At 41.7% G+C, this 71,486-nt stretch overlaps 4 protein-coding genes and 1 long non-coding RNA gene across 11 annotated transcripts in view; 3 read left to right on the forward strand and 2 right to left on the reverse strand.

Moving 5' to 3' along the window:
* Window positions 1–2,789: 2,789 nt before the first annotated feature.
* LOC131134660 (uncharacterized) lies at window positions 2,790–5,951 on the reverse strand. 6 transcript variants are annotated; one of them, XR_013627901.1, is made up of 3 exons: window positions 5,910–5,951; window positions 3,250–3,412; window positions 2,790–3,017 (listed from the first exon to the last, which is right to left on the reverse strand). It is a non-coding gene; the product is annotated as an uncharacterized LOC131134660 (long non-coding RNA). The 6 variants fall into 6 exon arrangements; XR_013627902.1 differs by lacking the exon at window positions 5,910–5,951 and adding an exon at window positions 5,765–5,851; XR_013627903.1 differs by lacking the exon at window positions 5,910–5,951 and adding an exon at window positions 5,453–5,519.
* Window positions 5,952–8,050: 2,099 nt separating this feature from the next.
* On the reverse strand, window positions 8,051–13,443 carry rrp8 (ribosomal RNA processing 8). Its single transcript, XM_058080537.2, has 8 exons — window positions 13,231–13,443; window positions 13,043–13,148; window positions 12,610–12,856; window positions 11,784–12,546; window positions 11,547–11,676; window positions 11,363–11,469; window positions 11,208–11,304; window positions 8,051–8,363 (listed from the first exon to the last, which is right to left on the reverse strand). The coding sequence occupies exons 2-8, from the start codon at window positions 13,133–13,135 to the stop codon at window positions 8,250–8,252; spliced, it is 1,551 nt and encodes a 516-aa protein (XP_057936520.2). The 5' UTR covers window positions 13,136–13,148; window positions 13,231–13,443; the 3' UTR covers window positions 8,051–8,249.
* Window positions 13,444–13,672: 229 nt separating this feature from the next.
* LOC131134872 (scaffold protein ILK) lies at window positions 13,673–26,974 on the forward strand. Of its 2 annotated transcripts, XR_013627940.1 has the most exons (14): window positions 13,673–13,922; window positions 15,911–16,137; window positions 20,434–20,599; window positions 21,251–21,346; window positions 21,425–21,521; window positions 21,607–21,690; window positions 21,825–21,910; window positions 21,990–22,099; window positions 22,286–22,413; window positions 24,135–24,256; window positions 24,799–24,898; window positions 25,242–25,372; window positions 25,919–26,123; window positions 26,221–26,974. XR_013627940.1 is itself a non-coding variant. In XM_058080539.2 (13 exons), the coding sequence occupies exons 2-13, from the start codon at window positions 16,049–16,051 to the stop codon at window positions 26,066–26,068; spliced, it is 1,359 nt and encodes a 452-aa protein (XP_057936522.1). In that variant the 5' UTR covers window positions 13,678–13,922; window positions 15,911–16,048; the 3' UTR covers window positions 26,069–26,974. The 2 variants fall into 2 exon arrangements, 1 of the variants encoding a protein (XP_057936522.1); XM_058080539.2 differs by having other exon boundaries at window positions 13,678–13,922; window positions 25,919–26,974.
* A 334-nt stretch (window positions 26,975–27,308) lies between these two features.
* apbb1 (amyloid beta (A4) precursor protein-binding, family B, member 1 (Fe65)) lies at window positions 27,309–37,662 on the forward strand. The gene is made up of 14 exons (XM_058080460.2): window positions 27,309–27,470; window positions 28,581–29,189; window positions 29,261–29,466; window positions 30,841–30,900; window positions 32,799–32,878; window positions 32,967–33,033; window positions 33,166–33,312; window positions 33,392–33,519; window positions 34,207–34,321; window positions 34,400–34,481; window positions 34,553–34,633; window positions 34,736–34,851; window positions 34,935–35,111; window positions 35,361–37,662. The coding sequence occupies exons 2-14, from the start codon at window positions 28,598–28,600 to the stop codon at window positions 35,514–35,516; spliced, it is 2,007 nt and encodes a 668-aa protein (XP_057936443.2). The 5' UTR covers window positions 27,309–27,470; window positions 28,581–28,597; the 3' UTR covers window positions 35,517–37,662.
* An 18,933-nt stretch (window positions 37,663–56,595) lies between these two features.
* robo1 (roundabout, axon guidance receptor, homolog 1 (Drosophila)) overlaps window positions 56,596–71,486 on the forward strand; it is a 366,932-nt gene continuing 352,041 nt past the window's right edge. Inside the window, exons 1-2 of the mRNA XM_058080084.2 lie at window positions 56,596–56,844; window positions 56,946–57,023. The gene's annotated coding sequence lies outside the window, so the exon portion shown is untranslated. The remainder of the gene's footprint in view (window positions 56,845–56,945; window positions 57,024–71,486) is intronic.

Genomic DNA, 71,486 nt, shown 5'->3' on the forward strand with positions numbered 1-71,486 from the left:
CGACATATTAACTTTGGAGTTCCTCCCGCATGCTTGGAAAATTCTGGGAACATCCGCAGCGACCGAGCGTCGTACTTTACTGACCCCGCGAGGTTTTCTTCATCCTGCGGGAAGCTGCAAGCAAAAAGTGTGCTTTCTTTGTCAGCGTTCCACTTTGAGACGCTTGACTGCCCTGGGACGCATGTGAGCTAAAAAGCACGTTATCTTATTTTACAGCCCTCTAAAGTCCACATTCACGTCGTTCGATGGCGTGTTATTTTGCATGTCAGGTGTGGTGTGGTTCAAACAGTTCATGGAGAGATGCGTCTGCCCCCCAAGGCTCCCAAAATGCTGCACTCTGTTTTATACGTCAGCTATTACTTAGCGTGTGAGCTTCCTCCACGCTTGGCTCATTTATTTTGGCAATAACCCACAAGGGCAAACAAATGATGATGAGGCCTGCTGGGCACAAAGCAACTGATACAGCATATTTATTATTTATTATTTATTATTTATTATTTATTATTTATTATTTATTATTTATTATTTATTATTTATTATTTATTATTTATTATTTATTATTTATTATTTATTATTTATTATTTATTATTTATTATTTATTATTTATTATTTATTCCGCTGCCTTCAAATAGATTTGGGAGGTCCTCCACCTTGTTGCCACCTGCTACCAAAAAGCATACAGTGAGTGACATGGCTGCAGTTTACATGCCAGACCAGTAGATGGCGATGTCACTTACATAAACACCACTGAGTGCCTGTCCCAAATAATGGGATTTATCCAAAATCCCCTCAAGTCCTTTGACTAAGGTAAGATGGCCCCGCAGAAATCATGACAGGGCCTGCTCCATCCAAGACACATCCATTTGGAGTGGTTACCAAGGAACTAATGATGAAGACACATCAGTTTAGAGTGGTTGCCGAGGAACTAATGCCAAAGACACATCCGTTTAGAGTGGTTACTGAGGAACTAATGACAAAGGCACATCCGTTTAGAGTGGTTACTGAGGAACTAATGACAAAGGCGCATCTGTTTAGAGTGGTTACTGAGGAACTAATGGCAAAGATGCCTCCGTTTAGCTGCGTTACTGAGGAACTAATGACAAAAACGCATCTGTTTAGAGTAGTTACTGAGGAACTAGTGACAAAGATGCATCCATTTAGAGTGGTTACTGATGAACTGATGCCGAAGACGCATCAGTTTAGAGTGGTTACCAAGGAACTAATGACAATGATGCATCCGTTTAGAGGGGTTACTGAGGAACTAATGACAAAGATGCATATGTTTAGAGTGGTTACAGAAGAACTAATGACTAAGACACATCTGTTTAGGGTGCATACTGAGGAACTAATAAAGAACTGAACTGACTGAAAGACTGAAACACATTTGTATTTATAGTCATTTACATTTATATTTAATTTATAGTCATTACTGAGGAACTAATAAGTAGAGTAGTTACTGAGGAACCAATGAAGAAATAATGAGGAACTAATGACTAAGACATCTGAATTTTGAGTAGTTACTGAGGAACAAATGAAGAACTGAGGAGGAACTAATGATGCCATAATGAGGAACCAATGACTAAAATCAAACATTTAATATTCCAAACCCTGGACATATTAAAATGAGCATATGGAATGTGCAGACAGGCTTTCACATAGAACTGGTTGCTTGTAGACAATCTGTCCCTTTTGATAAATGACATGTTTGTCCTTATTTTGCATACATTTCTTATTTTGACCCAATACTCACCCCAATACTGACCAAGAAAAATGTCCCTACTTTTGCATTGTACTTGTAGACCAGCCATATAAATAGGGCTCTTTCCCCCATGGAGCCCTATCTGTGATATCAACCTGTGGGGATTCTTCACACTTTTTATCCTGCATTAGTCCTGCCGTATATGTATATGAAGACTGAATAAGCCTGAGGAATAATGTGGTGCAGGCCCATAAATATTACAGCCAAGGGGTGAACAAAGTCCACATATTTCTTAACAAATGGCTAGAAGGAGATATTCAACAACGCAAACCATAGATGAACAAGAACACTTAAGAATAATACATTGATGAATAAATGACCAACAAACGAAAAAGAGAAGATAGCGTGCCAATGTCAGCAAAACTGAACACCGTACTTCCTGCATAAATAATAACCATGAGACTATTCATTTTTAGTTTAAAAAACACGTACGGCTCTTTAAAGTGCTACATCTAACCAAAGGAGGACATGGGATCCTGTGGGCTTTAAGATCTATCATTTCTGGGTGTCCTCAGCAGATTGTTGCCTAACTTTTGACCTTTCCAAGAGACGTTGTGTGCGAGCCGCATTGTTTCTATGGATGACTGGACGTGGATCCTCCATCAAATAATAAGACAATGAGGATGTGTACTCATGACGTTGAAATAACACAACAGTGGACGTCCATTAGCGTCACACTAACAACAACAACAACATGTGCACACAATTCTGCTTTGTTTGTTCACGCTGTGACCTTATGACCTTATGACTTCTCATTATGGTCCAAAATTGCATTGCTCAGGTGTGTTGAATCTGTTGTCAGTATCAACCACAACTGAACACTTTTTCTATGGAACGCTTGTATTGGATTGTGCAGGTGTACCTAATGTTACGGCCACCTCCAGCATCATGACTCAGCAGAGCTCCGCCGCCAACGCAGGCCACTCCACGCGCACAGTGACAGGTCGTAAATCAGGCCGTGCAAAAGAAAGCATTGATTTAAGGACGCAACATGCGAAGTCAGCAACTAATGAGCAATATTACACTTTATTTAAATGTACTTAATGACCACATTAAGCGTGAAAAGGGTCTTCACACATCATCTTTTATTCTGGGTCATGACTCGAAAAGAAATAGTTGTGACTCATGGAGAAAATGCTTCGTTCGGTTGAGCAGTCGCCATGCTTTTGTTTCCTGTTGCTACGGCGACGCAATAACTGGCCACGATGACGTGCCTTCCATCCTGTCTGCGGTGAGGTTTCTCCACTGTTGGAGCCTCCTGAAACAGAACAAAACAAAAAAGTAAATAAATAAAATGCTTTTTGGCCAACAATAAGGAGAACTCCTCGTGGATGGCCTCCAAGTGCACGTTGCTGCTCCCATGAGGCTTTGCAGGGTGCGCAAGTTTGGGAAAATATGAGTCAGAAAAGTGCTGCAGATGTGTGTGTGTGCGTGTGTGTGTGTGTGTGTGTAGGCTCTGGGAATGGATTGGACAATTAGCTACAGATTACCTTTGAGCCTGACCTCAAGCATCTTGCACTTCTTGCTCCTGAATGGGGGAAGATCAGCTGAAATTTCTGACTTGTTGGGATGTGGATTAGCCTTTGACCTCAGCTTCCTCTGCTGTCTTCTGACAGATATCCTCCAAAATCAACAGGTTTCTCGCTCCGACACCTAGCAATAGCAATACATGAACGTTGGATGGCGATCTGTTGAATATTGTGACCGATAAAACATCAAGGGCCTCGTTTAGGGCCTGCAAATGATGCAGCCGTGAGGTATAACGCACCAGGTCAGCGAGTAATTTGACACCAGCAGCTGATAATAAGATTATAAGGTAATAAGAAATAGTAGAAATTAGGGATGTCCGATATTGACGTTTTTGCCCAAAACTGACATTGTCCAACTCTCAATTTCCCAATATATGATATATATAAATATATATCAATTTACCGATATATGTAAAATGGCATATGGCATGGCCTGTGGTGGAATGAACACATATGGGTTGTATTTTTTTTATCGGTTTTCATGATCGGGAGAAAAAATCACATACCGATATCAGTACCGATAATTATCGGACATTCAGACATTTCAGAAATTACCTACAGAACCTAGAGGTGTAATGCTACAGCTGCTACTTTTTAAGCGAGAGGGTGTGCGTTTGATCTCAACCCCGGACACTTAAAGTAATTTTTTTTTAAATTAAATTCAATAAAATTTCTTTCATTAAAGAAACCACAGTAGCTAGAGTAGAGTACATTATTGAAATCTTTGACCGCTAATTTCTTGAGTATGATATCTTTCAAAATCATACAGGCTGGAATTCTGAAACTAAACAATAATAATTAAAAGTTAGAAGATGATCAGTTGAAATTTGGGATTTTCCTGAGGAGCAGAAACAAAGATGGCACATTCTTGACCGTCCTCAGCCCGCCTGGAGTTTGACACCCTTCAAAACCAAGAGGATTCTTGCTCAGACACCCAAAAAACCCCACTGCCAAAGAATGGTGTAAAACACCCAGCTACCATGCTATAGACCTTTGAGCACAGCGTCTTTGGCCACTCAGTGTCAGATTCCCCTTAGAACCACGCCGATTCTTGCTCTGTGCTTCTGTAATCATTACGAGATAGTAACAATGGTCCCACCGTTAAAAGATGTCATCTTCTTAAATCAACACTTCATTAGCTGTCTTTAATCATTTGTCAGCTATTAGGAAGTGTCACTTCCTTCATTAGGAAGAGCTGTTGATGTGCTCCATAATGGACTGGGGTTCTAATGGTCCTGCCTGGGCTTGTGTGGGCCAGACGTATGCTGTCAGCCTCAGCAGGGCCCCCAGCCAACAGATGGAACAGGTGATAAGCTCCAGAGTCCAAAACCCAAGCACAAGCCCATTAACAGCTGTGTTTTGCTAACATTTGCCTCGTTGTTCTGATCCAAAACAGGCCTGTGCTCTTCTTAATTTGCTGGAAAAGACATTAAGCCTTGAAAAATAATAATATAAAAAAAAAAACTATTAAAGGAGAGGATGTGTAGCGAGCAGGAACGAAGCACTGGGTGGTCTCTGGCGGTCTTGTTTGAGGGATGCAACGTTACCAGCCCAAACAAACACTTTCACCTTCATGGGGCCTTCCTTTATTGACTTTTCTAATGACGGCTCCTATTAAGTATATTTATGTTCCATCATTTTTATCATGATATATTCCTCTTGCCTTGAAACTACTGATGAATCATTACAGTTGCATCAGAAACAACAAACTGTAATCTATAGGAACCAAAATGGCATCCAAATGAAAGAACCAATCACAATCTTTTCAGGAAAGGCAAAGGGGGTGTGGCTACGTTACTGTAACGGGGTACGTTACTGTAATAGACCTTTCCTGTAAGTCAAATTTAACATTTTGGTGCAAATGTGTAGCAGCTAACCGGGAAGTAGGAGTAGCAGCTAACAAGGAAGTAGGATAGTAGCTAACCAGGAAGCAGGAGTAGCGGTTAATCAGGAAGTAGGAGTATCAGCTAACCAGGAAGTAGGAGTAGCAGCTAACCAGGAAGTAGGAGTAGCAGCTAACCAGGGAGTAAGAGTAGCGGCTAACCAGGAAGTAGAAGTAGCGGCTAACCAAGTAGTAGGAGTAGCGGCTAACCAGGAAGTAGGAGTAGTAGCTAACCAAGAAGTAGGAGTAGCAGCTAACCAGGAAGTAGGAGTAGCAGCTAACCAAATAGTAGGTGTAGTTGCTAACCAGGAAGTAGGAGTAGCAGCTAACCAGGAAGTAGGAGTAGCAGCTAACCAGGAAGTAGGAGTAGCGGCTAACCAAGTAGTAGGAGTAGCGGCTAACCAGGAAGTAGGAGTAGCGGCTAACCAAGAAGTAGGAGTAGCAGCTAACCAGGAAGTAGGAGTAGCAGCTAACCAGGAAGTAGGAGTAGAAGTTAACCAAGTAGTAGGAGTATCAGCTAACCAGAAAGTAGGAGTAGCAGCTAACCAGGAAGTAGGAGTAGCTGCAAACCAGGAAGTAGGAGTAGTAGCTAACCAGGAAGTAGGAGTAGTGGCTAACCATGAAGTAGGAGTAGGGGCTAACCAAGTAGTAGGAGTAGCAGCTAACAAGGAAGTAGGAGTAGCAGCTAACCAGGAAGTAGAAGTAGTTAGCTAACCAAGTAGTAGGAGTAGTAGCTAACCAGGAAGTAGGAGTATCAGCTAACCAGGAAGTAGGAGTAACAGCTAACCAGGAAGTATGAGTAGCAGCTAACTAGGAAGTAGGAGTATCAGCTAACCAGGAAGTAGGAGTAGCAGCTAACCAGGAAGTAGGAGTAGCAGGTAACCAGGAAGTAGGAGTAGCAGTTAACCAGGAAGTAGGAGTAGCAGGATACCAGGAAGTAGGAGTAGCAGCTTTATCATATTCATTTGTGTATATAATACACATGCAATTTTATTCTACTATATGGTTCGTCTGTGGCGCAAACACGCAATCAACAACATGGTGACTCATTGTTTGAACTTTTTGTGTCACAATGGAAGTATCCCGCCTGCCCCCAAATCCAAAAGTAGTACAGTCTTATCATTGCCGTAAACCAAGAAGTAGTCCAATAGCTACAAATGACCACTAGCGACAAAATCACACTGGCAATCCTTTCCTGTTCCTGTTTTTTTAAACACTATTTAAAATGAAATTGTTTAGTGTGTAGTCGTAGTGTGTAACTCTTGATTAACAACATGTGGAAGTATCAGTTCACAATCTGTGCCATGCAAAACGAGTCATCACACATAAGGTGACCGACAAGAAGTCAGTTACAAACAGGAAGGAGTGTGGCTAAAGCTCACACGTGTGTCACCACAGCAGTATTCCCCCTAAAACACGCGTCCCTGCTATCAGAAGGGTCATGTTGCAAAAAAAAAAAAAAAAAACACTGGAAGCTACCCCTTGTGGTGAAATTCACGCTGACATTGGACCACGACTATACAAAAAAGGCTCATAACTCTTATCTTTTGTTGGGTTTTGTGCTGGAAACGCAACTGAGTGAGTCACACACGTCGGTTAGTACTGATGTGGGGTTTGTGCATGATGCTTTATGGGTTTTTTCTCCATTGCAAGAACTTTCCATATAACATCTCTGCAGTGTTTATTAGGAGTACATTCAGCGATGATGCCACATGAATTCTGCCTAGCAGCAAGCAACCTGGAGGAGGTATCTGAGCTTTTTATATTACATCACCATTGTTGTCATCTTTACTATTTGTTGTATGTTTTAGATTGTAAAGTGTGGACCTTGCGTGCCGGGACTTATTTGGGAAAGTCAGTCTGAACAGGAAGAATGCTACATGACTCCCTTGAGGTCATTTCAGGTTATTTTGGGGACCCAACGTGAGCTGTGGGACATCAGCAGGCCATTATGATGTCAGAAGGTCATGACGTGCTTTCTCTTGTGACGTCACCGGTTATCCTAAATTAGTTTATACCGCCATCTAGTGTCCGGATTTGTCTTTGCATCATATGTATCGAAAGTTGCCTTTATGAAGATAATTATGTGTTTAATTTGTGGTGTGTTTGTATTTGATTTTGTGTAGTACATCTCAGCTACCTTTTCATATCACGATCCATTTAAATCGAATCCATTTTTTAACTAACTTAAATCTGCGTCTATGTGGCCCTTGCGAGGATGCAGCGGTGTTACTCCGCCCCCTTGTGGTAAAGCATGAGGACTGCTGACATAGTAACAGTGAAAAGCATTCTATTCTGACTATTCAAAGTGTACATATTCTTCTCACAAATTAAGCATTCAATAATAAAAATGGCTAAATCATACATTCAAAGACATATGTAGTATTCTACATTGGTCACTAGGTGTCAGTAATTGATAACACAATAGCCAGCACACAAAGTCCACTGTACACAAAAACAGTGGGCAACGCTAATGCCTCAGTCTGCGTTATAGCTATGTCTATTGTAGTTTTTCTTATGTCTACTGTATTGGGTAATAAGAGTATAAGGGTGACTTTATGGGGTGCTATCTAATACCAAGAGGGCTCTAATAATGTTAAAAACAGTCACCACCAGACTGTAAACCGGTTTTATTTGTTGTAACTAGGAAAATGTTACATTTATAAATATGGAATCCTACTTGTAAAAATCACTTAATACGGTCGGGTGTGGAACCAACATCCCGCTACAAACAAGGAATTACTGTACAGTGCATTGAAAATGGTTTTTTTTTTGTATTTTTTTCAGCAACACACACAGATAATCAGAAGACACAAAACATGAGACAAATTATGACAAATTATTCATTTTACTATAGTTTAATCTATTTTATAGTTCTAATTTATATTTTATAATAATTATTAGAATAAGAAAAAATACAGTAACAGTAAATGGAATTACAAATAATTTTTAAAATTCTTTTTAAAATGTGTATCTTTTAATGATGGTGTACATTTTACAGACTTAAAAAAATAAACATTTAGCAAAAATGCTAAAACATTGACAAAAGCAAACTGTGTGTAAATGGTAAATATCTGCTTCATCTCTTCTTGTACAAGCAGGCCTTCAGCTGCAGTCCGAGTTTCTTGAACTTCTCTGGAGCGTTGCTCGTCTTGGTGAATTCAAACGAGTAGAAATGACTGTTCTCTGTGTCCTAAAAAACAAAAACAAAAAACAACCCCCGCTTGTGTTAAATCAGTGGTGCCCAAACTTTTACAGTCACGTACCCCTTCAGACATTTGACCTGAACCTATGTCCCGCCTACTCCTGCACACTTGAAAAACATCAACTTCATGATGTTAATTCACTGGAAATATTGAACATAATTCATTGGTTCATCCATTACATAGTTGTCTTCTGGTTGTCTGAGCAACAGGCGGTTGCTTTTGGAAATATAACCTTTTTGGGCATGAGTGGCTGTATTTGCTGATCTGACTGGAATCTTTCCATGGTGTCCCAATAAAGAACCACTACTCCCTTCTTAATAGTATCTAAAATACAAAAATACATACTACAACCAAGAATAAAGCCTCAACTGTCCATGACAGCACCAGGTGGTAACCCCTGGGGCCGTGCAGGGATGAATGGGAACACTAATAGAAATGACATCTTCAAGATGAATCCTTCTTAATGCACAAAGTCATCATTCAGAATGACTTATCTGTTGATATGATGCACACAGAGCAAGAGAACTTGCCGCTCTGTCTCCTTCCTGCTGTGCACTGTGAGGCGTTCAAGCACACTCGTCACTTTGAGTGTTGGGCGCCAATTGTTTTTCGTGTTTTATTCATGTAACCCCCTATGACAATTGACGTACCACTGGGGGCACGCGTAGCCCTCTTTGGGAACCACAGTGTTACTTTTTTAAAAGGGTATACCTGTGTATACTAAAGAAAAAGTAAGTACACTCTCAGGAGCCTTTTTAGGGGGTATACTAGGATACCAGCCTTGGAAAAGGGGATTAGTGTGATGATAATACATCATATGACGAAGTAGTACATACACACGTGGACAAAATTGTTGGTGCCCCTCAGTTAAAGAACGAAAATCCCACAATTCTTACTGAAATCACTTGAAATTTACAAAAGTAACAATAAATAAGGATTTATTGAAAATGAAACAATCAAAATCAGCCATCACTTTTGAATGGTTGATTAACATAATTATTAAAAATAAATAAACTAATGAAACAGGCCTGGACAAAAATGATGGTACCGCTTCAAAAAGATTGAAAACAATTTGACCAAAGTCACATGATTATCTCATGTGTGTCCTTTAATTGACATCATAGGGGTCTTCAAACTCATTTAAGTCCGCCAACTTAAACGGTAACAAATAGTCGCTGTTCCGTTTGGTGACAAGATGTGTACCACACTGAACATGGACAACAGAAAGCGAAGGCAAGAATTGTCCCAGCACATTGGAAAGAAAATGATAGACAAACATCTGAAGGGTAAAGGCTATAAGACCATCTCCAAGCAGCTTCAAGTTCCTGTGACAACAGTGGCACATATTATTCAGAAGTCTAAGGTCCACGGGACAGTAGCCAACCTCCCTGGACGTGGTCGCAAGAGGAAAATTGATGAGAAATAGAAAAGACGGATAGTTGGAATTGTATCCAAAGAGCCCAGAACAACCTCCAAAGAAATTAAAGGTGAAGTGAATTAAAGGCCAGGGTACATCAGTGTTTGACCACACCATTGGTCGTTGTTTGAGTTGACTTCATGGGAGCAATCAAGCCTACGAAGAAAAGAACACTGTGCCTACTGTGAAACATGGAGGAGGCTCAGTCATGTTTTGGGGCTGCTTTGCTGCATCTGGCACAGGGGGTCTTGAAGTTGTGAAGGTACAATAAAATCTCAAGACCATCAAGGCATTCTGGAGAGAAATATGCTGCCAAGTGTCAGAAAGCCTGGTCTCAGTCGCAGGTCTTGGGTCTTTCAACAGGACAACGATCCAAAACACAGCCAAAGCACCCAAGAATGGCTAAGAGAAAAGCGTTGGACTATTCCGAAGTGGCCGTCTATGATCCCAGATCTGAATCCCAAACATCTGTGGAAGGAGCTGAAACATGCCATGTGGAGAAGACACCCGTCTAACCTGAAACAACTGGAGCAGTTTGCTCCCCAGGAGCGTCCCAAAATACCTCTTGACAGGTGCAGAAGGCTCATTGACAGTTAAACTAGAGGTCTACACGGCTGTGCTTTTCCTTGGCCGCCCCGCCCCACAGCCATGGCATGACAACCACAACCGTGGTGAGATTTGAGCGGCCAGCCGTCAGCCGGCCGAACAAGCGCAAAAATTAAATTACCTCTTTTCAGCTCAAGATAGTATAAATTGTGTGAAAAAGATGATATAAGGAAGGATTATGGACAATATAGGTGACCTTTCAAGAAACAAATGAGGCTATCAATATATTTTTATATTCGTTTTCCATAGCCGTGGCCACAGCCGTGGCCATGTTCTTGAGATTTCTTCAGCCCGCCCCGCCCGTTAGCCGAGTAGTCCGGCCAGCCGTGGGGCCAGCCGCTCCGTGTAGACCTCTAACTTAAACAAATCGTTTAATTGCAGTGATCTCCTCAAAAGATTGTGCAACAAAATATTAAGTCATGGGTACCATCATTTGTCCAGGCCTGTTTCATTATTTCGTTTTTTTTTAAATAATTATGTTAATCAACGATTGAATTCTCAAAATGTTTTTATTTATTGTTACTTTTGTTTCAAGTAATTTCAGTGAGAATTGTGGGATTTTCGTTCTTTAACTGAGGGGTACCAACAATTTTGTCCATGTGTGTAGTAAGTACAGTGTGTGTATTAAATTACAGTGTCGTTGGACATTATTTGAGTTCTATTATTGGAGTATTATACAGTGGCTAACTGGAATGACAGCGGATGTTCAAATGTGACTGGAACCAATGAATCACATGACATTCATTATTGTGGTCAAACTCTGCTTTTGTCTTCATGTGTGGTGCAAATCTCGTGCTTGTTTCCTTACCTTGGAAACCATCTTGAATCCCAGCTTGGCCAGAGCGTTGATGAAGCTCCTGACGTTGTCGAACCTGCTCGCCACCTCGGCTATGCTCAGCACGCCCCTACGAGAAGCAGTGGTTACTCACCCACGCACACACATGCAGCACCAACGAGCTTTACCCTTGTTTCAAGACACGGTTGGCTTCCACCAGGAAATCCGACAGGTTGGTTCCCATGAGCGACAGGCAGAAGACGACGATATCCACCGAGCTGTCATCCAGCGGGACCTGCAGGAAGGAAATGAGTGGATGTTGGACGCATGCACACATGGCAGCGGACACACATGAGCATCGCACACACTCACGTTGGCCATGTCGCACACGGTGACCAGATCGCAGGTCGCCGCCAAGTCGAAGCTGTGCACTTTGTTCTTGACGCTGCGTCCTATCTTACAGTCGCCGCAGCCAAAGTCTGCCACCACTAGCGAGGAAGGTCTGAAACGAATAAAAGAGCATTGTGGCTTTCCACTTTCTCATGCACTCCAAATCATGATTAAGAAATGAAGGTGTGATACAGCATATAACGAGGAGGTGCAGCTCACTTTTGGCGAATATACGCAATGATGGCGTCCACGGGGTTGGTGGGCCACCTCTGCACCTGCGCCATGTAGCCCCGGTGGTAGACCCAGAAGGCCTCCGGATCCTGCTGGAACATGCGCGTGGCCTCGCCGCTGGTGCTGCTGTACAGGACCTCGTTGACGTAGCGGAAGCGGGCCGACTCCAAGCGCTGCTCCATGCGGGAGCGGAAGGAGGCGGAGCGTTTGTGTTTGGCCTCCTCAGACGCCACCGCCGCCTCTGCTGCTTTTTCTTCTTCCTGCTCTGTTTCACAGTGCTGGAGAAGTTTCCGAAGATGCTCACGTTTCAGCCTCTCTGCTTTGCACATTTCGGGTTTTTGCACAATCTTGGACTTGTCTGCTTCCTTTTTAGATCCGTTGACAGTTTTTTCATTGTTGTTGATGATTGCCTCTTTTTTGGCTGTTTTTCTCTGTAATGTCTCTATGTCCTTGTCAGGGTTTTTCCTCTTCTGGGGCTTTTTGGACTTTTTCTCATCCTGCAGTTCAGGTTGGTTATACTTTTTGTCGTTGCTGATGCATAAGCCTGTCGTTAGCGGCGGTTTATTTGCTGCCTTTACTTCCTCTTCAGGCTTATTGGGTCGGTATTTGTTTTTACAATTCTTCTTGTTCTTCATTTTGTTTTTCCACTGCTGCCTGCTTAGTTTCTGTGCTTCCCCTGCTTGTTTTTCCAATGTGTTTGTCTCTCTGCCCTTCCCCTGGCCTGCAGGTGTGGTTAAACCCTTAGGGACCACTTCGGGAACATAATATGTCAGTAAAAACAAAATAATACATCTGCCTTCAATCAAGTACTCACCAATTTTCTTTTTGATTACAATTTTCTCCTCCTTGACATCCACGTCAGCTTTCTGCTCTCCTTTTGTTGTGGCTTGTTTTGTCCTTTTCCTTCTTTTTTTCTTTGTCTTTGCATGAGGCGTGGTGGCTTCGGTCTCTCTGTCGCTGTCGCTGTCAGGCAGATGGCCACCGTCATCGCCCATCCACTCTGGTACTGATCCCAGCGTCTGCAGTGTCCGCAGGAGACTCTTCTTTCCAACACTTTTGGACTATATAAAAGATGCAAACACACAAAACTGTATTGCTAATCAGTAATAACAAACCTAATGTTTGCAGCGACAGTGTTTCTGGTTTTGATTATTTATGCTATAATGTTACTTACATTATCATTAATTAGTATGTCCATTAATGAACCCGTGGCACTAATAATATGCAAAAGAGTAATGAACGCATACATTTACATTGGCGCTGGTCTTTGGCTTCTTTGGCAGAGACTTTACACACAGGATGTCTGCGGCATCATTCCAGCCCTCATCCTCATTAAACATGCTTTCCAAAACTCTGCAAAAAATCACAACAATAACAGTATACTGTAACACTTATTTTTATGCTAGATAAGCTCAAGTTCAGGGTATTTACTCACCGGTAAAACGAGCCCACACTCGCTCCAAACCGCAGATTTTGTTGCTCTCAAATGTTCTGGCCTGGCTTTGTTTAACAGCGGTTAATACAATTTTATTTTAAAGTTATTTAGGTGACTTCCATTGACCACGTTTAAGTCGCGAAATGTTCATACACATGGAACTGGAAGCAAAACAGCGGCGCATGTTGATGACATCAGCAAGAACCACGGAAGTGATGTTTGCGGCAGTTAAAACTGCAAATATAAAATGAATAAAAATAAAATTTTTGGTGTCATGAAATATTTCGAATATAAATAATGTATAGCTCTATTTTTGTCACAAGAAAAACTTCAATAATAAATAACCTGCGTTTGGCTGTTGACCAATCTCGGGTGTACCCGGCCTCTCCCTTCGAAGTGGGATAGGCCCCAGCATACCCCCGCGACTCTAATGAGGATAATCGGCATAGAAAATGGATGGATGTACATGTAAATAACTTCATCCAAAATCCATCCCCTGAGGTATTGTAATATTAGCTGCAGTGCGCCATGGCACCTGTGGGGGGCGTAACGTTTCTTCTCCCCAGTCCGCTGCAGGACCACCACGTCCTTACGGCGGTGAGGGTGTGGACGTAGGCACTGTCCACACTGCTTGAAGACACTGGGACACCGTACTTACCGTCTCTTGCGGCTACTTCATCTTAATATATCTGGTAAGTTTGATTCATTCATGTATTGTGTTCATTAAACCACAAAGCCGTTGTTCGCTCTTTACCCCAATGAGAGACGCTCGCTCAAGAATGTTGGTTAGCTTGCTTGCTAGCTAGCTAAAGCTGCCAAAATGGACATTTGTGTTGCCATTAAGCTGTTTTACTCCAGCCTGGATGTTTACTTTTGTCGTCTAAGGTGGGGGAGGACGTGTAGAGAACCAGCAACGCGATAAAGTTGAATATATATTTGTGTCTCAGCGAGAAGCGTTCATAGCAGCTTTGCTAACCAGCGATACAATGTTAAAAGTATAAACTACTCCCTAGCAAACACATTGCTGTTATTTTCAATAATAATTTGCTTATTTGAACGTTGCCTTCGTTATTCTGCAACTATTTGTAAACTTGGCGATTTTACATGTGACACACAAGTCAATCAACGATTGACTTTTATCACAGAAATCGCCTGTGTTGTGTCTAGTTGTCGCTATACAAAATGCTGCAGTTGCAATGATCAAAACTACAATGGCACTTCCAAGTTTTAGTCACAAGTCCTCCCATTGCAACCGTCAAATATTTTTTTGTCGTTGGAGAAAACCCTGGAAGGGTAAACAAACACAACAGTTAAAAGTTACATAAAATGCCTAAATTTGTGCTGGAATTGTAGGATAGTGTTCTTAAGGTGTAAACTACTTTGTTTTACATCAACAGACAAGACAGGGTAGAGCTATTTTCAATGATAATGTGCTTATTCTACTGTAACCTCAGTTATTCTACACATATTTGTGAGCTTGGCATGTTATGTTAGATATAACATACAAATAAGCTGCAACCTGCAAATATTTGTTTCTTTGGTAGGATGCTAAACGCATCAACAAACAAACTGTAGTCCATAGGGGAGATCCTCAAATTATGGCTGATTTTTTTCGTGTGTGTGTGGTTTGCTGGTATTGTGGGATACAGTACTGTGAAGGCCTTGAACTTAGGAATCAATAATAGGAAACACAATACTCTTTTATATAACCTCCCACTGTGGTAAAATTATAATCCCCTCGCAGCTTAATAAATGCTTGTAAAAACAGCATTGTAGTTACTTGAATCCTTTTTTTATCTCTGATAATTGGTTCCAAACCCGACTGTAATGTAAGTAAATTTCTGCAAAGTAGGATTCCTATTTATAAAGCAAATGTTTTGGAGTTAAAGCATGGGAAACTTGCTCACGACCTTCTAAATCTGTTTATTTAACACTCTTAGAGCCCTCCAGAAATGAAGTAACACCCCTATAATCACCTTTATACTCATATTACCAAATATAGTAACCAAAATAAGAGTAAATTAATAATTTAATTTATTGTGTATGTGTCACTATAAATTACTTCCTTTCAGAGACCTGTCCTGTTTTGGCGATCAAGTCTGGTCCTTATGTGCCTCACCGAACATTACCGCAACATTATTGACAGCACTGGCACCTACTGAATAGTGTAGAATACTACCGTTGATCAGCGCATTTGAATGTGTCTTCTGAATGTCTCTTTGTGTTTTAGCTAATTTAGCCATTTTATCTTTTAATTTTTGTATTTATTTAACTTTTGTTTAAATATGCATATTTTTGAGTAATTATAGGCTGTGTTCAGCCATGAAATAGCATGATTTATTTATTAATGTGAAACCACAAAGTTGTTTTCTATTGGGTCTATTTATAGATACATAAGAGCAGCTGTACGGTTGTACACACCATAATAATGCATTATTGTATTTGTTAGACATTTTAATCTCATTACATTGTGTAGGTATACCGAATGAAGGTTCCACTGGGTGTACAGCATGCGTTGTGAGTCAGCTTTATGAGTGTGCGGGTGTGCACGTCCATCTAAGTGTGACACACTTGTCCTGAATTCCTCAGTGATTTCTTTCTTAGTAGCTTAGATGCTGCCATATTAGCAACACAACACAATTTTGTATTTGTTTCCTTAACACAATTTTTTATGTTTCAGGGTTTTGTGAGTGCCACCCCCAAGGCTTTGCAATCGTGTCCCTCACTATTTTGGGTGAGGGACGGATGCGCGCCACCACCTCCGCTGGCTAAAACCTACCCCCATCACCTGTCTTAAAATCTGAGTACGGCATCCGAGATGGATGACATCTTCACGCAGTGTCGAGAAGGCAACGCGGTGGCCGTGCGCTTGTGGTTGGACAACACAGAAAATGACCTAAACCAAGGGTGAGTTTTACATAGTCTACACCAGGCCCATTCAGCTGGCGACCTGTGGGCCAAATGTGGCCTCGGAATGACTGCAGAACTGCCTGCGAGTTTGCTTGAAAACCTGGGAATGACAATATTTTTGCAGCAGATTTTTTAAAACACCAGAGTGTCATAAAATATCTTTTAGTGTTTCTACAGCAGGTACTTTAAACAGGAAGCACCGCCACCATATTGATGATCTTTCAATAGCTTTTATGCAGGATGTCCATAAAACAGCTCCTGCCATGTATGATCTTTAATAGTAATGTATGTACATTTATTACTATATTAGCCATTTTCTAAGTAAAAGTACAAATGTGAAGCACTGCGAAGACGTTATCTACAAAATAGGTGCAATAGTTAAGCACCAATTTAGTTGAGTAGTGGTTTATACTGTCAGTATGATGGTAGAATTCACCACAGTTGGGTCACAGTCCCTTCCTCACACCATTAGTAAACCTGAACTTGGACTATTTGCTGCAAGAAGCCTGTTTGTTTGTCCCCTGAGGGATGCTGGCCGGGGATTGAACCCATATCCTCGGAAGCGCGTGTTTATACGTCCTGAATGCCAGCATAATGCTTCAAAAGCGTGACGCCTGCACAGGAAGCTCACTACGCTGGTGCTTAGCAGGCCTCCCAATTACATTCAGCGTCTGCACGGGACTGACTGAATAGAGAAATGGAGCCATTTTCTTGTAGTGACTGACACATGAACGCTCATATGAAACATACTTTGAGGATCAGAACGCCCTCATCAAGGTTCATGTATTTTTTGAGCTACGTGCTGGCTGAATTCGAGCAGCAACTAATACCATCAAACTCATGCCGCCAACTCAGCAGATGCAATACTTCTCTTTTTTGTCTTTTCTTTCCTCTGCTAATAATTCCCTTGATAAAGCAAATATGCTCTACAGCAGCAAATGTCTGTGGATATAATAATCATCCCCACGGGTGACTTTTCCATTAGCCAAGTGCATCATGTCAGGCTCCTCCTACCCCCCCTCTCTGGCTGATATATGGTCTCTGGCGACTGGAGCACTTTTCACTTTTCCATCCACGCTGCAGTCGTTTGTGACTTTGAGTATAAGTTTACAATCCAGAGCAACATTTAAAGGCAAACACTCCTGGGAGTGTACAGTTTGTATATTTTGGGAAAAAATATTCTGTCAAATGTCACAGAAGTTGAGTTTTTTTTTCTCGAATCAAAAATATGCTTTTATTCATAATAGGAGTCAAATTGATCAGACCTCGTATATCTTCTGTTCTGTCTACCTGTATAGTAGGAGTGTCGTTTCCGATACAATACTGATATTGCAGCCTTGATTATGGGCCAATATCGATATTACTCTCATCCGATATCAGCACAAAGCATGCAAACAGTCATCCCTTGCTACATCGTGGTTTCAACATCGCTCCTTCACTCTATGGCCGTTTTAAAAAACTTGATTAATTAATCAATGATCACTGCGGTTGAGTATGGCCCAGTATTAGTAAAAAATATTGAAAGACAAGTATGCAGTATTTTGGTCACAAGGTGTAAGTATGAGACAAAAGATGGATGAGACAGGACTTTACATTACATTACCTTCATCTATGGCATGTTCTCCTCTCATTCTGTGTGGAAGTGGTAGGTTTTCGGTGTCATACATTGCCCATCTTCCCCACCTAGTCTGAATTTGTTTAAGTTTAAAATAAAGTAATTGGAGGCTAACTTGTGAGATTGCTATCTTGCATGGCTTAAAGCCATTGCCACTGATCCTGTATCCTGCACATTACAGCAATGTGGTGTAAAGAAAGAACAAAGATGACCATAGGGCTGTTATTTAATGTCCACGTGGCTCAAATAATTGGAATAATGTATTGTATAGTAGAAATTTTAACCAGCCAGAAGCTCCCGCAACAGCTTGGGCTCAACCTCCAAGACTTTATCTTCATCTCTAAGTGAAATACTTCACGGATTGTTTACGCTGATGCAACGCCCCTGTGGAAGCGTAGTAGTGGAATGCTGGATCTCCTTACAAGGAATATCGCACAGCAACCCAGCATCTCAGGAGGATTATTATGGTGGGCCAGACTGTAGGGAGTTAAGTGTGTCGGGACAGACACTCTTAGCATGTATGTGTTTGTGTATCACAGTGACAGGAATGCACAATACATCCCCCCTCCTCCAATTTAGCTTTTTCAACATTCCTGTCTCAGTGCTTTGCACCTCTGTGTTCCCTCCAAGATTGAAAGAGTTAATTATACCTTTCCCCCTCTTGTTGATATGTCTTCAGCTGCTGCACTCAAGGATTGCGGTCTGGCATCGCTAACGAGCCAGGAGGCAGCGGCGGCCACCCCTGACCTTTAAGTACCCCCCACTGGCAGGGTGGCGTGGTGTTTTGCCTCAAAGAGAGCAGCGGGCTAGCTCTAGCTGCTTGTTTTCTTCTGGCTTAACAGCTAAATCACAGACTTAGCTCTTGACTTTATTAGCTAAAAATATCTACTTCCAGTAGCTACGCAGGCAGAGTGGTGTGAAGAGGGAGCCTCCTTGTTTGGGAAGGTGGGAAGTTTACAGGGTGAATAGGGATTTTATATATAACTCCCTTTGTCAGGGCGGCAGTAAGCAGACTTTTAGTAGTGGCCATAACTCCTGTTGACACGTTGTATGAATGAGCTCAAATTAGTGTTTTTTTTCCCCCTTTGGGTCAGCCATTTGAAATGTTTAGCGTAGGGGATTATTATATATAAATAAAAATGAATCATCCCATGTTATGAAGTCATTTTCTTGTTTGAAGAGCTGGCATTGATGTGCAGGGCTCATTTTCTGGCTTTTGCGTCTGCCAGACTGAGGGCTGTTGGCAGGTGAAAGTGCCTGAAATAAATGATCACAGCCAGCAAGGAGGGGGGCTCAGCCAGCACTGCATTTGGGGTGTGCGGATGAAGCCTTGCTTTAAAGAGAAAATCCACTCCATAAAAGTCCTCGCTGAGTAGGAATGCACACAAGAAACCAGAGAGCTTCTCTCTGTCCCCCCCAGCATGCCAAAATTTAAGACTGAACATTCCTAATTTATTTATTGAATAATGAATGTGTATTTTGAGTTTGTTTATGATCAGTAAATCAGCTTTGCTGACATCTGCAGGCCTGGGGTGGAATAATATTGCCTTGTCAGACAGACATGGTTGGGACTACCGTACAGTATATTATGTATTGTCTGAGCTCGCACCAGACTTCCACCCTTAAAGTGATTCTACTGGGATTGTGCCCTCGTAAAGTTGGACTAATTAGTTTTTAGGGTTTGGCCTTTTGCTCAGACAGGAAATGCTCCCCCTCGATGCACTGATAGGCTTGTGTCGTGGGACTGAGAGGGTCTGTGTTTGTGGGATTTGGAGCCATGAAAGACGTGTTAACACAAGCCAGTGAATGGGCGGTGGGGGCGGAGGGTTCAGATTCCTACATAATGCTTCTTCAGTACTCGGGACATCCTTTGTGCTGCATGCGGACTTGTCATTTTGGAGGGGCGTCCAAAAAAAGAGTCAGAGGAGAAGATGAGGTAGTGGATAACAATGGCGGGGAGGAGACCACAGCCAGCAGAGAGATGAATAAATGACACAGAGCAGATGGAGCACAGGCTTGTGCAGTCTTGCTCACTGTCCTTATAAGGACTGCAACCAATGACCTGGCTGATGTTTTATGATCCACCCTGATTGACTCTGCCAGTACACCATCACTCTTTGGCTGACACAAGGCTTGCTGTGCTGCACATGTCGCTGACGGTGCCGCTCAATGAAGAGGATAGGCTCTCTGTCCAGCTATTTGTAATACAATAAATCAAAAGAGATTGTGTTTGTCAGAATAACCACTTGTGACGTTGCTCCTTGTAAAAACTTTCAGATCATCTTGATGCTGCCAAGGGCATTCACACATGTCATTTGATTTTCTGCTGTGGCTCACAGCAAAGTATGATGGATTGGACCGTATTCGTGATGGATTGTGGAAAGAAATTCGGGCTTCCAAAACAAGAATGTACCTTGGTGGTATTTTTCTCACCTGAGATTCCATGGACCTTTTTTTAAATCATTGCATTTAAAAAGCATCAATATTCCTCCACTGAACACTCAAAAAGAGGTATACTGCAAGGAAACAAACGTTCCGACAAGGTAGCACCTGCAATTGTTTTGTCATTTCTATAAGCTTTTCGTTATTTTGATCCATAGCAATTTTTTGACCCAGCTTTGCACACGAGTGAATGGAAGATAGTATTAAAACCAAATGTCAATGTCTTTCCACTGTAGGGATGACCACGGCTTCAGTCCTCTGCACTGGGCCTGCAGGGAGGGCCGCTCCAGTGTGGTGGACATGCTCATCATGAGAGGCGCCCGCATCAACGTCATGAACCGCGGGGACGACACGCCCCTGCACCTGGCTGCCAGCCACGGGCACCGGGATATTGTGGGCAAGGTACAGTTATGTAAACATTGGGTCACACATGGAGTCAGACTTCAACCTTAATGTGATGCAGCCTTGCCTAATTATTGATGTCTTTTTGGGTTGCATCATAGGTATTGTGAAACCTCGAGTGTCATCCATTGTCTTGTCTGTTCTTGCACACATCAACATGAACGAAGCACTTTGTAACTTGTTCATGTAAAGTTGCTTATTGCTCATGCTGAAGTGCTGACGACTTGAAACTACCTTGTGTCAGAAAGATGTCCAACAACAGCTCTACTAAACATTTTGGTTTTTTGTTGTAGTTACGCAGTTAGTTGTGTGCAGAACTCGGCGTGTCTGCAAAATAAAAAAGATTTATTGCTGAACACTGTTCTGCCGTCTGCATCAGAACCCGTCATAATCTGTCAGGTTGGTGGTATTGTTGGCTGGGCTTGTTCGTCTCAGATGTGCCATGGTATGAGATAGAACTGCTGCAGGGTGTCAGAATTAGAAATGCTGCTAGACAGATATGCAGTTTAATATTGGGCATGTCTCACTAGGCTGCGGTCTCAGCAAGCCTCTTGTGTTGCTGTTCTCTTCCGGCTTTGCTGTGTGCGTGTGCAACCCAAACAAACTCTACCTGTCCTCTTCAGCGTTTAATCCTTTGTGTTTGTTTTGTAGCTGATTCAGTGCAAAGCAGACACCAATGCAGCCAACGAACACGGGAACACACCACTGCATTACGCCTGTTTCTGGGGCCAAGACTTAGTGGCCGAGGTTAGTGCGCCCCCCTGTGGCGTCCAGGGGGAAGGCTGTCGGTTAAATGTCCTGAACCACATTTTTTTCTTGACTTAGGATCTGGTGAACAATGGGGGTCAGGTGAGCATCTGTAACAAATATGGGGAAACTCCTCTAGATAAAGCCAAACCTCATCTGCGGGAGCTCCTCAGAGGTATCGACATCAAATCCACCACTTGGTAGTTCAAGTAATTTCTCCTGTTCGCTTCTGGGTGCTCATTTTTCCCCCTTTCACACAGAAAAAGCTGAGAAAATGGGACAAAACTTGACCAAAATTCCCTTTAAGGACACCTTTTGGAAAGGCACCACCAGAACTCGACCCCGTGAGTCCACTGCTTCTTTATATATTTTTTTCCCACCCACTTTGGAATAATGTTTTGTCCATTGCCACATGAATAATTCATTTCTTAAATGACTTTACTTGTCACTTAAGCATGTTTTATTTGCGTGTTTCTAGGCAACGGCACTTTGAACAAACATGCAGGCATTGACTATAAACAGCTCTCTCTCCTTGCTAGAATAAATGAGAACCAGTCTGGAGAGGTACAGTTACACTAATGATTCATTTTTTTTTAAATAAAAATCATCTGAATGGAATATGACTTAATCTGTTGTTATCTAGTTGTGGCAAGGGCGCTGGCAAGGAAACGAGATTGTGGTCAAAGTGCTAAAAGTTCGCGACTGGACCACGAGGAAAAGCAGAGACTTCAACGAGGAGTATCCCAAACTCAGGTTCTCATCTCAAGTCTATTTTCTCATTCTGTGATCTCTTCTCCTGTGATCACCCATTTGTCTGTTGTTCAACCAAACTGAGTTTTGTTTAGTTTCACTGCGGTTGTGTCTCACACTCCTGTTGATGTCAAAACCTGTCTCGGGTCTGTCTTCCTCCTCGTCCTCATCCTTGCTGCCCCACCCCAGGATTTTTTCCCACCCGAATGTCCTACCCATGTTGGGAGCATGTCAGTCTCCTCCCGCCCCTCACCCCATCATCATCACACACTGGATGCCTTATGGCTCCCTCTACAACGTGCTGCATGAGGGCACCAGTGAGTACTTTTCACACATTTATAGTCTCTTGTTGTCCCACACATTATTTGCTCACTGTCTGTACAGTAAATGCTTTCTTTCCGACATCACCTGTGAATAGCAAGTAAACCCAGACAAATGTCTATTTTTGACGCTCCATCTTAATTAAGGCTGGTTCATGCTGCTGCATCGAGACGCCATCCAAATGTTCTCCTCATTTGGATGGATGAACTTTTGCAAAAAATCAATAGAGACTGTAATTATTATATTAGATTTAGCCTGAGAAACCTCCCCATCTCTCTTCAAGTGCCACTGTTCATTCGCGACTCAGAAACTAACAAGCTAAATGCATATCAACACAATGCAGGTTTAAGACCTAGAAAGGCTTCATACGCTTACGAAAACACATTTTACCTGATTAAAATATCTACATACTTGACACAAATGAATGATACTGAAAGATGATTGATAGAACAACTAGATTTGAAGTCCCTATCATTCCTTTAACTTGGTCGTCAGGCCGGTGCTAGAGCAGCACTTCTATTTGCTGTGGAGCCGCCCAAAAACGGCAACTGGCTGGTAGCCTGCTCGCTTGGTCGTCCGGGTTAGCCGTCGGAGAAGGCGTTCCTTCAAGCCGTGTCTGCACAATCCACGCTGCTTGCCTAATTCCAGTAATGATATACGATCATATATTAACTTGTGTTCACCTCACTGCAGGTTTTGAAGCAGAGTTGTAAGAAAGTTGACTGTAGAAGGTAGCGCTTCCCTTGCCACACAGCGCGCCGCCATCTTGCATGCTTCATGCTGTATTATTATGCTGTACATATTATGCTTTACTATCACATATTTATAAATTATTACCAACTTGGGGAGAATGAGATGTGTTTTCAGCTGGGAAAAAGATTACCTATTTTCAGAGGAGAAAAAAATATATTTTTTTTATACCACAGATCTACAACTTTGTGGGGATGCGGCTGTGCACTGAATATGTTTAAGTAAATACAGTAAAGTCTCGTTATATCGATATTCTCGGGAGTCGGAAAAAACACCGATATAACCGGACTATCCATATATCCGATCCTGCGCCGAACTGCATTAAAAGTGGGCGGATCTTTGATATGGCATGTAATTTTCTCCTTGAGTTCATGGATTGCGTATCTAGCATGCTTTTGTACTACAATAAATTTTATACTACAGTAAATAAAAATAAACTTACGCTGTAGTGATTACCGGTTACCGGGACATAATTCACCCCGGAACTATCGATAGGTAAGATGTTGCCACCCGGAGGGGTAGGCGCGAGGGACGGGTGTTTTATAGGTAAGGTGTTGCCACCCGGAGGGGTAGGCGCGAGGGACGGGTGTTTTCCGCTGTGTGTGCTGCACTCTGGTGGTGGAAGTGTGAAAAATAAAGTTGACTGGAAGCAGCCGTTCGCCGTGGTCTTTTTTGGTATTGAAATCCTTAAGCAAAGATTGATTTAAGCTGCTTTTGTATCAATATAAGCAGACCAAATTGGCTGGCGGGAGATGAAAAGGGCATCCTAGTAACCGGATTATCATAATAACCGTGTATCTACTAACGGAGCTAATTATATCATAAAAGACTAGAAATTTGCCGGGAAATGAAAATAGTATCGTAATAAGTAGTAATTCGTTTTAACCGATATCGATATAACGAGACTTTAGTGTATGTCTCAATGCCTCTTTCTTTTTGTGACGTTTGTGCTTCATCCTGGTGTCAGACTTTGTGGTGGACCAGACGCAGGCAGTGAAGTTTGCTCTGGACATCGCCTGCGGGATGGCCTTCTTGCACACGCTTGAACCCATGATCCCTCGCCACTACCTTAACAGCAAGAGCATCATGGTGAGAAGCTCTCTTTTCATGCATCAATGTACACAAATTATGGACAATGATTGCATTTGTTGGAACTGCAATTGATCAACTTTCTAGCTGGATTGAGCAATGTAAAACTATGCTTTAATCCACTTTTGTATTGAAATGCATGAGATTTTTGGTGTTTTGTGTTGGGGCCATGTATTAATAGTTCAGTAGGCCCTGAGCTACTACTTAGCCCTACAAGATAATTTGGACAATTATCCAACATAATGGGAACAGTTTGGGAAGGTTCCCTTCCATTCCCATTCCCATATCTTAAGGCAAGGACCATAAAGGCATGCTTGGATGAAATAGTTGTGGAGGAAGTCCACCATCTTATAGAGAGTCTTCCCCGAAGAGTGGAATATGTTTTAACTGCAACTCAACATTTTCTTCAATTTTCTCTTATTGGAGGTATATTGTCCCAATATTTTTGTCCATATAGTGTATCTAATAAGGATGTCCTGCAGGGATGGAATGTCCCTCTCACTCAGGACAGGAGTGACATCTTTATTGGTGTGTCTCCACAGATAGATGAAGACATGACAGCCAGGATCAGCATGGCGGACGTCAAGTTCAGCTTTCAGTGTCCCGGCAGGATGTACTCGCCTGCTTGGGTCGCCCCTGAGGGTACGTGTCACCATTACCGCGCAGATCAAAAGTGACAGCTGGAGTGAGAATGATGGGATCTGGGGGGGTGAGAAGGGGTGGTCTCTGTAAACAAAATAAAATCTCCATCTCCAGAGAAGCACTGTGTCTTATCTAAACTGATTAGAAAGAAAGCAGAGTGGAATTGAGATGAGAATAATGCTTTGATAAGACACAGATGCGCAAAAATGTCATTGCGGTGTGACATTTTGGGGCTTCTGGAAAGAACTGTTGATAATTCACCAATTTACCCAAAAATTAGGCATGCCCATTTGTGCCACTTGCATGATTCTAATGCTGCACGCTTGCTCTTGTTGGTTGTCAGCCCTGCAGAAAAAGCCAGAAGAGATCAACCGACGGTCAGCAGACATGTGGAGCTTCGCTGTGCTGCTGTGGGAGCTGGTGACCAGGGAGGTGCCTTTTGCAGACCTCTCCAACATGGAGATTGGCATGAAGGTTAGAAAAGACAAGTGGAATCCTGGGTCCAGACACACTGTCTGGGTTTTTTTTCCCCCAAATCATATGTAACAGGTTTAACTTTAATAATGACTTTGAGTGCTTGAGAAAGTGGAAAGAAAACATTCTTTTTGACCACATGGGTATTTTTAACAAGTATTTTGCACAATGCAGGAGCAGCAAAGCGAGTGCCCCTTTATAACAGCAGGGCTCCTGTCAACAAGGGATCTTTAAACTGTGTCTTTTGCATTAGATCCTTATCAGACTCCTATTATAGCAGATCTTTGACTAGAGTTTTTGCAGTAGCACCTTTAAAAAGTTACACAACCCACCTTATAAATCGCATACCGAGATAGATAAAGCTACTGGGGGATCATGGTACTTGAACTACATGGAGTGACATTTTGGACTACATCGAAGTACATAATGAGGTTGCCTACAGCCACAGCTGTTAATGTCAAGTTTTTTTTTTTGACCCAACGCTAGTTTGAGACTATTCTATTACAGTTTGCAACCACACTTATCCTGGTCTATGTTGCCCTTCAGGTGGCCTTGGAAGGCTTGAGGCCCACAATTCCTCCTGGCATTTCCCCCCACATCTGCAAACTGATGAAGATATGCATGAACGAGGACCCGGCCAAGAGACCCAAATTTGACATGATTGTGCCCATTCTGGAAAAAATGCAGGACAAGTAAAAGAAAGCCCCTCCATGTGTCGTGGACATCTTACCGCAGATGTTGGCGCTTGCCGGTATTGCCTTAAACCTTTTTTTTTCTTACCGCAGCATTGAGCAGCAGTGTATTTTCTTTTTCAGTGTGTGTTTTTTTTGTCCTCATTGCTGATGCAGTCTTCTCAGGAGCTCAGCAAGACTCTACATCATGTTGACTGTAATCTTACAGACTGAATATATAACCTGTGGAGGGCAACACCACGCATCACCTCAGTGGGTTTTAGTTGGATCGGAATGGTCCATTTATGCTGGAAACCTGTGCCATGGAACATACTACCCCAAAGCAGGTCTTTTCCAGACCTGTCACCATTTCCAGCAGACTTCTGTGATGTGTAAAGCTGTCCAATCCCAAGTGTTTCTTGTACATCATATAATAATTGTGTTTCTTTTTCAATGAGTTACAGATTTCTTATTTGCTCTTTGTATTTTTAAATTGGAATACACTATTTTTACTTAACACCCCATTTCCAAAAAATGTAGCCTAAATGTGCATATCTTAATTATGTCGTTGACGTCTTTTAGTTGTACAACATCAATTCAAAAGTGCCTAAGAAGAGACGTGTTATTTTAAATGTTGAATTGTGGCAAACATGCAACCCTGTGTCCCAGACTGTAAATCAACACATATATTTGCAGCATCATTATTGTTTCTTGACTTTTTATGATAATATTCTGTCTTTTACAGCTTATTTTCTGACTTTCATTCATTGCCCCACTCATCAATCTCATTCATCCTTCTGCCCGCCACCAGCTTTGCTCGTTTGTGCCCAATCACAGGTTGTTGAAGCCAAAATCTACAGCAATCTTTACAAATGTATGTATTTATATATAAATATATATGAAATTATATTAAAATGAAAAGATGTGTGGATTTTGTTGGTGTGTGTTTTCATTAATTAAAGCTAAAATACTGATTATGGTCATATCTATATAAATTCATAGTATGATGGAGGTCATCATCCCTGCTGAGTAGTCCTGTCTGATAATGAGTTGCTGCTTAGAAACAGCAAAGCACTCTTATATAGGTGATATTTGACTCATGTACTATATAAGTGCTCCTGTCATTTAGAGACTCTTTCACCGATGAACTAGATTTAAAATTGTACACATTGCTGGATAAAGCCAACAAAATAATGACTGCTTTCCGGTGTAGCTGTAGTAAATAATGCACAATATCATGTAAGCACACGGACGGACGGGCAGTGAGCACTGGCCCTGACGTAAGCAGCTGACGCATGCTCACCCTCCTCCATCATCAGCCCCCACCATCTACAGACTGATGGCACCCTAAGCCTTCACGTCAACATGGAAATATGAACTTAGCGCTCATATATTCGACATACTTCGAAGCCAAGGAGGGACCGGCGGTAAGTGCGAATATTTCCTCTTCTCTTTGGATACAAATCATCGGTTTAATTGTCCACTGCGGCGTCGTTAGGTAGCTAGCATTAGCCTAGCCAAGATGGAGGACGGCGGCGATAGTGGCTGGTGCCCGTTATTATTACCATCCAGCTGCGGCTATGGCATCCGAAAAATGTAGCTAACCACCCAGCGAGCTGAGTGGCTTACAGACGCCTTGTTTGTGTTGCATAACGACTCAACAAAGCCATTATAGTGCATCACCATTTTAGCATATATTATTTATCGATGGTATGTTAGCAAATGGCGAGTAAGTGCGTGATTCGAAAGCTTAAATCAAATAATAATGAATCGGCTGTAGTAATGGTTGAACAATAATGAATCTTGTGTATATTGTCATCACTCATGGCAGTGCTCTAGTGAATATTGTTTAATATTGTCCCAATTCTACACCGATTAAAGCTCACAGTGGCGACTTAGGACGAAGATCTGGCTCGCCAGCTAGCATGCTAACATCCCATCTCTCTTATTTAACGCTTTATTTCTTATAGGAAAAGGCTCAGATTTGTATAAATTGAAGCGTTACAATGCACACCATTAGTAATACAATAAATAATAAGCATGTAAACAAGTACTTCAAAACACACAAAGGCAAAAGGTTAAGGAGAAGACACATTCAGCGGATAATGGTGTTTTTTAAATTTAGAATTACTGTAGTCCAGAACACAAGTAAAATAATTGGAATGACACACTTTGAATAAATGTAAATCGTTTCCTTTTGATTAGAACGGTCTCTGAGACCAAACCATACAGATTCATTGTTAACATTTGTTGTTTTGTTAAATTATTAACATTGTATTTTATAAACATATAAAAATAGGTGTGTGTAATCCCAGAATGTGCAAACGGAACTACAAAAGAAGTGAGTTATCGTTTAGTTTGCACAACGAGGAGGTCGGTACTGTTTTAAAAAGCTCCACTGGTCGGCTATCACCTTGTTTTTGCCCTAACCTATATCAAAAATAAATGTAATTCCAAACAAAATAGTAGCCGGTTTCCTGACTGACTGACTGTGTCAATTCCTCACAACATCCAGTCACATTATCTTTCCCTTCTAGCTACGTGGAAAGTGACCATGGGCGGCCACGAGGACGAGGACATGCCCTACGTGGTGGCCAACAAGCAGAAGCACGACGAGGATCTGAAAAACAAACTAAACGACTGGTGCGAGCAGGAGTCGACAGGCAGCAATGCCAAGTGGCTGAAGGAGGGCCAGAATCAGCTGCGCAAAGTCAGCGAAAACCAGCAGGAGCAGGACCACAACTGCAACATCAGCCACAATGGAAACAGGGAGGACTTCCTGGGCCAGGAGGAGGAACTACACGGCAACGAGGAGCAGACCAAGTCTCCGAAAATAGCCACGACCCCCAGCCTGAGTCAGGAGGAGGCCAAGAACATCCTCAATGAGCCGCTTGTCATCCACAGCCTGGACGACAAGGAGAAGGAAAGAGAAGAGGAGGAGAAGGGGGAGAAGTCGGAGGAGGATGAGGAGACGCCTGCTGGAGGAGAGGAAGGAGCTCAAAAGGCCCAGAGAGATGGCATAGTCACTGGGAGGAACCCATGCCTCCTGTTTGCCAACATGAACGGGACGCCCAGCGATGAAGAGTCCAACTGGCCTGCTGTGTCTCAGGATAGCACCGCTGACGTTTCTCCCAACGGCAACAGAGGTAAAGCCACTTTTCTTGCACTGCACTTTTTTATGTTCTACTAAGATTATTAAACTTATGGCCCTTTCAAGAGTCCTTTTGGGACTCCAGCGCGTTTGAGACGGACACGGACCTCCCTGCCGGCTGGATGAGGGTGCGAGATACATCGGGCACCTACTACTGGCACATCCCCACTGGCACCACCCAGTGGGAGCCCCCTTCTCCGCTGGGGCAAGTGGGAGACTCCATGTTGTCCTCCACCATGTCCCTGGAGACCACACCGTGTGAAGAGCCTGAGGTGAGAGCTTTAAGATTCAGATATCAATATTATGACTGTGGAACCGCCTATAAATTGAATTAGACCCTTTTACAGTGCTTAACTTTTTTTTGCACTTGCGTGACAAGCTACAAATTGATGTGTGAGGCACATGCCTGACATAAATCACCATCACACGTTTTGTGTCTTTTTCACACTTTTATGACAATTCAGGTTGTTAAAATGTTTGTCAAAACATTCATTGCCTGTACATTGCCCGTTATATGGTCTCAACAGTTTGACACTGGAACAGACTATTTCTAATTCACTTGTATCCTATAGGCAAAATTCGTGGTGTCACAAGATGATACACGATTGGGTCTTTGAGACGCATTTAAGAAATGAGCAATGAAAAAAATGACAATATATTGCAGTGTACTAATGTACTAATTCAATTTGTACTACATTACTTTGCATTGCGCCTCATGAGGCTGCACTGTTATGTGTACACTAATAGCCCCGCCTCCTCACACCGAGCTATAGACTGTATGACTGACAAAAGGGCTCACTCTGTTCATGTCGTTGTTTTATGGAACGAACGTGCCCAAGTGCTGAAAGCAATGCACAGAGTGAACTCTCTTTGTGCCTGTTTGGCGGCGAGAAGAGAGGAAAACAGACACACGTATTGAGGCCAGCCGAGGGCGCCCCAGTCTTAGTGGCCACTACAAATCTTTGCATGTTTTAATCTTGTGGCCCAAGATCTTGTGACATCCCTATAGAGCAGGGGTGGGCAAACTACGGCCCGGGGGCCACATGCGGCCCACCAAGCGTTTGAATCCGGCCCGCCAGTTGCTTTCTAAGTATTTCAACTTTTAACATAAAAATGGCAACACAACTTGCAAGTCAGATGTCTTATTTAGTAAAAAAACAACAACAACAAAACTGTAAAATTAAATTACATAGTTTGATGTGGTCTGATGTTTAAATGCTCTTGAAAAATGGGACATTAAAACATACAGCTGATAGTATAACACTTTTACAGATAAAATTAGATAAATAATTCAACAAAAATTATAAGCATAAAATAGTGTGTGTTTGTTAAATATTTGTTCTGGCCCCCCGGACAATTTTGTTAACTCAATGCGGCCCACGAGTCAAAATATTAGCCCACCCCTGCTATAGAGTGTTTTTACATGTTACTAGTCATTAACTTTTTTTATGCCTATGCTACAATATTACACAATGCACAAAGCAAAGTTGTTACACGTTTTTTACCCATCTTATTGTTAGTTAAAACTAGATGTACACAATAATTATGACATTATAGCGATAAATCTTGACAACATAAAAAAAAGAGTTCAGATAAGTGATGAAAAAAGTTTTAAATGTTCATGTCCTAATGTAACATTTTTCCAGGAATCCTGGGCTCAGTTCTCCAGTGCGGATGAAGGAGTTGCTGATGGGCAGCTGTGGAAGGTAAACTCCTAAAAGATATTTGGGAATGAAAGCAACAATTATGAGTGTTCCTAACTCTACCAGGGGCCTCATTTCCAAAACACTGCGTATAATCCATCCAAAATTGTGCCTACACCCCAAAATATTGGAATTTATAAAACCGTGCGTACACACACCTGCACGCAATTTTCCCTTTATAAATCACACTCCACCTGGAAGATTGCACTGGTGGATTCGCCTCTCATCCCGCCCTCGACACACCCACACACCTCTTGCATTTAGCTGGGTTCTTCTGAGACCTTGTCTGCATGTAGCAGGGTATTTTAAAACTGCATATTTTCCCTTCTCTGTTAATGGAAAAATGGTGTCCACACAACCCTGTATTTAAAAAATAAAATAAAAATAATGCATTGGCAGTTAACCACATGAATGCGTCGGGAACACAGTCCTAAGCATGCCAAACTTGTAGGCGGCAGTAGTTCCTAAAATTCTATCCAATCATGAATCATCCTTGCGCCAGGCTCGTTCGGACTGACAAGGAGGCAGAATTACTTCTGAACATTGTTCTCGAATACCAAGTCAACAAAAGGCAAGAAAATGTTGATTGGGAATCTTGCCAAAGCAAGTTGGCGTCAGAGCCTGCTACGAGGAGGACGCCTGGGACGTGTCATTGTTATTTCAGTAAAGATGGCTGACCTCAAAGTGCTTCTTTGCCTCTGCTCTTTTAAAGTGAAGCAGTATTTGTTGCAAATACAACCAAGCAAAAAGCGCTTGGAAAAATAGCTGTGAGGGCAGCTTTCTGATGTAAACACAGATCGAGTGTGTGACGTCACAGCATACGTTGTTGCAGGTAGTGACTTTGGGAAACGTAAACGGTGGTTATTGGCGTCCATACCATAACACATAATCGGCCACACCTTGGCTGGTGGTTTTGGAAACCTTCATTTTAGTGTCAAATATCTGCGGGTTGGTGTGGATGACAGGCCAACTCATGGAACAATATCTTTGTTTTATGAGATACACGCCTACGTGTGGACAGGGCCTTTTGAGCTCAGCCAAATCAGTTTCATTTCAAGGTGGACGCAATGACTCAAAACGAGGATGACGACAGTTTCAATATATTTAACTTCATAATTAACAATATCAAAATATGAGCTATATTTTATGAGGAAGTAATGCATGTGATTTCAAAGCACAACAAAAGAAAAGCCAATCATTGAGGAAGTTTACGCACACAGCCCTGACGCTGTCTGTGGTAATAGAAATAAATGTTGCTATTGATGACGTATGTAACAAAAAATACTTAATTTTTTTATTAACTGTCCAAAGAAAAACAAGAACCGGAGCACAAAGTATATTAACTCTGTGTCTTGTAAACTTAATCCCTACAATGATTTAATTGATAACCTGATGTTTGTTATAAATCATATTAATTGAGCACATCATATGACTATAAAATGAAGTATTCAAGCACTCCATTGTGTTTTTAATGGATGTTTTTAGTTGGGATACGTGCGTACTAGACAAGTCAATAATGGTGTGATGTTTTCATGCTATGATGGATAAATCTTTATTGGCTTCCATTGCATTTTTAAAAATTTATTTCTACTATATGATTTCACGTCACCACTTCAAATGTGTGTCACCTTTCTGCCATGTCTCCAAAAGGTGCGTATTCCAATTACAGAGGTGGCGCACTCGAGGACACATTCTCACTCTACGTTTATTTTTAGTAATCATTGCCTTTGCATAGGAAGTTGCGTAAACAACTTTCAAGCACCGTTTAGTGCGTATGCAAGTTTTATAAATGAGGCCCCTGGGCAGTTGATTATTGCCAGCCACACACCTTTTTCCATTAGTCAGGTTCACTGAAGGATGAAAAGTAAATATTTATTTCATGTTTGTCACGTCTCTTTCAGGAGGAAGGAGAGGTTACCTCCGATCAGAGCCTGAGAGAGTTTGAAGGGGCCACGCTACGTTACGCTTCCATCAACCTCAAGTATTTGACGCCAAAGTTCTTTATTTACACTGCCTTGTTGTCGATTGACACGTCAAGTTGACGTCCTTGTCTGTTCTGCACTTTGTAGCTACAATTGCACCCAGTCTGAAGAGGAAGAGAAACTTGTTCCACTCTGCACTGATTTAGAGAGCAAGGTATTCAAGTGTTTCATGTTGCTTATAAATACATTTGGAGGGAAGTAATTATATTTGCACCTTTTTTGGAAGACTTATTTTTGGTGTAATCAAAACAGAGCATTCGTTGACTCCCTACTTGTGCGCTGTTAGTGTTTTGCAGTGCGTTCTCTGGGCTGGGTGGAGATGTCCGAGGAGGACATGGCGCTGGGCAAGAGCAGCGTGGCAGTCAATAACTGCATCAGGCAGCTCTCCTACCACAAACACAACCTGCACGACACTGCCGGAATTTGGGGAGAGGTACGATCATCCATTCATCTCCGGTTTTCGGCTCACTGTTGTGTGCTGCTAGTCTGTGACTGTGTGCGTTGCCCTGCAGGGTAAGGACATGCTGATGGTGCTGGAGAATGACACAATGAACTTGATCGATCCTCTGGGCCAGACGCTGCTGCACACGCAGCCCATTGGCAGCATCCGTGTGTGGGGTGTCGGCAGAGACAACGGCAGGTCTGTTTTCCAACAAAAACAGCGTTAGAACTTTAGAACTGTTTGAACCTTAACCCTTCATTTGATAGCATTTACATTAACAGTTGCATTTGTCCCCAATAATATAACTATAGACTTAATGGCATTTTAACTGTAAAAGGGTCTTTTAGCAACATTTTACTTGTCCTCCTGATTTTTGGTTTGGAATTTTAGCATTGGTGCATGCTGAGTCCCTCTGCTGGACTTTATATGGTACTACACCTATCTGAACTGCTGCTTGTCTCTTCCTCACATTGTTCTAACACTTGTTTTCTTCCATGCTGCTTTTTCCAACGTGAACAGGGAAAGGTATACTCATATTTTCGTGGAGTTTGTCCTGTTCCTGTGTGTGTCTTGTAATCATATATACAGCCATCCCTCGTTTAGCACGGTTAATTGGTTCCAGACAACTGCGATAAGTACATTTCCATGAAGTAGGATTCAATGGCAATGAATTGAATATTTTCATAGTTTGATCATAGAAAGCCTGTTTTTGACCTCCTAAAATGTTTAACACCTCTCATTACCTAAATATAGTAGACATGATGAGAAAAGGCGGTAGGCTGAGGGCGCGATATTCAAACCGTGACATTGTGTGGGATGACTGTGCAGTTAGACTGACTGACTGACTGACTGACATACATGCTAACTGTGCTTTCTCTCCTGCAGGGACTTTGCTTATGTGGCCCGAGACAACCTGACGCAGGTCCTAAAGTGTCACGTGTTCCGCTGTGACTCGCCTGCTAAGAACATTGCCACCACTTTGCACGAGATGTGCTCCAAGGTCTGGCTTGTTGCTGTCGGTGCTTTCTGAACAAACCACATGAAATCAAAACCAAATCCTCTGTTTCCTGAATAATAGATAATGATGGAACGAAAAGCATCCAGGCCGGGCGTTAGTCGACTGAATTCTGACACTGGCAAACCTTTGGGCATCCCTGAAGGTAAATAAAGGTTCTTTTAAGAGTTTATTTATGGTATGAGTGAAACTTAATGCTTCTCTATTTCCCACCAGAGTTTCCAGCTCCAAAAAATGAACTTTTCCAGCGCTTCCATGTTTATTATCTTGGTAGTGAGGCAGTGGCAAAGCCTGTGGGTAAGAAAAGAGCAGAGTTCTGATTGGAATTTTAGATTTCTATTTGTGTCATGATGATGATCAGTTGTTGGCCTTCTGATTATATTCCAAAATGGTTCTCAGGTATGGATGTGATCAATGACGCTCTGGAGGCTGCCATGGAGGGCAAAGATAAAAACGACTGGACACCTGTTTCTGTGAATGTGGCACCCGCCACCCTCACAATACTTGCAAAACAGGTAACGCTCGAGAGGATGCAATACTCTTTATTTATTTGATAAACAACAGCACACATTATTATTATATATTATTTAACACCCAGACGGAAGAGGTGCTGTCAGAGTGCAGGGTGCGTTTCCTGTCCTTCATGGGCGTGGGCAAGGATGTGCGCACATTTGCCTTCATCATGGCCGACGGTCCAAGAGAGTTCACCTGTCACAAGTTCTGGTGCGAGCCCAACGCAGCCAGCCTGAGCGAAGCTGTGCAGGCCGCATGCATGGTGAGACTCTGGCTTTTATTCTGCTATCTCCTGTCTTGTTTTTTTTGGGGGGGGGGGGTAGTTGAAGTATTGTTGTGGAAGTGATGCAAAGATTTAAGCTGCAATGTACCTCATCACCACCAGATGGAGTAACCACATTCTAATGGAGGGTGCTTTCCAGTCATTCATTGTGTGTTGGAATGCATGAGTGACAAGGTGGTACGGTGGCGTACGTGGCACTCACCTTTTTATTTCTCTTGTTTTTCGAAGCTCCGCTACCAGAAATGTCTTGACGCCCGTCCTCCCAGCCTAGCCTCCTGCCTGCCCACCCCTCCCGCCGACTCTGTGGCTCGTCGGGTCAGGAAGGGCGTGCAGAGTCTGCTGGGCAGCTTCAAGAGCTACAGGTCGGGCTCTCAGTCCCCCTGAGGTCACACACCATGAAAGTCCACACAGACATCTCAGAGTCACTCATGCCCTCTCTCTCATCCTCCCGTTACGCCTTACACACTCGTCCCGTCGTGTCGTGTAGTTGCTTGCGGGAAGGGGGTTATGTGCAACCCACTCCCTTATTGTTTTTTACATATTATTCTCTGCATCATTTTTAACTCCCCTCTCTTTGTAGATGGAATTCTGGCGTCCTTCTTTTGTTCTTTGCTAGGATTCTTTTATGTGGCTTGTAACTATTTTTGTGTTTTAACAGAAACAATACGTAGAATGTTGGAATGTAAAATAATTTACATGCTAAAAGATGCTAGAATGATGACACTAATACCCCCCCGTACACTTACCTGGCTATGGTACACTGTGTAGGGTGATAAGACACTGTACCACCTAAATGGAGGACTTTACTTCTTCATCACAAGGAGGAGACAAGCTTTGTTTACACAGATGTTGTTCTCCCAAAGTCGACCAATCTGTGCACTGCAATGCCTTTCGCGCCACCATTTTAGGCTGCGTCATGAAAGCCTGCTGAATAGTGGTGTAGCACAGCTCTGTTATGTGTTAGCCTTCCGAAAACTCAAAGAAAGTAAATCAAATTAGCCACGGAAGCCACTGGAAATGTAGTAATTGATGGAAACATGCGTAACACCTGAAAGCTGCCCATACACTGCATCTCTAAAACAAATAAGGCTGACTTGAAAACGCAGCAGCTGTAGTGAGTTGCACAATTTGACCCAAACGCCTAGCAACATTTCCTGTCGCTGCACCTGCAGCACCTGCTAAAATCACGTCATAATCACTCTTTGTGCTGCTGAACTCTTTGGTTCTTAGCGTAAGCATTGCCAATTGACAGACGGGCGCCTTCTTGATTTGTTGACATTGGGCGACATTTAGAAGCTATTTGTCTCTGAATGTTCTGAACTCCTGTTCTCATGGCATAGTGGATGTAGCTCAACTTCCCATAGGTCAAGTCACTTTTTCTTCTTCACACATTTAACTCAACAGCGCCTCTGCTGGGTTGCTACGTAGTACTGCACTCTTTCAATATAAAATGCAAAACCACCCTTCAGCAGTCTATGTTCAGCTTTGGTGTCTAACATTGCACCGTGGGTGCATGGCTGGTGTGCCCTCTAACTGTATCATACCCTCGATCACCCTCCACCCCACCCCATCTCTCGCTCTCTCAAGACAATGTTTATTAGTCTTCCAAAGAGGCGTCTGTCACATGGTGCGTTGTTTCTTATCGTTCATTCTGCATGAACATTTGCAAGTTCAGTGCTCGTGTGCAATAACCACATGTCATAAATGAGAGAGCGCCAGTCGCCATGTTGAGAATGGTCGTGTAGTGCTAGAGATGTAATCGCTAATAAAAACAAACTCCGGGTTCTAAACACACACGCATAACCTGCTCAGTAGTGCTGTAGGATGCATGTTTAGTGTGAGGCGCCGTCATTGTGTACCTTCCTGTACCTTCTCTCTGTGTGTGCGTGCGCGCGTGTGTGGTCAGAGGGGGCGGGCCTCGCATGTCACTCCTAGTCGTCTTGTGTTTCTCATCCTGAAATAGCAGTAGAATGTTTTAGATAGAACCATGAGAGCAGGTTTTGTTGTACATAAGATCATTCTCTGGTGTTTACTTTCCACACACTAAAATGTACACTTTTTTTTTCACACAGTTTAGTTTTTATAAAGAACAAATGACCTATCCTGATCTTTACATGTACGTCGGTAAGCTATACTGTATGTAGCACACTAGTAGTGGTCGACACTAACGTTAAAAAAAAAGAGGCAGTTTGTATGACTTGTGGTCATGTTTGACATGCATGTTAACAATCAATGCAACACTGATGCAGACGCAATAATGGTTTGTTTGTTTTGCGACTGGCGCATGGAATAGTGCAGTGACCACTTCAACTCCTACCGACTGCTTCTTTTGTGTCTATAAATATATTAGAAACACTAACAAACTATTAGACAACTCATGTCACAACGTCACTTTGTGCCGTTTGTTCACAGTCTTGAACATAGCTAGCCCATTTAATTTATTTCCCGCTCATGTAAATTAGGTGTATAAAATAACTAAAAATGGATGTATATAAAAAGGCACCGCACAATAAATGTGAACATATCATCAGAGCTGTCTTTTTTTGTTGTTGTTGGGGTGTGTCTTTTGTTTGGTTTACACAAAACAAAAATCAAAGTGGAACCTCTGATGATGAATGGAATGGAATTGGAATGTTTCACTGCAGGGACAGCCGCCACTCATAGCATATTGCTAACTAGCTAGCCTTCCATTTACAGTGAAGAAAATAAGTATTTGAACACCCTGCTATTTTGCTATTTCTCCCACTTAGAAATCATGGAGGGGTCTGAAATTTTCATCGTAGGTGCATGTCCACTGTGAGAGAGATAAACTAAAAAGAAAAATCCAGAAATCACAATGCATGATTTTTTAACAATTTATTTGTGTGATACAGCTGCAAATAAGTATTTGAACACCTGTGTATCATCTAGAATTCTGACCCTGAAAGACCTGTTAGTCTGCCCATTAGAAGTCCACCTGCACTCCATGTATCATCCTGAATCAGATGCACCTGTTTGAGGTCGTTAGCTGCATAAAGACACCTGTCCACCCCATACAATCAGTAAGACTTTAACTTGTAACATGGCGAAGACCAAAGAGCTGTCCAAAGACACCAGAGACAAAATTGTACACCTCCACAAGGCTGGAAAGGGCTACGGAGCAATTACCAAGCAGCTTGGTGAAAAAAGGTCCACTGTTGGAGCTATCATTAGAAAATGGAAGAAGCTAAACATGACGGTCAATCTCAATCGGAGTGGAGCCCCATGCAAGATATCACCTCGTGGGGTCTCAATGATTCTAAGAAAGGTGAGGAATCAGCCCAGAACTACACGACAGGACTTGGTCAATGACCTGAAAAGAGCTGGGACCACCGTTTCCAAGGTTACTGTAGGTAATACACTAAGACGTCATGATGTGAAATCATGCATGGCACGAAAGGTTCCCCTGCTTAAACCAGCACATGTCAAGGCCCATCTTAAGTTTGCATATGACCATTTGGATGATACAGAGGAGTCATGGGAGAAAGTTTTATGGTCAGATGAGACCAAAATAGAACTTTTTGGTCATAATTCCAATAAGCGTGTTTGGAGGAAGAAGAATGAAGAGTACAATCCGAAGAACACCATCCCTACTGTGAAGCATGGGGGTGGTAGCATCATGCTTTGGGGGTGTTTTTCTGCACATGGGACAGGACGAGTGCACTGCATTAAAGAGAGGATGACTGGGGCCGTGTATTGTGAGATTTTGGGGAACAACCTCCTTCCCTCTGTCAGAGCATTGAAGATGGGTCGTGGCTGGGTCTTCCAACACGACAACGACCCGAAGCACACAGCCAGGAAAACCAAGGAGTGGCTCCGTAAGAAGCATATCAAGGTTCTAGCATGGCCCAGCCAGTCTCCAGACCTGAACCCAATCGAAAATCTTTGGAGGGAGCTCAAACTCCGTGTTTCTCAGCGACAGCCCAGAAACCTGACTGATCTAGAGAAGATCTGTGTGGAGGAGTGGGCCAAGATCCCTCCTGCAGTGTGTGCAAACCTGCTGAAAAACTACAGGAAACGTTTGACCTCTGTAATAGCAAACAAAGGCTACTGTACCAAATATTAACATTCATTTTCTCAGGTGTTCAAATACTTATTTGCAGCTATATCACATAAATAAATTGTTAAAAAATCATGCATTGTGATTTCTGGATTTTTCTTTTTAGTTTATCTCTCTCACAGTGGACATGCACCTACGATGAAAATTTCAGACCCCTCCATGATTTCTAAGTGGGAGAAATAGCAAAATAGCAGGGTGTTCAAATACTTATTTTCTTCACTGTATTTGTTCTAAACTTTAAGTGTTTCAAAGAAGTACAAAGTCATATACCCCCCCAAAAAATACCACTTCCACACGGAATGTGAAGGATACTTTTTTCACTCATGTCAGACATGGCATCTAATCTAACGGTATGTCTCATCAGTGTATCGTTACTGATGCCTAGTGACCAGAATAATGACTTCAATATTTTTGGACTAGTAATAGGACATATTCAACTACAAAACAGCAATCCTTTAATAATTTTACAAAAACATGGGAACGATGTTCGATTTGTGATGTAGTGAGGGATGACTGTACATAGAAATTATGAATGAACGAGATTTTGAGCTTTTAGCATCACTTTTCCATTTTATTGAAGACTAGCAAACTGGAGGGTTCGAGCTGTAAACTTGCTCAGTTGAGCCATCGTTACACACACTTCCTGTCTCCCTCAAACTGTTCCTTTGCAACCATTGTTAACTGTTGTTAACCTCAAAATTGGCAGTCATTCTAAATTCCAAAAAGGACAGATTCCTGTAACAGTCAGAACAAACTGTATGCTTGACAGGAGGAGGGAAGGAGGAAGTCGATTGGCTGGGCTGTAACCGAGACATTGTTCGAAAACTGAGAATTGGTTTCAAAATGTGACCAAATTGGAATGGATATTGTGGAACCTTAGATGATCCACTTAGTGTAGTTTTTTTTCTTCCCATCTATCCGTTTTCTTCAAAGAATGTCAATGTATGTTGTGTAGGAAAAAAAGGTGCAAATTTAGTACACATTTGGTTGATCTTTTAGTTCTAATCATGGCTGTATGCTTTGTTGCAATATAGTAAATCATATTCATCAAATGTGTACTTTTTAACAGGCCTGCTCACAGCCATGCTTGTCTTACAGTATTTGCCTTTTAGAAAGTTTTATTGTGCAATATTGTCTACAAATCACTTTCAGACAGATTTACCCGCAGAAAATCCCTTCAATGGTGGCCCGGCATTATAAAAGATGTTTTTATTGGTTTAGCTACATGGAGGGGAATGTCATTATGGTGAAAAAGTCCTAACTGTCAAAGTGAACTTATCACAGTGATGATATTAATATATGTATGTTGCAATGCTGTCTTCTTGGGGGTGCTTTGAAGCGGGGGAAAAGACGCATTTGCTACAATTGGACTGACTGATGAGTTCTGGCCGTGTGGTTCTTTTCCGAGGGGCATGTTTGGACGGTGCCCACCGGCGGGAGACACATTTTTCATTTTCTGTCACCGGCTTTATCTTTTATTCCCAGCGCTTTCATTAAAATGTAAAAGAGGAGACATAACCTCCCACCCTCAATCCCTTTTGCATACACGTTAAACTGCTCATGATTTTCCTTCTCTATATTATGTGCAAAAATACACCACAGTACCACCCCCACCGCACCCCACCCCCACCTGTTCACATCATCAGTGCTGCCCTCAGCTGGCTGGTTCAAAAGGGAGGGCAGCTCTTTGTTTCCTGAAAAAGATGAAAGCGTGTGGAGTGGAAGGCGGTGTGCTAATAACGGGCTCTCACGTGAATTATCTGGTCCGTGCGGCTCAGCGGTATCCCGGAGTGGTTTTGCACCACATCAAGGTTCCCACCGCCTGTGCAGGCTTGCTTTTGAAGAGCTCGGAACCCCTCGTGTTGCATGACTGATTGACTTTTTCTGGATAAACCCTATCAGCATTCTGCTTGCCACTCTGGCTTTCACCACCAGCCGCCAGTTTTATCCTTTGTTGCGGCACCACAAAAAACCCTTCAATTTGCACAATTATCAGTCGCAAAAATGGCAAAACATATTCTAGATGAGCCAAATACCATTCATCATATCCAGTCCAAAAAGTCAATCAATACCCTTTTACTATCACTGATACCAGAGAGGTGACGATAACCACAGAAATCATTGCATCCTTGTCGTGTTTCCCATTACATGTATTAGCTGCCTCGTGCTACCTGTTTTTCTCCCCTTAGAACGCACAGAAAAGGCAAAATTCCAAGAAAGTGCAGTTGGATGTTAACTTCTTTTCACGCTTGTATGACAGTTAGGAATGTGGATAATAGTGTGCTGCTTGACTCGCCTCCAGCCTACATTTTAAACTCAGCATGCCTTCATGCATCGGCATTGGGTGAGTACTTTTATTTTAGTTTTATTTTGTTGTAGTTTTCAACTTCTTTTCACGCTTGTATGACAGTTAGGAATGGGAAAGAAGTGCACTGCTTGATTTGCCTCCAGTCTACCTTTTAAACTCAACATGCCTTCATGCATCATCATTGGGTGAGTACTTTTACTTTAGTTTGATTTTGTAGTTTCCAACATTTTTTACACTTGCATACCAGTTGGGAATGTGGAAAGTAACATGCTGCTTGAGGGGCAGCACTTTTAGTTTACTTCTATTTTGTTGAACTGTCCAGCTTCTTTTTACACTTTTGCAATAAATGGCGTTGACCTGCGTACACCACTTTCTTAAAAAATGCTACGTGTCTCTTTCATGCATCACCACAGGGTAAGTCCTAGTGGTGTCCAGGGGCAACCAACAGCCAATCAAACTGTGGACAATGACAGGACCGCTACTATATGAAGTCTTGAACCCTGCAATCCACCCGCTGTAAGTGAGTCACATGTTTTTGTTTAGTTCACTTCCTAGTTAGTTTTTCCTTGTACTTCTCTTCAAATTCATGTTAAAATCTCGGCTGGTCTTGTTCCCGTGGGCATTGACTCGTCTTGTGACTTAGGTGACTTGTGACACAAGTGCTTTTTATTTTACTTCTATTATACCCCGGTCTTCTTACACTTTTATGTGAATTCTAGAAAGCATGACGTTGACTTGCCTATACCACATCCTTAAATGCAACATTTTTTTCAGTGAGTAGTTTTGCTTTAGTTTAGTTTTATTTTATTTTTTAACTTGCAGTTGTATGACTGTTAGTAATGTTGTGACTGTACTTAAAAATAGTTGTTGTGCGTCCTGAGAGGTCAGACTTTTCTTTTCTGGGTGTCAGTCATCATTTTGTTATGATGTTGCCGTGGAGAAAGTAATCATAAGCGTAATTATTCCCACAGCCTGATTATGCATGTGGCATTTGTGTTAATGGAGATTTATTTGCAGTAATGAAAGTGTAGTCTTGTGGAACATTGCTTTTTTCCTCCCACGTTGGAGGTGGTGGACCGTTGCATCTAATCAGCCCAACACGGTTCACATAAAAGAGCAAGGCTCCATCTTAAGCCTGGTATCAGGATCTGAGCGGGATGATGGGAATCCCACTGGGCCGGATCGTCTTCTCGTAGATGCGTAAGATCTCCTCCTGCCGCATCGTCAGGATGTAACGCCTCGTGCTAGACATGCTTTCACAGCTTCGGAAGCAACAACGTACTTCTTCATTGATATATATAATACATATATATATTTACCACAAGAAATTGTAAAAATGGTGATATGCTTTCCACACACATGGCCATTCGTTTAAGGATTAAGGACTAATCCCAAAAATGTTCTATAATTCATTGTGTTGTGATTGCCTTGCCTGCGGCATCCCAGTGGCTCTCTGGGTAATCATTTTGTTGTCAGCTTGTTGTCGGGTTTCATTGCAGCATGACTACAGAGTAGGCGCTGCTTGGATATGAATACTCCAACGTCGCATTTAAATATCGAAACATGACACAATCAGCACAGAAACAGAAACGGGGCTGTCAGCTGAGATGCTCTCAATGTCCATCAATGTGTCATCAATACAGGAGGAACACCAGGGTGAAATTAGTGAAATAGGTTCACTGAATTATTTGGGGAAAAAATGTGTTTTTACTGATGTTTTTACAAATCTGAGATTGAGAAAATAAAGTTACACATTTATGAGAACAAAGTCTTAAACTTAGGAGACTAAAGTTGGAAATTTACATAATATTACAAGAGCAAAGTTGTACATTTATGAGAATAAAGTCTCAAGTTTATGGGAAAAAAGTAGTAATATTACGAGTATAAAGTAATATTAATGAGAATAACATCCAAAATTTACGGGGGAAAAGTAGTAATATTATGAGTATAAAGTCCTACATTTATGAGAATAAAGTAACGTTTATGGGAAAAAAGTAGTAATATTACGAGTATAAAGTCCTTCATTCATGAGAATAAAGTCTAAAATTTATGGGGAAAAAGTAGTAATATTACGAGTATAAAGTAATATTAATGAGAATAAAGTCTAAAATTTATGGGGAAAAAGTAGTAATATTACGAGTATTAAGTAATATTAATGAGAATAAAGTCTAAAATTTATGGGGAAAAAGTAGTAATATTACGAGTATAAAGTCCTTCATTCATGAGAATAAAGTCTAAAAATTATGGGGAAAAAGTAGTAATATTACGAGTATAAAGTAATATTAATGAGAATAAAGTCTAAAATTTATGGGGGAAAAGTAGTAATATTACGAGTATAAAGTCGTACATTTCTGAGAATAAAGTCTATCGTTTATGGGAAGAAGTAATAATATTGCGAGTATAAAGTCGTACATTTATGAGAAAAAAGTCTAAAGTTTATGGGGAATAAGTAGTAATATTACGAGTATGAAGTTCTACATTGATGAGAATAAAGCCTAAAGTTTATGGGAAAAAGTAGTAATATTACGAGTATAAAGTCCTACATTCATGAGAATAAAGTCTAAAGTTTATGGGAAAAAGTAGTAATATTACCAGTATAAAATCGTACATTTATGACAATAAAGTCTAAAGTTTATGGGAAAAAGTACTAATATTACGAGTATAAAGTCGTACATTCATGACAAAGTCTAACGTTTATGGGAAAAAAGTAGTAATATTACGAGTATAAAGTCCTTCATTCATGAGAATAAAGTCTAAAATTTATGGGGAAAAAGTAGTAATATTACGAGTATAAAGTAATATTAATTTTTTTTTTTTTGTCCCGTCCAGCCATTGGGGCAGATAGTATTGTTGATCTAAATGCCCTTACATGCTAGACAGATTTGCTCTGTGTCAGGAAAGGTGTTGGCTACAACTTCCCTGTACCATGAAATTTTATTTGCCGTTATTTGATGTTTTTGTTATGCCATTTGGAGCGACTGGACCGGAGCAAGAAGAAGAACAGAAAAGAAGAAGAGAAAGGTGGGGGGGGCAGTAGAGAGAGAGACAAAAACAGCAGCAACAAGAATTCCCATAACAACAACAGTGACAAACAGAACAGTTAAATGTCAATGATGGCTAAGGGTCATAATGGAGATGATATCAGTGAAATGAAACAGTTCAACTTACCAGTAGCAATAGTAACAATAAAGACATGAACCGTGATAGTAAACACAATTACAGCCATACGATTACAGTAATTAAAATCTCACTGCTTGACATCATTATTACTGTAATAATAGCATACCAATAGCATATAAACATCAGGGATAAGATGGTAGATTGTATAGGGAAGCACCCATGTGCTGTGAGTGTCCATATGGAGGTGTGTTGTGTATGTGAATGCGAGTGTGTGAATGTGTAATTGTCACTGAGAATGACAAAAGGAGAGAGACTGCCTTCTACCACCCAGCAAGCCCCGCCCCGTGCAGCCAGGCCAAGCCCCCACCGCCAGAGATCCTCCGGCCCCGTGGGTGTGGGCAAAGCCAGGGCCGACTCGCCAAGACCTGCCCCCGAAGCAACTCCCCGAAGAGACCAGCAAGAGGCCATAGAGGAGCAATCCCAACCGGCAACAGGGCGCCAGCAGGCCGGAGGAGAGCCGCACCCCCGAGACCAGCGGGAGACCATACCCCACTAGGGCAGAAGGGCATCGAAGGCCACACCCCCGTGGGCACAGGGGCGCCCCCGCCAGCCGGAAGGGAGCCCGTCCACGGCCGGAGGCACCGCCCCCCCACACCCCCAGGAAGCAGAACCCGGCCCGCCCCAGGTAACCCGAGGCCTGACCACCGACATAGGACCGCCCCGGCCAGGACAGGAGAGGCCCGGGCACACTGCCCCATGGAGGACCGGGCGGTATAGATGGAACGCCCTGCGCCAGACCCCCGCAGAGCCCCCCCCCCCCCCCGTATATCTATATGGCCATATACACACACACACACCCACATATATATATATATATATATATAATTATAATAAAACTAATCATTATTTATCTAAGTATTTAAAACAATAAATACATAAAATAATCTCAGACACACACGCACACCCCATCCACTCAATACACACACACGCAAGCACACACTGTGGACGTCCCCGGGTGGGGCGTCCGGGGCATCACAGGGCGGGGGACCCAGGGGTCCCAGACCCACAACCAGGCCCCGAGCCCAGGGAGGTACGGACCGCCAAGGCATAGCACCCCCAGATTCCCCTCGACCACGGCATCAGGGCTACGGCAGTGTGGCAGACAAAGGAGCGGGCGAGGGGAGAAGGCCCGCACATGAGCAAGCGGAGGGGGCGAGCAGGCGAGTGGTGAGGCGCTCCACCGCGCCGGCCGACACCCGCCGGGCAGCTCACCTCCGTGAGGGAGAGCCATAGCTCCAAGTCATGGGGAGGCCAGGCACCAGAGCCGAGGAGTTAAGACCAGCGCAAGGCCACCGACGGACCCCATCATCCACCGGGAGGGCCAACCGCCCCCCACCCCCAGAACCAGCAGCGCTCCACCCACGTACCGGAGAACCATCCCCGACGAGCCCTAAGGCAAGACGGGATGGGCAAAGACAGGGACAGCGATGCAGCAGAGCATAGGACCAGTGGCAGCAGACACCCAAACGCCCGGAAGAGCACCACCCCCCCAGCAGGCCCCACTCCGAGGAGCATGCTCCCCATCCTCACACGCCACCCAGGCCCCCGTCCCCATGAGCAGGATCAGGCCCCCTCCCAACACACAGCCCGGTCCCCGCAGCAGCCACCACAGCGCAACAACCCCAAGCCACCATCGTAGAGCCGCGGACAAACCACACGCCCCGAGGCAGCTCCTACAACCACCAGAACAGCAGGGACCGCGCCCCGGCAACACATCCGTCACCGTGGCAGCCCAGGGAGTGACACCACAGAGACCGCAGGAGAACCGGGACCCGCATGGTGAAGAGCCCAACCCCGCCCCCCGGGCACGTGAGCCAAGAGTGCCAGGGTGGGACAGAGACACACACACCAGGCCCACCAGGTAAATGACACCCCAACAGCCGCAAAAAGTGAATGCCCCCCCCAGTCCCACCCTCCGCCACAGCGCCGACCCGTCTCCACCACATCTCCCATCCACCCACGGACCCACCGAGTAGGACACCCCGGAGGCGGGAAGAGCGCCACCAGACCGGAGACAGAAGGGGCCAACCAGACACCGGCAAATAGCAGGGGCCGCCCGTGAGCCACCGGCCAGTCCCACCCCCCCAACCCTTGGTCAAGGCCCCCCCACAACCCAGAGCCCACCACCCCGCCCCCCAAGCAAGCCCCCCGCTAATCCCGGCCCGCGCTGTGCAGGGCACCACCCCAACCGCTATCCGCCCCGCTACCCACGCACCCACAGCCAGCCCCCCCACCTGCCCGCCCCACATCCACCACAACCCAGCCTTCTACCGAAGGGAGAGAAGCAGGTAATGCCCCACCCCAGCACCGCACCTCCCCACCCAGAGCCCAAGCTGCACAAACGAGACCCCCCCCTCCCGTATGAGCTTACCAGGCGCCCCACCCGGGAAACAGCCACAGCCAGAGGGACGATAGCACACAGTCCCCATAACTCACACATGCCTACCATACACAAAAATAAAAATTGAGAATAAAAATAATAAATAAAAATAAAGTAAAGTAATTGATAATAATAATAATAGTAATCATAATAATAATAGTAATAATAATAATAACAATAATAGTAATAATAATAATGGTAATAATAATAATAATAATATTTATTGATAATAGTTATGTATGTATAATAATGATACTACTATTGATACTTAATATATAATAATTTATATATAATATATTTTCCAATAATTTTGATCTTTTAGCTATTTTAGATATGATAATAATAAATATATACATGCATACCTACACACACACACACACATATATAGCCATATACATACCTAAGGGGGAAGGCTCTGCAAGGGCAGCGGGGTATAACCACCCGTGCCCACACCAAGGGCAGGGCCAAAGCCTCCCATGCCCACACCCCACGGTCCCACACAGTAGCCAAGCCAGAGCACCCAGGGCAAACCCGGCCCACCCCCAGGGGCGAGGGAGGCCGCGGAGGAACCAGCGCCACCGGACGCACACAGGCCCCCCCCAGCAGCAGCAGGCGCCCACCACCCACAGGATGCGGCTCCCCGTCTACCCACCACCCCGAGGGACGGCCTGCACCACCCCCGGGACAACGACCACCACCCCACCCACGCCCCATCCCCAGATCCGGACAGCCCCCCACCAACCCCCACCAGAACCTCCAGGGGGTCAGCCCAGCAAGAAGGGACAGAGATACACGGCACCCACCCGCCCACCCCCCAGACGCCAAGGCAACCCTGGCAACCCAAGTAATATTAATGAGAATAAAGTCTAAAACTTATGGGGAAAAAGTAGTAATATTACGAGTATAAAGTCGTACATTTCTGAGAATAAAGTCTAACGTTTATGGGAAGAAGTAATAATATTACGAGTATAAAGTCGTACATTTATGAGAAAAAAGTCTAAAGTTTACGGGGAATAAGTAGTAATATTACGAGTATGAAGTTCTACATTGATGAGAATAAAGCCTAAAGTTTATGGGAAAAAGTAGTAATATTACGAGTATAAAGTCCTACATTCATGAGAATAAAGTCTAAAATTTATGGGGAAAAGTAGTAATATTACGGGTATAAAGTCCTACATTTATGAGAATAAAGTCGAAAGTTTATGGGAAAAAGTACTAATATTACGAGTATAAAATCGTACATTTATGAGAATAAAGTCGTAATATCACGTCATACTTTTCAGAGACACTTTCCTCTTGCTTCAGGCAAGCTTTTACTGATCCTGAGGGAGCAAAAGTGAGCAGTTTGAAATTGACATTAGCATGTCTAGCGTTGTCACTTGCCCCGCCCCCTCCACGCCCCCCTCCATTCGCCCAAGACCGAAGGCATTTAAGTGCCCTCTTTCGTAGCTGTCTCATAGACAGTAATGTCTTGTAGAGTTATGAGTTTATTTCTCGTAAATGTAGGTCTTTATTCTTGAAATGATTATTTATTTATTCTCAGGCATTGCCTGAGACAGTGAAAATGGGCGACCTATGTGACCTTTGGCCTTTGTCAAAGGTGATATCATGACTTTTTGCTTCTCGTTGATTTACGACTTTATTCTTGTACATAAGTTTACTACTTTCTTCTGATAAATGTGTTAATTTTATGTAAATGTACAACTTGATTCTCAACTTTTTTCTTTCTATGTGGTACTAATACTCCATCATACACTATCATGTTATCGTTAGCATTTTTTGACATGAGCAATAATACATCAATTGATTTTTTATCATTCGAAATAATTATATATTATGTGTTTGTGTATTATAAATAGTATTATATAATATAATTATTATATATTATGCAATTAGAATAATAGTTTTTTGCTATTATAAAAAATTATATTATTTCATTTTGAGTCTTTCCATCCACAGCCTTTGTACTGGGAATAGCTTATGTATTTATGTTGATTTGAAGTGAATTTGAAATGAAAGTGAGCTAAATCATGTCGAAATGTTGCGTGCTCTACTCTAGAATATGCACATGAAGTATCCATCCATTTGATGGGTAAAAAGTTGAGAAGCCAAAGTCTGTAGCAATAAATCTGAAATGAATCTGCCATCCATCTTTCTGCACCAGCGTCCTTCTATTCACAGACTGACTGAATAAGAAAATGGCTGCAAGGCAAAAGGCGTCAGGAAGAGCATCGGTGACATGTCCCTTTGCTGCCATATGAATATTCCACAATACGTCAACGTCCGTAAGGCTCGTCAGTGCAGACGCTTCTTGGTTCAACTTGTGACGATTCATCGACAGACAACCAGACTCACGTTTCCTGTCGGCGTTATGGCTGCATGTCTCTAAACTTTTGTCCACATTGTGTACGCATCTACTACACGTTCTCGCCACTTTCCAAGTGTTACTTGTTTGTCCTTGCTTGACCTGAGACCAGTTCATTTGACTGGAGCCTTCAGCAAACAACTGCAGTCGTGTATTTGGTGACTTCAAGAAGGACTCGTGGTTCCGGCGGAGATGCGCTGCAGCAAATGACCTTGTTATTTTCCACATTTGTCCAAGCAATCATGGCGCTCTCACTCAGGGCGCCGCTCTGACGGAGGCCAGCGCCAATCACTGTGAAGTCTGAAGCTGGGCGTTCATCACTAGCTTTTACATGACGGGATTGAAACATTTTGGAGAGATGGCAGCCTATCATGCACTGTCATCACCACCAAGCCCTACCAGACAGTTGGTCATGTGACCTCGAGATGTCCTGTTTGAATGCAAAGCAGCATATCATGCACAGTCGTTATCTGAAAGAGTAATCCCTGGTTTAATGCAGTTAATTGGTACCAGACCCGACTATGGTATACATAAGTGGGATATTTAGTGGAATAATTAGGAGTTAGGGCAGAGAACCTAAATGTTTTTTTTGTTTTATACAAATATATATATATATCATCAGAGAAAATAAAACATGAAACAAACTTGTGCTTGTGTGTTTTCCGTATTAAATGTATTCCTTGTGGAGGACAGGAAGTGATGTCAGAGTAGGTTTTTAGACGTTCTGTGTTGCGTGTCTTTTTTACATTTTTTAACCTATCCTGTTAAACAGCAGCATATCATCCACATTCATTATCTGATGAATGAAAATATCCCTGATTCCCCCAAGCGCTAACCAATTTACCACCAGATCCACAATACATTTTTTTGTTCGGATGAATCCTATTGGTTATCACAACCAGAAGTGACCATTTTAGCCTTATGTTTTCAAAGCAAGGCGACGTACATAGTGGATGCAGCACCGCACCTTTGTTCGTGCATGTTTGGAGGCATAGCAGCATATCATACACCAGGGGTCTCAAACACGCGGCACTAGTTTGAGGCCCCCGCCTTGATATGAAAGTTTAATGTTAGTGCGGCCCGCGCAAGTTTGATATGGATGCTGTATGGTATCATGTACCCAGAAAAAATTATTACGTTTGATTCATGTTCATGTTAAAGGTTAAATAACTGTTAATAGTTATCCTCAATATCCGTGTGGAAGTGGTAAGTTTTTGGCTAAGGAAATAACTTGGAGGCTACTGTTTAGGTCGCTAGCTCTCTCGTTTGCGAGTTAGCATGTGTCTCAAGACCCTGCAGTTGCGCAATACAGTAAAGTCTCGTTATATCGATATCGGTTATAACGAATTACTACTTATTACGATACTATTTTCATTTCCCGGCAAATTTCTAGTCTTTTATGATATAATTAGTTCCGTTAGTACGATACACGGTTATTATGATAATCCGGTTACTACGATGCCCTTTTCATCTCCCGCCAGCCAATTTGGTCTGCTTATATCGATACAAAAGCAGCTTAAATCAATCTTTGCTTAAGGATTTCAATACCAAAAAAGAACACGGCGAACGGCTGCTTCCAGTCAACTTTATTTTTCACACTTCCACCACCAGAGCGCAGCACACACACCGATTCCCGCACTTCCTGGTTCACAGGTCATGCTAACCCGCCCCACATAGCTGGCCAAACACATGCCTGCAACAGAAGAACCAACTGACATAGCATACACACCTATTCCAACGAAGACACAAGCGTACAAATACATGTATTTAATTGTGTTGTATTCAGATATCTTTTTATCGCTTGCAATAATCACTGTTTTTCATGCATGTACATGCTGCGTTCGTGGTTTCTCTCGTGTGTTGGTTCTTCTGTTGCAGGCATGTGTTTGGCCAGCTATGTGGGGCGGGTTGAGCATGACCTGTGAACCAGGAAGCGCGGGAATCGGTGTGTGTGCTGTGCTCTGGTGGTGGAAGTGTGAAAAATAAAGTTGACTGGAAGCAGCCGTTCGCCGTGTTCTTTTTGGGTATTGAAATCCTTAAGCAAAGATTGATTTAAGCTGCTCGACATTGTTCTATACTATAGAACAATGTCGAGTGCATTATTGCCCACTTTTAATGCAGTTTGGTGCAGGATCGGATATATGGATAGTCCGGTTATAACGGTATTTTTTCTGACTCCCGAGAATATCGATATAATGAGACTTTACTGTATGTTGTAAATAAAAAGAGTATAAATGTGACTATTTGTCATGTCTACAGGGCTCTAATAATGCTTTGTTCATTTTAATCTGAAAAAAATAATGTATACCCACCATATGTGGTTTCTTAAGTTTTATTATTTGCCGTTTTATTATTATTATTATTATATTTATTTATTTATTTATTTATTTATTACTGATTGATTGATTTTCTTTATTCTTTATTATTGTTTATTTATTTTTCATCTTATTTTGTGTAGAAAAATAAAAAGTAAGATATTTGAGAACAGTGGAATGTTTTATCAGAACTTTTCTTGTAGAAAATTGGAACCAAAGTTTATTCATTTTTGAGGTAGGGACTTTATTTGGGGACATAGTAGAATATGCTACACTGTAATTGTCTCCTAAAGTCCAAATATCCACGTTCCCCAGCACAGTCCATCCATTTGTGTGATGATGTTTGCTACATTTCTGGCTGCATTCCAGCCCTGATTGGTATTCAAGCCTGATGAAATGATAGGGACATTTGCTTTGAAAGAAAGAAAGAAATCACAATAAAAACATTTTGAGCCACATCTCTGACACTGAAGTTCAGCAAAAAAACAACACAGTCAGTCTCTCCGTTCCCATGCAATTTATTAGAACATTTAGATTTAGCCTTTAGATTGGAAGAACAGCTTTATCATGAAGAAAAACCCAAATAATAAAGCAAAGGTTGTGTGGATCAAGGCCATTGTTTTCCTCCAGCTCAGCTCCAGACAGGTTATACCACGTAAAAGATGACTTGTTTTGAGGTCGACAGACGAGAAGTGTTTTTAGCTACAAAACCCTCAGCTAGTTGCTAACTGTCTGGCTAGTTAGCCTCGTTAGCATCGCCACTAGATGTGTTGCTGTTCAGTTGTGTGCATGGCTAACCAATGTGTATTATAGTAGTCCTTGTGCTAATGTTTAGTTTCATTGTAGTCACTTTATAGGCTTGTGCTGCCCTTAAGGCAATTTTCTAAATAAATAAGTTAATGGGTTTGAATAAACAATGCTAAGGGTGTGTATTTTGCTAGAAGTGATTAGAAGTTTAGATAAGTAATTCATGGTTCATACTTCCGGGTGTCGCCGGGGAGGGGATCGCTCGCTGGAGACTGCTCGGGATTGTGGTGGATGCCATCCACGTTGAGTTGTCTTTGCCACGCAGGAATATCATGAGTTTTGACTTATTGTGGTTTATTTGGATATATTTGGATATTGGTTGGTGTTTGACGGTGTGATTGATTGGGCTTGGGGCATTTGATTGTGTAGGAGCCGCTTAAAGTGTTGAGATGCACTTTTTCTGTTGCAGTTTTCACCACACACACAGACATATATATAAAGGAAGACAATTAAACGCTACAGTGGAACTCCAGGGTCTACATTTGTGGTTTAGCTCTCAGTGTTTGTGCTCGCTAGCGTTGTTTTGGTGTGCTTGTTCCCTCATAGAAAACCATATACACATACACACATACACATTCCCCCACGCACACCCACCTAGCTGTGATGTGTAAGTGGCTACAAATAAATCAAAGAAGACATCAATCTGGATGTGGACAAGCCCTCCTTACTACTGAGCTCACCTGTACACAATTGCTGTCCTGACCCGACACCCTGGAGTGATTGCTGACCAGTACTACGCCCAATTAAAGCCCTTTACTCCAGTAATTGCAAATACTAAAATGCTATTACACCATCTTAACATTTGGTCTTGTCCTATTTCCATCCTAGACAGCACTTGAAGACGTGAGAGGTGTCCATCTAAAGCTCAGCTAAACCAAGGGCATCACTTCAAAATGCTTATTTTCACCTACAATGCGCTGTTTTTACTATTTTAGCATCATGTGGATCTTGGATCCAGGAAAATGTTGGTAAAATGTCATGTACTGTCATGACTATGTCAGTTACAAGAAAATGCAGTCGTAGCACCCTTCTTTTTGATTTCTTTTCCGACATAGACACTTTAGACACATTTGTGTACCCGGTCCTGGTAAATACCTGGTGAATAAATGATCCTCATCTCTATGAAGGAGATTAGAAGGCAGTTATAAGTCAAGACATTCATTTCTCTGCAGTGCAATGTTAAAAATGTTTCCTATCGGCTGACCTCCTTAAAAGACCATCCAGGTTTTTGGGGTTTTTCTGAACACTGTTTAAACCCAAACCCCTCACAGTCATCCATTTACTCCCAGTGTTTGATCTCGACCCAAGTCTCATCACAAAACAAATCAAACTGTCGTCTTGGATTCATTTTTTTCAGCGCAGCCGAGCGCCTCCTCCATCAATGTCGACACTAGCAGGCCATGGTGAACACAGCATTTACAAAAAAATGGGAATCAAGGGCTGGAGAATTGTTTCAGTGGGGTCAAGAAGAGAAAATGGGGGTCACATGACAAGCAAACACATGTTATTCCAAAGACGCTAAAATGGCGTCCACTTGGGCTCGCATGTGACCCGCGTTATCCTTTTAGTTCTGCTTTTTAATTGACTCAAAAGGTCAGCAAATAATAATATTTTCTCTCATGCATGCAGACAGAGTTGATTTTAAGTTTTGTTTGCAGAGGACGTTGCAGTGTGGGGGATTTATGCTACACAAATAAACCTTCCCACCGGCCTATTTTTGTTAAAAATAAATGACAGATTGTCAGATTGAAGAGAATTCATAGAAGATGCATAGATTTCGTTACAAGTCCTCCACATGCTTATTACCTAATTCAAATAGCATTGGTTGTCCGGGCATGTGAGTCTGCCCATTACCCACAGGAAAAGGTGACCACCACTAACCTTGCATATGTTTTCTCCTGTACAAATATTGTAACATTTTAGCATGACTAGTCAGACTTTTGCGGTGGAAGCTATCTGCATGGAAATTTTTAATCAAACTAAACCTCTCAGAACTGGTGTCTCATCTATTTTGGCGTCCACAGCAGATTCTCCCCTGACAGTAACAATGTGTACCAATAATAGAGCCACTTTAATACGTTTGCTGTGTGGTGAAACGGTGAGCGGTTAGTTACCATGGCAATCGTCCCTGTGGTAAGTGGACTATGTTCTTTGTCTTGTGTTGCATTAGCATCAATGCTAACTTTATTTGAGCTGTGTTCACTGGTGCTTTAAAGAAAGGCTCGTATTTTGTAGTGTTGGGATATTAATTTTCTGGTTCTGTGGTTTCTTCTAGCACAAAATATCACGTAAAAAAAAAGGCCAATTTGAAGCACATTAGCATCTCCCCTTGAGCTCCCCTTGACTGTAGCGCTGTGGGCCAGGGCCTCTGTGCTCAGCCTGGGCTCCCCTCCAGGTGCCCCTCCCCCAAGGACAAGCTCTGCAGGTTGCAAAGCAGCCGTCTGGGGTAAGGCAATAAATAAAAATATAAATGTCCAGATCCTTCTATTGGTCTGTATGCTCAGATCTTCACACAGGTTGCTAAAACAAACGCTGCGTTGTTATTAATATGTATAAGCTCTCTGATGGCATGACATCAGTGGAGAGAAGACATGAGACAGGCCTGAATAATCAAATTCTGCACTCTCCGTCTTCATACAGGAAACTATTTTTTGTTTTTTGTTATTTAGTTATTTTCCCGCGAAATATACATTTAACTTTCACTCCATTCTAAATACAATTTTATATATCTTTGTTGATTGGCTGGAAAACGTCATTTCTGTGCGAGTCAATAAAGTTTGTTGCATGTTGATTTTTTTACACGTTTTGAGGCAGTAAAATGTGTGTTGCCACCTTTCACTTTTTTGTGATTTAGGCCTCTGTGTACCACTTTCTACCCGCGTGCCTCAGATTGCCCATTCCCCCTCTCCTCCTTTGTCCCCACGCTGCCCCGGAGGGGGCATGGCTTGACGAGGGTAAGACGAGAGTTAGCATGGGACAATGTTTGCAGATGCAGGAAAGCAGATCGCTGAGGCAGCATCAGACCTTCAGTCAGGGTCACTCACCGACCGTGACCTTGAGGACTGACCTTGAACCGTGAGCAGAAATTTCAACACAAGGTGAAGGAGCTGCAGCAAAAATAGATGCATGCGCAACTGTGCATTTGCATATTCATCTTTAATTAATCATTCATTCATGAATATGCAACACTAGCTTTTCTGAATGCCAGCTTCACATTTATTATTTCATTCAATTGGAATGATGAGAAGCCTTTTCACATGTGTGTCTTTTAGGTTCATGAATTCCATCACACACACACATTCCAGAAGCTCCGATTGTGAGTTTCACGAATAAATAATAAGAAGGCAACCCACATCTGGTGAAATATGAAAGGAATAATATTATCCAGATCAACATCGATGAGCTTTTTCAACAAGAAAAAAGCAAATTGCATTAATAAATTGCATTTTTTTAATGCTATGTTTTGGGTTCTTTATCATGTAACATGATATTCAAATGTTTTTTGTATTATTGTATCCTACTAATACAAATAAAAATCACATTATTATACAATTTTACGTGACATTTTTGTTTTTGTATTATGTAAATTTTTACAATATGTATATTTATATTTTATATAATATATTTAATTTATTTATACATATAAAAATGTAATGATTGAACAATTGAATTTGTACATTTCACATTTCACACTGGCTACAACATTAGGGACAAATGCATTACCTAATGTTATCTAATCCTTTACATCAATGATTGTATATGATTTATAAAAAAAAATTACCTTTCACACTGACAGTTCAAATGTGTTGGTATTTTGCAACACGACAGACGACGATGAGTAGAGTATAATACAATCTGATTGGTCGGATCGGAGAAAGAGGGCCGGTCTAATGGGCAGTGACCAATTATCAGGTAGGCGTAAGAGCAAAAACAAGAAATAGCGCAAAGATGAGTAGAGTATAATACAATCTGATTGGTCGGATCGGAGAAAGAGGGCGGGTCTAATGACTCCTACCTGATTATTGGTTGGGCAAAAACAGGAAACTGTTTCCTGTTAAAAGTAAAATATTTTTAGTTTGAAAGTAACGTTCAGATGAAGTTTTTGCTTTTTGGTTGTTTTAAACATCTTTTTTTTATATTTTCACAAAGTTGATTTAACAAAAATACAGATTTTATGTTCTTTTTACCTGCCCGTCATAATACAAATGCTTAAAGCATGGCCATGCTTCCCACTAATTCCCGGTATACAGAGGAGTTCACGTCCCAATCTCTGTTCCAGGTAAACAACAACACACACTCACACACACCTACACACAAAGTACCATTATACCACAGAACGTCTTTCTATTGCTATTTTCATGGCCTCTCTTTTTTTTCTAGATAGGAACGCAACATCCTGCTTTGTCTTTGTGTGACACCTCCACTGGGAGCGTGAACATCAGATTAAAGAGGAAATTGGTGAGTTGGCCTAAACAGCAGAAGGTACCAGGTGGCGGTGAATATGTAATTAAAATCCTTAGCGCCAAAAGCTCTTTGTTCTTGTTGACTTTCTGGTGGTGATCAGTTAGCACTGCTTGCTTGGGTGCACTTAAGCTGTGATCACACAAACTAAACAACATAGCCGTTGTTGCACATTTACTACCTCCAGAAAGGTAAGGATTTTGGTTGTTTGTGCACTTTTATGTATTCATTTGAAATGCAGTTTTGCAATTTGCCCAATACTGCCACCTTGAGGACTGGGGTGGAACAGTTGAGACTTGTGACATCATGCATTAGAGGCAGGGAGGGCAGTCTTTCTTGCCAATATATAGTTTATATTTAATGCAGAGTTTCTCTTCTATGCAATTAGCTTGTTAGCATCGTTGATGAATGAACAATGACAACCGAAGAGAGACAGGGAGGGTTCTGGTGCTGAATCTAATCTCATGATTACACCTCAGAACGTAACAAACATGTACTTAAAAAATCCAGTTACACACCATAATGTCTTGTCAAAGCATCTTCCTGCTGGAAAATGTTGAGTGAATTGACTTGCTTCATTGTAGCAGCACATTTATTTCCCCAGCAGGTTGCGCCATCGTACAACTTTCTGTTGCAATCGACATAAAACTAATTACAGTCATCCGCTGCCATCGAATACAGTATTTAATATTTGTAACAATATGCATATTAAAGCAAATGTTGCATGTTTTGCCTGAATTAAGCAAGAATAAAAAAAGTATCTAAAATAAACATGTATAAGGCATTCAGATGCTGCTGTCAAATGTGATGCTGTGTAGTACTCTACACTGGTCACAAGGTGTCACTAATGTTACTGAAATGTTCGGTGAGGCACACAAGCATCAGACTTGATCACCTGAACAACAGGCTTTTATTGCAGGTTTGAATTATCTTACAACTGGCTCAATAATAATCATCAGCATCATAATCACATAGTTGTGGCTGTAATTCACTCAACTCTGAACCCCCGTCACTTCCTGTCACCCAAAAATCTGGAACACACGCGCAAGTCATATTTATTATGTCTTAAATGGCTTATTTTCTCTGATTATATCTGCTATATTGTGTAATAGGAGAATAAATATGACTATAGGGGTGTTACTTTATGTCTAGAGGGCTCTAGTTATTTTCTTTTTTTTTCTGTGGTCGAGCTGTGAACATATTTTACTTGGGAAATATTCAAGTAAAATTTACTTGTCCGCAATGATTATTAAAAATCCATATAAATATACTCACTTTTCAGGATTGTTTGACTAGTTGTCCCTTACTTTATTCGGAGCAATGTATAAGTAATATTTACATGAGATTTAAGATACCACCTACACCACTTTTCTAATATGATTGTGTTGTATTTTTTTAAGATGGCCATCTTTGAATTAAATGAAATTATCTTCACACATCTTCTACAAAACATTATTTCAAACCAGAACACTACATTTGTAGTAAAGGTGTATTTACTTCCAGCAGTGATGAGTGTGGTTAGAAATACCATAGAAAACATAATAAACCATTGGAGATTTGTTTTGCATTCACAATTATGCAAATAATTACAATTAAAAGACACAATAAAATGTGCTGAACTGTAACTTAACTTACAGTAAAAGTGAAATCGTTCAACACGTGTCATGTACTGCTTCCACACATTAGTTCAGTTATACTTGGCAGCCACATTGAATGAAAACATTCCGTTTATATATGTGGTCATCAAAAGGAAGGACATACTTGATCAAGGTGCACAAAAACACAACACATCCACAGGTTGAGGTACCTGTGAAATAAATTAAACATTTCATCACTAAGACCTGGGTTCGATTCTCTGTTGCATCTCTGTGGAGTTTGCATGTTCTCCCCGTGCATGCGTGGGTTTTCTCCGGGTACTCCGGTTTCCTCCCACATTCCAAAAACATGCTAGGTTAATTGGCCACTCCAAATTGTCCATAGGTATGAATGTGAGTGTGAATGGTTGTTTGTCTATATGTGCCCTGTGATTGGCTGGCCACCAGTCCAGGGTGTACCCCGCCTCTCGTTCAAAGTCAGCTGGGATAGGCTCCAGCATACCCCCACCCTGGTGAGGATAAGCGACATAGAAAATGAATGAATGAATGAATAACTAAACCATGTTGGTGTCATTCAACAGCTGTACTGTGATCTTACCTCGTCTAAGCTGTTGAGACCAAATTCTTGAGCGTTCTGTGAAATGGATCGAGAAATTATTTTAATTATGACAACAATACAAAATCTAAAATCATCACAATGGTTTCTGATTGTGTGCACATTAGTCTAAACTACAAAGCTGTGTGACAATATATATATGTATATATATATACGTATATATATATATTTTAAACAAAACACTCAAAATCTACTCAGTTTTTAATACAAATATTTATTCATCTGTGTCTTGAAACCTAACCTAAACAAAACTACAACTTTCTAAATAACAACTTAGGGGTAAATGTTATTTTTTCTATCTCTATTCCTCACTATTTTCAGACTAACGGGATATTGTTGAGGAACGCCATTATCCAACTCTTTTAAATCAATAAAACATAACAAAAGGCTAAACTGCCATTTACAGATTCAAATAACAATATATTTATTGTAATGTTACCTTCTCAGTCAGGCGTCTTAGTTGGTGCTTAGTTGGAGAGGACTCTGCTTCTTAGACTCTTTGATTGCAGTAACTTGCTGTTGACAAGTGGAATAAAAACCAGTGTAGTGACAAATTATGAAAATATCATGTGTTACAATATGTGAAATTAAAACAAACGTTTATTTGGTTATACTTGGATCATAGGTAGAACACTGATGACACAATGTTCCCGTAAAATATTTTTGACATTAAAATGACCACAGATGCGGTAAACTAACGTGGCTCCAAAGTTTCTAATCCTTCCAGGCAGGTTTAAGTCATTATTGATATATTTTCAGGACCTGAACAAGCTCTGCTTGTTGCTCAAATTTGGCAATTCAGTTCCTATGTTTCCACTTTTTGGTCGATGGAATGCTGCAGCGCGACCGCCAAAAGAAACAAATAACATATGACGAAGGAATCCTTACAGATTTAGTAAACATAAAAATCTCCTGTTCTGCAACTGAAAACGCCTCCACAAAGGTCGCAGTTGATAGCTAGCTAACTAGCTGGCAGGCTAAAGGTACACTAATAATCATTTTCAATAATGCACCTCGTACCGAAGTATGAGGTGATATGAGCATCCAATGCCATAATGGGTACCATAGTAAGTGTCAATATAGTGATATATATAGCACATCATGACTGGTTCAAGACTCTTCATCCTTGTATTTAGCAAACATCAACTGCTTGTATTGTTTCTTGAATTGGCTCATCGTTGTGCATTGTTTGAGGTCCTTACTCAATCCATTCCATAGTTTGATTCCACATACTGAAATGCTATGCTAACGCTAACGTAGTCCTAGCATAGAAGTGTTTCAAATGTACTTCTTCCCTGAGATCATATTTCTCCTCTCTTGTAGAGAAGTATTGGATGACATTTTTAGCTAATTGCTTATTTTTAGCCTTATGCATTATTTTAGCTGTTTGAAGATGAACTATATCAGCAAGTTGAAGTATTTGTGATTTTAGAAATAAGGAGTTAGTATGTTCTCTGTAGGCGGCATTATGAATTATCCTTACTGACCTTTTTTGCAGTACATTTAGCCAGTGAAGATTGCTTTTATAGTTATTAGCCCATATTTCCACACAATAAGTAAGATATGGTAGAACCAGAGAGCAATAAAGAGTGTGGAGTGATTTCTGATTGAGAACAAATTTTGCTTTGTTCGATATTGAAATATTTCTGGCCACCTTATGTTGTATATTTGTAATATGAGGTTTCCAGCTCATATTTTCATCTATTGTGATCCACAGAAATTTATTTTCGTTCACCCTTTCAATTTAAATTAATATTTGAGGTAATAATTACAGGGCCAAAAAAAATGAGTTTTTCAGTGTGGATTGATTTATGGCAATACATAACAACATTTGGGGCAAATTTGCAACAAATAAAACAATTTGTCAAGAACCGTAATAAAGAGTAAAAACGCAAATGGACATTTTGGATGTTGTCGTCCTGCTAACGGTGTTCCAACTGTGCATTTTCAAATGTTTTATTTTCTATTCATTTAAAAAAGGATTCATTTATTGACGTCATAACGATCACCAGTTTAGCCATATATATATGCACATGACACGTGACTCGCCCCCGTTCCATATGGAGCTCACCTGTGACGGGTATCGTTGCCTTGTGACCCCCAGTCTTTGCAGGGTGCGTAATTGTCTAGTTAGACGCCGACACAACATAGCTAATTAATGCCATGACGTTGCTCCATCACCTCCTGATGTGCTCTCCAGGCCCTCTTAGAACAATCCACCTGGCAGGAAAGGTCAAAGAAGGACTATGTGCATCATGGTTCTGGTTGCTGCTCCACAGTTTTGTCTGTATTTTATCTGTTGGAGATGTATGAAATTAGCTTAGCGTGTGTTCTCCCAGCAAGCCAGCCGTGGTGATATGTGTTTAGATATGGCTCTCATGCTTTTGTGCCCTTTTTTGTATTAATGAGCAGACCCCCGTTGAATAATTTCCAAGGATAAATGAGACAAAATTAATGAGGCTGGTTGAGCAAAAAGCTTCCCATGTGACTTCTCTCACCACACTGACAAATAATTCCAACACACCAGCTTTACTGGCGTCACTGTCATGTGGATTTAAGAAGCTTTTGCTAATTTGCAGGCAAGATTTTTTTTTGTTATCAATTAAAGTCATTATTCAAACTTTTTGTGTTCATGTTGATCTTCTGGACCATTATGGTAGAATGCGACGCATGTTTTTGGAATGTGGGAGGAAACCGGAGTACCCGGAGAAAACCCACGCATGCACGGGGAGAACATGCAAACTCCACACAGAGATGCCCGAGCAGAGAATCAGACCCAGGTCTTCCCGAGCTCCTGACTATGTGGCCTGCATGCTAACCACTTGTCCACTGTGTGGCCCTGTTTTTGGCAGTATTGATGCTAAAACACCTTCAAATTTTTTTTTATATAACAAGATATTGAAATATGTGTGATTTTTTAAATTTTATTCTGCAGGCACTTAATTTCTTCTTCAAAATGTCATTTTCATAACCTTTTTCTGAAGTGTACTGTACTTAAGAGTGATCTTGTATATTTGTTGTGTAGAGTGTGATAACTTCAAATGTATTTTTAACATAGGATAAGAGTTTAGCTTATTTTACAGGCGGTTTGGGCTTTCTTGTCTTAGAATATGATCATTTTGAAAGGACTTGTTCGCTTGCAAATTTTCACATCCTATTATTATGACGTTGATGCTAATTGTAACCTTTCTGAGTGTAATTATCCTTCACGTCCGATGCACCGTCTCACATACACAGCACATATACATGTACGTATATCATGAATAGGATATGGCAAGGTGGATGTTGGGGGGGGTCATCTGAAATGTCAGCACCCTCCCCCAAGCTGCTGACAGAGTGTCCTGTGAGTAGTGTGTGTATACCACAGAGAATTAAACTGTCTTCTCCTGCCAGTACCTGATGAAAAGTCACAGTGTGGTTGCCATAATCTACTGAGTGATGCCAAAGGATCCATGGAGGCCAACAGAGGGCGCCCTCTAGCTGTTTGTCCTGTGTTTACATGCATAGTACAGGTGACTCCAAACATGATACACTTCTCACATATCTACCAAATAAATAATTCATTGTAGTATTATGATTTTAGAAGGAAAAGTGTTGACGGTCATGACGTTTTAACAACAATATGTGTTCCTAGAGCGCCAAGCGTGAGAAAAATCCATCATCTCCCTCACTGATTCGCACTTTTGAGAGTAGAAGCGCTCAAACGCTTGCTTTTGAAGTTGTGGCTTTTCATCAAGCTCCTTCCTAAAGGACATGGTACCACTTTTCACCTGCCCGTAGCCAGATGAGCTCAGCCCATGTACTAGTATAGGCCCATGGAGGATAGCTTTGTATTAAAGGAAAACAGAATAGCAACTAGTCATGGGAAAAATGATGAAACCATTCTTGTTTCTTCAGTTTCCTGTTTCCAGTTTCCATTTTAATGCTCGGCACAGCTAAAGCTAATTATTTGGACAATTCCAATGATGACAACAAAAAAGCTCATGCTAGTTAATATTTTTGGCACTACAATGCTATTGCTATTGATGTAAGAACTTAAAGGACTGCACTCTTGGGGAATTTTGCCCATCATTTACAATCCTTATGTGAAAGATGACGACATATTTCTTTCCCTTTTCTGTGTATTCTTGTGAGAGAAAACGAGTTAGCTTGCTAGCCAGCCCTATTTCGATACTAAAGCCAGTGACAGTGTTACAATTACATAACTGACTTGTAACCAAGCTACAGCGATATCGTTATTGTAGCAGCTAACATGAAAACTACAGTATATTTATCTGTCGCAGTAACATTACATCTCAGGTGCGCTGGAGCACACATCTTGTGCTGGAAGATACAGCCATCCCAATGAGAGCGGACATAGTAAGTGCCGTCAATGTTTCTATGCTGCTGTTGTTTTTCCTCCATGAATTGGCTAACCTTGCATGAGAAGTCTTTCAGGCATGGATGTTAGGGCTTTGTTGTAAGCTGTCCTAGTGTCCTAGTTTGACCTACATGGTTTCCTTCACACCTCTCTCAAACCAGCGATCCTCTCTGTTCAGAATTTGGGCCCTGCGTCCTGAAAAGAATGTGCCACTTCTTTTTGAGATGCAAGTGAACTGATGAGAACTTTGCCCAGAGAAACTCTGCTATGTTGTGCCATGCATTTATATAAGGGCTGTTAGGTCTCTCCATTGTAGGGGTCACTGCACTCCTCCATACACAGCGCTGCATCAACAACTTTGTTGAGTTGGCTTCTCTGGATTTGTCTCAGTCTGAGGATGTTAGTGGCATTAAATCTACAGACATACACTTGGTGAAAAAAAAGCATAAAATGGGACCTGTTAAGAAAAGCAACACCATCAAGTACTTGCAGGATAAATGTGATAAATCAGGGGTCTCAAACTCAATTTACTTGGGGGCCACTGGAGCTAGGGTCTGGGTGAAACTGGGCTGCATCAGGTTTTCCAAAAAAAAAAAACAAACAAAAAAAACGCATTTATAAAAAACAAAAATATTTAAAAAAAAACTTCGCTTTGGTTCCAATTTTCTACAATAAAAGCTCTGATAAAACATTCCACTGTCAAATATCTTACTCTTTATTTTTCTACACAAAATAAAATGAAAAATAAATAAACACATCAAGAATAAAGAAAATCAATCAATCAGTAATAAATAAATAAATATAATAATAATAAAACGGCAAATAATAAAAACTTAAGAAACGACATATAGTTGGTGGGTAGACAAATGATTTTTTTCAGATTAAAATGAACAAAGCATTATTAGAGCCCTGTAGACATGACAAAACACGACTATAGTCACATTTATACTCTTTTAATTTACAACATATTGCGCAACTGCAGGGTCTTGAGATACATGCTAACTCGCAAACTAGAGAGCTAGCGACCTAAACGGTAGCCTTCAAGTTATTTCCTTTAAAATTAAATAGCCAAAAACGTACCACTTCCACACGGATCGGGAGGATAACTTAACAGTTATTTAACCTTTAACATGAACATTAATCAAACGTAATAATTTTTTCTGGGTACATGATACCATACAGCATCCATATCAAACTCGCGCGGGCCGCACTAACATTAAACTTTCATATCAAGGCGGGGGCCTCAAACTAGTGTCCTGCGGGCCACGTTTGGCCCGCGGGCCGCGTGTTTGCAATCAAAATGATCCATGAAGATATGTCAGTCATTCTCTACTCTACATTGAATGGTCTTTGTCAGTGCAGGGATTCACCTACCTGAGAGCTTTCCGTACGAGGGCGGAGGAGGTGGTGCTAATTGTAAGTCTGTGCTCAGTAGCCACGTATACATGGACCCAAATAGTCCAATTCTATTCTGGTTATTTGCTCAAACGGAAAGAATGTAACCTTTGTATACACCTCATTCCGAAAGAAAAGTGCCAATCCGAATGAATATATAATCGGATTCACAGGGGTGGAATATTCCTTTCGGAATCCAATCGGAAAGTTGTCAGGGTGCGTTCTTCTTCTGTTGTTTATTGGCGATTGGCAAGCAGCTTTGGTGTGCATTAGCGCCATCTGTGGAACAGAATCTAAACCCTTCTATACGCCATTCATAGGTCCACTTTTATTAAAAAAGAAAATACATATCTATATAAAACATGTGCCGAGATTAATTATAAAATATTAGCAAGATTGAACTTTATCTTTTCCTGTTCCCGGGTGCGTTCTTTCAGCGAATGCTGAGATATGACGTAACACGCAGCTCCAGATGTTCTTCGATTTCAAAAAAATGGAGGCTAGCAATCGGCACTGGACTGCTGCGGAAAGTTTGTTTTTGATTCAAACTAAATTTCAAGACTGGACGAAGGAAAAACTGGCAATACGGAGTTATTCCAACAAGTGAAAGAAAAATTCGAGGAAGTCGGTATCACGTGATGTTGGTGTTTACGTTTTACTGGGCATGCCCCATTGATGAGTCTGGTTGATTATAGCGGCGCATGTAGACACGCGATTGGAATATTCCTTTCCATGTATACCATTGCTTTCGGAAAGGTCATTCGGAAAGATTCCATTCAGAAGGAGAAAAACTCCTCATGTAAACGTGGCTAATGATAGCTGTTCCCGATGACTACCACATGGAGAAAACACCCCTACTTCCAGTACACACTCGCTTACAGTAAGCTCATTTGGGAAGAGATGGAGTGTGGCCAGGAGAGAGGAGTAGGAGGAGAAGAAGGTCAGAGTCATGAAAGCGTTTGGAAGATAGCGGCCATTTTTCATCCATAAGTGGAGCCCAACCTTTCTCTGTCTACCATTGAAGTCATTTATTGGCCGTGTTGTTGCTGCTGCTGCTCCACAAAGGCAAAATGTTCCATCTGTGTAGTCGTTCTCTCCAACAATAACAATAACCGGCAGAAACAAGCTCCACCTGGACTGGTTTACTGACCTGTCTCCTGTCTATTCCACATGACTCGCACTAATTCCCATTGCGTGACAATCCTGAAACTAGCCACATGCTAGCAACCACCTAAACAACAGCATGTAGGACAACTTTCATTATGCAGCCACGACACAAAAATAAGCTATAATAAATCATTGGAAAGTTATCCTAGCTGATGGTAATGAATCATATTAGCGTTTGCTTTATTTGATCATGCCGTCCCAGAGCGGCATCCAACATCTCACTTGTACAATCAATAGTTCTCTCCTGCTACTTCACAAACATTGATCCCCTTCTCCTGAGATTTAATTAGTCCCTGGAATAATATGTGCAGCCCAACATGAATGTTGTAGTACGGCTATCGAACAGCGGCCTGATCTATGCAGCGTTTGTCAAGGGGTCAATTATGAATGTTGTAATTGGCCATTGATCTAATTGATTCATTTGTCCAATTATAACGCAGATGGAGCAAGTCTTTTGTTTTCTGCCATCCAATGATGGAGCCATCAGTTAGTCGTCATCAAGAAGTGTTTATCCAAGTACTTTCAAATCTTCAGTACAAGTAAATACAGAGAGAAATCCCCGGCACCAACAGTACTGTAAATAAGTCATATCTAACCCAACGGCACATTTGAATACATTTTGTTGTTGGAAGATTGAGTTTCGCTTAAAATAATTTTAATTAACAAATTTAATTTGTGTAAAAAAATTACATTTTTTAAAATTAGTTTTATTATTTTTACTTAATATTACTTAATATTACTTAATATTACTTAATATTACTTAATATTACTTAATACTTCAAGAATAACATTCTTTTGACGATTGGGAAAAATTAACAATAAATTAATCTTAATTGTGAACATTCAAAAAGGTATCAGATAAGGTCTTCATTTATTTACAAATGTATTGTTTTTTACGGCTGCACCGAGTGGTTAGCACACAGGCCACCCAGCGAGGAGACCAGAGTTCGATTCCACTCTCGGCCATCTCTGTGTGGAGTTTGCACGGGTACTCCGGTTTCCTCCCACATTCCAAAAACATGCTAGGTTAATTGGCCACTCCAAATTGTCCATAGGTATGAATGTGGGTGGGAATGGTTGTTTGTCTATATGTGCCCTGTGATTGGCTGGCCACCAGTCCAGGGTGTACCCCACCTCTCGCCCAAGCAGCTGGGATAGGCTCCAGCATTATTTTATACAATGTTTTAATTTAAAAAGTAATTCAAGAATACTTTTAATGTTGTTAATGTTGTTAATGGGGACCTTTTGTGATAATTTTTCGGCCCTTTGTATTGAGTTGTGGTCTCCTATAGAGCAGCTACACACAATAACCAGCACAGAACGCGTTCCAGAATCTGAGTGGTGTAAAATGCAATTCAAATGTATTAGTTTTAATTCCACGTGACTATGAGGTGTCCCCCCCCGACACCGCTTGGAGAAAATCAGCTGACTGCGCTAATTAAATCTCATGGATGACGAAACAAAGCAAAATGACAAATAAAAGTGGAGAGCTCCAACACAACAAATGGAATAACCTCAAGGAGATAAAAGTGAAGGTGTGTGCCTTCATTATCTGCTCACTGCTCACATTAGCATACATGCGGCGCACGCTTAAATGAGCATTATCTGCTAATTATATTAGAATATCTCTGAAAGTTTAATTCCTTCAAATCTACATTTTTTATCTGATTTTATTTCTAGCCACTGCTTTTCGTTAACTTTGCTTTGTCCGTTGGAACTTCTGACTTGAACGTAACCACACACTGTAGATCCTCGTTGAAAGTGAAATTATATTAGCTTTTTTATTTCAATCTTGCTCTTTATTAAAAATGTGTTATTTTTATTTTTATTTTTATTCATGTATATATATTTTTGTCATTCTTATCCAAATTGTGTACTTGAAAAATGAATTTAAATGTGTGTGTTTTTTTTCACCTCCTCCAAATTACATTCAAAATCACATCCTCCTTTTACCTGAAGGATAATGCATATGTTTATGTACATGGATATCTCGATACTACTTTAAACTATTCAAGTTTTGCACCCTGCAAAACGGGCTTTAAAAATGTCTCACTGGGGTGTTGCTTTGAAAAGCTTTAGATTGGTGTGGCATTTGGGGCCGACACTTGGCAGGGCGTGGTGAGTTTGAGGCTCGCGATGTGATCATCTGTTGGCAGCCGCTAAAGCGACCCGGTCCCAACCCGCTGTTCTTGCCAGTGTGGGCCAAATGTGGGGATGAGTACCGCCTCAGTTCGGATTTGGGAGCATGCAGACACTATGGAGCACTTTTAGTGCAGGAGGAACTTTCCTTGTGTGTGGGGGGGGGGCTGACTCCAGATGATGTGTGACGAGTGAGCGCTTGCCCCGCCCTTGAAACAGGTGTTGTGTACACGGATATCACACTGATATTATATTTTCTCTCCGGGCACATCTCGGCTACATCTGCAGTTCGGAAGGCAGCGGATGCGGCTGGAGGGCCCAGCAGAGGTTGCTAAACCTGCTTTCCATTCAGGTTTTCAGTTAATAATGTGAAGACTGGAGATAAATGCATTGTGAAATAGAAAAGGTGAGTTGTGGATCCCAGCATGTTGTTCATGTTCTGGTAAAAGCAGCATATTGGCTTAGTTTGGCTTGAAATAAGATATGGAAATAAATGTTACAAAAAAAGAGTAGCTCTTGGCCATTTTCATTTTGTAAAAGCAGCTCTCACAAGAAAAAAACCCAGATATAGTAAGTAGTACATTTGAACATTTACACTGCATGTATGTGATTGCTATTGGTATTGCTATCAGACGATTTCACGCATCAAATCCTGATTGGAACAACCCTATTAAAAACGCATTGACTTACATAATAAATACTTCAAATTAAAATTACATACATGATTACTAACGTGGACCTATTGTACTGATTTTCGGGACTTTGTGTTGAGTTCTGGACTCCTATAGAGCAGCTACATACGATTACCCGCACAGAAAGCTTTCTAGATCTTCCACACTCTGCACCTCTTCAAGCAGTGTTTTCTTGGATTGGAGAAATGTCGATCGGCGTTTACTGAGTGCAGGCAATCTGCAGCCCACATCAGGAAGTCTGGGTTGCAGGGACGTCAGTAGAACTCGGCCTTACAAAAAACTGATTTCCAAATGTGCAAAGCTCATTATTAACATGAGAATACAATACATTGTAACAACATTTATAGGTCAGAACAGAGGAAATCAGGCCGTTTATCAGGCCCTTTACTCCTATCTTCTGGGAAGAATCCACAAAGGAGCATTTGCAACATGTTTACAGAATTCATTGTTGTTTAAAGTTAAAAAGAAGAGAAACCACAAACCAGCAGAGATGCCAGCAAGCGATGCATTATAAGAAGGACAAGAGCGAGCTCTAATACTCCGCCTCCCCCCACCCTCCTCCACACTTAAAGCCTGGTAGAAAATCGTCCCAAACACACTTGATGGTGTTTGATGTCCCTGAGAGCACTCCCTGTGGCAGTAATGTTGTTGGCATTTCTCTCCTATTGACTTACTATCGCTGCAATTGTTGCTCTTAACACTACTCACGTTTGATCAGAGAGGCTGGACCTGCCAGGTGCAGCACGCTTTCATCTCCAAGGGGATGGATCACTGGCTCAGTACACAGGAAATATTCTACTATAACATACAGGAGATAAACAAGCCCCATCCTCAAATTACTCTATGGGGCAAGGAGGCATGGGCCAGTTAGCGGTTCAAGGTATACCATCGTAGTATGAAAAAGTCATGGTTTCCACTAAAACTGTGCGTCATACTATTTCTACAAGAGAAGTGGCGGTCCAGCATGGCCACTATGTGGAAATACACATACTGTGTTATTAGCAGTAATAACAGCTACTACTACTTTCATCGCTCCTTTAAGGACATATTTGTTACAGTTTTAATTCAGCCGAAATGAACAATATACGTACAACATTTTAATTGTAAAAATGTGCCTATGTATGTTTCATGTAGCTAAGGATCATTGACCTCAGCTTGCTTCGTCTTACATCACCGATGCGTTGTTCACTATGGAAACACCTGACTTTACTCGTGCATAATCGCACTATTGATTTTTGTTTGTCTCCTGGCCACATTGATCTGGAAACTAATAGTGTCGTTTTCTTCTCAGCAACATCTCACGGTAGAACCATTCCTCCTGGTCTAAATGTTAAAGAGGACATAAGAAGTCTCACAATTAAACAAACCAAAGAGGCAATTTGGTTTGTTCTTTAATGCAAGCATGCATCTTAGTGTAACTGACAAGCAAAGACGTTTAGCGTGAATGAAGACGACCATGTTTGGTTAAGCGGAGTTTGCCTTCAACCTTTTTGGGATGGAACCAAAATTGTTAGAAAGTTGAATGACAGCAATTGTAATTACATAAAAAAGCCAATATTAACCAATTTTTCTTATCTCCATTGAGAAAAGTAAGTTGTCTGGCTTTTGTGGACATGTCATATGTACAAAAATAACATAGTAAATCCTGAAACAAACTGTCCCAAGAGGAGTGCAAGCCTCATACAGCTCGTAAAAATTCATTTAGCCAAACATTTTGATAAATGTTTTGATAATAGAAAAATGTTGCAACCCACTCTGCATAAGAATTGGTAAAATGTCACCTTTTGTGCTGAAAATAAATAGAAAGAAATTAGAAAAATCAAATAGAGCTTGTATTGTGATATGCCTTTTGGTCCATATCGCCCTGACCCACCCAAACACCATCTGAAGGCAGTGGGGCACTTTCCCACTTGCCCCTAAATAGCCCTACTGCTTGAGTGGCCGAGACAGCGAGTGACTCAATCATTTTTCTCTGAGGGATGGTGTCAACAAATCATCCGCGTCTATCTGTCAGAGGCGGAGTGTATGGCTTGACTGTGACTGATAGCTGCCTACTGACGTGTAAGAAATCTCAATAAAACAGACAAGAAAATAAGGATCGTCATTTTGTGTGTGGAGCGAGAGCCGAGGTGAGGAGCCCCCGCCTTGAAGGGGGACTCATTTTAACGGTGAGATGGAGAGGACGGCCGTGTGCCGTCAGGTCAGTGATGGAGTCATATGGGCTGTGAGGGGTGGCATCTCACATGAAGATGAAGGAGCTCTAACGAATATGGCCACATTATAGCTCCAAAATGAAGCACAATATCACCAAGCAAATGAAAAAGCTGCTCCTTCACTCTCTTCACTCTCTGTCCAACACCTGTAGGAAAGGTATCCAGGGTAACAAATCCCAGGGTGAAGGTGCTTCAGTGCACAGGGATTGAAATCCCATTCTTTGAAAAGGGCAAATCACAGTCGTGGGTGTCTTTGAGTCCCCAAACTGACCTTTAGCACTAT

This window comes from Doryrhamphus excisus, linkage group LG8, assembly GCF_037039965.1.
Source record: "Doryrhamphus excisus strain RoL-2023G ecotype Guam linkage group LG8, RoL_Dexc_Guam_v1.1, whole genome shotgun sequence".
NCBI classification, from domain to species: Eukaryota; Metazoa; Chordata; class Actinopteri; order Syngnathiformes; family Syngnathidae; genus Doryrhamphus; species Doryrhamphus excisus.

Bases quoted from the DNA above. Each gene is read 5' to 3' on its own strand.
- rrp8 (XM_058080537.2), bottom strand. From the start codon at position 13,135: ATGTTTAATGAGGATGAGGGCTGGAATGATGCCGCAGACATCCTGTGT. The intron at 11,470-11,546 runs GTGAGTGTGTGC...TCCTTCCTGCAG, and splicing joins CCGTGTGCGACATGGCCAAC to GTCCCGCTGGATGACAGCTC. The intron at 8,364-11,207 runs GTAAGGAAACAA...TTTGTTTTTTAG, and splicing joins GATTCAAGATGGTTTCCAAG to GACACAGAGAACAGTCATTT.
- LOC131134872 (XM_058080539.2), top strand. From the start codon at position 16,049: ATGGATGACATCTTCACGCAGTGTCGAGAAGGCAACGCGGTGGCCGTG. The intron at 21,522-21,606 runs GTATCGACATCA...CCTTTCACACAG, and splicing joins TCTGCGGGAGCTCCTCAGAG to AAAAAGCTGAGAAAATGGGA. The intron at 24,899-25,241 runs GTACGTGTCACC...GTTGGTTGTCAG, and splicing joins TGCTTGGGTCGCCCCTGAGG to CCCTGCAGAAAAAGCCAGAA.
- apbb1 (XM_058080460.2), top strand. From the start codon at position 28,598: ATGGGCGGCCACGAGGACGAGGACATGCCCTACGTGGTGGCCAACAAG. The intron at 33,520-34,206 runs GTCTGTTTTCCA...TCTCTCCTGCAG, and splicing joins GTCGGCAGAGACAACGGCAG to GGACTTTGCTTATGTGGCCC. The intron at 34,482-34,552 runs GTAAATAAAGGT...ATTTCCCACCAG, and splicing joins ACCTTTGGGCATCCCTGAAG to AGTTTCCAGCTCCAAAAAAT.